This window comes from Varanus komodoensis, unplaced genomic scaffold (assembly GCF_004798865.1).
Source record: "Varanus komodoensis strain SLA01 unplaced genomic scaffold, ASM479886v1 scaffold30, whole genome shotgun sequence".
Lineage (NCBI taxonomy): Eukaryota > Metazoa > Chordata > Lepidosauria > Squamata > Varanidae > Varanus > Varanus komodoensis.
Window position 1 is genome coordinate 4,036,194 of NW_025335762.1, and position 70,969 is coordinate 4,107,162.

Below are 70,969 nucleotides of genomic sequence, written 5' to 3' on the forward strand. Positions count from 1 at the left end.
GCAGTGTCATTGCCAACCGGCAGACAGTTAGTTAGTCTTCCCTCCACAAATCAATTAGACACATCCCCGGGAAGAGTAATTAACCTAGATACAAATGAGATTTGAAGGAGGAAATGTTTCCTTGCCTGGGTCTTTCTTGAGGAAATGCAATCCTTTTACATAGATGTGCACTTCATTTTTATCTCCTTGGCAAAAGCAAGTCAATAAAATTGGGGGTGGAGGGGGCATCAAGTGCTCCAGCAAAGAGGCAGATGGGTGGTGTCACATTGCCTTCTGAATAATGGATATACCCCAGCACACCAGAGCAGGAAGGCCTGGTGCCTGCTGATCACTTCAGTATTGTGTTGCTGTGTTAACTCTCAACATCCCAGTTGTGCACGATGTGCCGGAACATTTATTTTTTATTTATTTAATTTATAGACCACACCTATAGCCCCAGTAGAGCTCTCTGGGCAGTTTATTTATTTATTTATTTTTCAATTTATATCCTGCCTTTTCCTACAAAGGGCTCAAGGCAGCTTACAACATTCTTTTCCTCCATCTTATCCCCACAACAACCTTGTGAGGTAGGTTGGGCTGAGAGTCTGTGACTGGCCCAGTTGGCTCCAAAATCACCCAGTTGGCTCCATGGCTGAGTGGGGACTAGAACACAGATCCTCTGAGTCCCAGTCCCATGCTCTTAACCACTACACCACACTGGCTCAGTTGTGCCCTTGGTCTTTATATTGTTCCTGTTCCTGTTCTGGTCCTCCGTTCTAGCTTTTATTCAGACAATTAAAGATTTCAGACATCTATCTGGTTATACTGTTAACTGCTCAAAGTCAGAATTCGTGCCTGATGGAGATAATATACCCCATACAGCATTATCAATAATTTAGACTTTGTGCAGTCTTTATTACTTCCTTGGGAATACTTGTCCCAAAAGATATATCACAGATGATTAAGTTGAATTTAATTAAGCTGATTAATGAAATCTCAAGGGACATTGACAGATGGGCATCTATAAAGTTAAGTCTATAGGTTAAGGTAAATACACTTAAAATGAATGTAATATCTCTGATTGTTCATGCATTACATGTGATTCCTTTATACCTGGCAAGTTTTTCCAGAAACTTAATGGCTTGCTTCATAGTTTTATGGGGTTCCATTCCACCATAAATGTATTTGAAAAGGGCACAACTTCTGATAAAAGAGGGGTGGGCTGCACTCCTTGTCTTTTCCTTGTATCGTTGGACTTATTTGTTGACTTGCACTAGATTTAGGTCTTTCCCACTTAGATTAGATTGCTCCCCCTGGTTATTTTGGGAATCTTCATTTCTGATTTCTCTCCCTAAGTGGATTGCATTGGACTCTCATCACACCAAACTAGACCATGTGCTTCCTTCAGTTGTGACAGGTCAAGAGCTGTAGTGTATATTTTCATGTTGAATTGTTTGACATGCAAAATTGACTCTATGGGGAAATGTAAACGCTGGTCAGAGACATCTGGGTTGGTGGTCTTCAGCAGAAAGGCTGATTTTACTTTGAGTTTGCTTGTCAGGTCTGATAGCAATACATGCAATGTGTGAATCTAGCACATCCAGCAGCTGTTCGTTTCCCCTATGTTTACAGTTTCAGAGCCACCTGTGATACTGGAAAAATTGATTGCGGCAAACAGCCACAACAGCGACATGTCCTGTATGAATATCTATTATCAGTGAAGAAATAATGGCAAATGGGGTTTCAGCCAAAATTGGAAGAATGAACTGGGGCACTCCATCTTGCCCAGACAATGGAGCATTTCATTATTATCTATTTTGCAAAGAATCGTGGATCTTGGGCTATGCTTAAGTTAGTAAAAATTGATGTTTTGAGTGAACTGGATGCCACAATACATCATTCATAAAGCTTAATTAAATCAGACAATTTGGAGCTGCAATGCTGGTAGTGCTTCTCTGCTTTGTATGTTTTGACAATGCTCAACAGGAGCTTCCTTTTGGAAGGAGGTAATAATTCGGATAAATCTTGTGATGGAAAGTTCTTTAAGGATACTTTTTTTTAAATTACCTACCCGTTTTTTGAAAATAAGCACAAGTCAATGTAAATGGACTTTTTGTGCTCTGTTGAGAGCTAAAAGATGAATATGACATTGGAAAGATAAAAAGTTACTTGAGATAATAGGCTGGGGAATTAATAGATTTTTCCATCTTTGAATAGGTGGCCTTTAGGAGTAATCTGCAAATGGATAAATATATACATATTTGGGAGTCTTTGTTGAAGTGTATGCATAATTAATAACAGTGCTATATAATACAGTTATATAATAGTACACAGTACATAGGGGTATATTATGTAAATTGTATGCAAATATTAACTATACATAACTGCATGTAATAGTTCTATGGATCTTAATTTTTTTCAACAATTGTTATTTTTAGCTTATTTTATCATCGTTTTCCTTCAATGGTGTGGTTTTGATTCCCTTTTATTGCACAATAAAAATGAATATAAAAAGGTAACCTCTTAACATCCCCTGTCAAATCTGGCAGGCAGAAATACAGGTACCAGAGAGAGCAAGGATTGAAATTAGAGTTGAAACAAATTTGGGAAGGGGGGAATTTTCTAGTAAATTCCTTAGGTTCGGATTTACATAGAAAATTCATTGTTTGTGTAGAAGCCAGAAACAAGCAAGTTCTCTGAGATACACTTCTGATTTTCTCCAGGAATTAACTTATCCCTGCTGGTGGGGGGAACCCTGCTTAATCTGGCAATTTTCATTTCCAGTCTGAGATCCTCTGGAATTTTATTCTCCTCTTCATTCCTTGGCCGAGAAAAAGTGCTGGAGATCCCCAAAGCACCTTTTTCTGATCTTTGAGTTGGCCTGCGTGGATTAAGGACTCTCTGCCCAGTCTGCGGTTAGGTGGATGCTGGTGGGACAGCACAGGCAAGGAGGAAAGGAGGCAGACTTCTGCACCTTACGTACAACAGAGCGGATCCCCAGTGCTGTCCAGAGCGCCACCCTGCAAGAGCAATGAAACCTGCACACCCGCAGGTAGGGAGTGTGTTGCGCTGAGCCCATGCGCACTCCATATACCAGGAGGCTCACATGAGGCGAACTTGCCCCTGGTGCATGAGCCCGTGGCTCACAGAGATGACGCACCAGCACCTTTTAATGAGCAGGGTTGAAGACAGCAGCTGCCACCCGCTCAGACTTCCCTCTTCCCTCTGAGCTTAACCACTAGTTTGGGGAAGATGATTCTTCCTAGCAACAATATGTTGGCTTTGGATGTGACATGTTCTAGCTTTATAAAGGACATATTCCCGGCAGAAAATCCCAGGAAGTGGGTCAACACGTCTGCCTGCTGCTGTGGACTCCTCATGGAGGAGAGCCTATGGGGAAAGTCATGATGGGTGCCTGAACTTTAAGATTTGCTTCCACATGGCTGGAAACAGTCCTTTGTCTGGGCTCAGGCTGTGTGATTTACCAGACCGGAAACGGCGATTTCCCCTTGCTGGCTTTTACCACCAGAGGGCTCCTTGGAACGCGTCTTACAAAGTCGCACCAGCTCCTGTCATACTCTTTGCAATGCTGAGATGCTTTCTGTTCTGCTAATTTTGTCCAGCCTGCAGACAGAGCTCAAGCCATTATGTCCAGAATTCCAAATGCGTCCACTTGGAAGTAAGCCCAGTGAAACCCATGAGGACTTACAGGGAAGGACTGAACTGAATGATTCCCCTTTCCTGTTCTTTTGCTCACACCCACACACCCCTCCCTGCAAATGGAAAGAGAGCATGTCAGGGGAAACCCTGCTTCTTGACATCTAGCTACTTGAGTCCAGTTATTCATATAACTTTCCAATTGGTACATAGACCATCGATTAGACAGAAATGTACTTAATCATGTGAGTCTGAAGTGGCACACCCAAGCTCAGCCTTCCTGTTTCAAGCGAGAATTTGGTCAATTTGGGGCCAGCCCATTCATTTCTGAAGTAAAAGGCAGGGGTGATGTTTTGCATTTGGAAATATGCAAACAGCAAATTTAAACTTGTTCTTGCATGGGTTTTCTGAGAACTATGTGCAGATTTCAGATTCCATTCACTTGGAAAATGCATGCACGGGCAAATGCTGAGATCACCCACCCCAGTCTGGCATTTAAGGCGCCTTTTATATTTCATGCTATTCCCATTCTTCACAGAATCCGTCTCCTTCACAGCTCGGGAGATTCACACACTGCCTGGTGCATCAGAGAGAAGGAAACAGCCCACATTCTATAAATTTTAAATCCCCTGCATATGACTGAGTGGGGCTTTTTCAGGCCTGGGAGCTGCTGGACTGGGGTTTGTAAAACGGAGCTGTGTTTTGCTTGGTGGGAAAACTGTGCAAATGGATAATAATGGCAGCTGGTCCTGCCCACTCTGCCTTCTCTGCCCTTGGGCTACCCGCTTCCTCCAACCCTGCCCATGGCTAGATTGCAGCCCTGGGGCTGCCCCCAAACTGGAATTCTGCTCCCAGGCTGAAGAGGGTTCTCAGCCCCGATCAAAAGAATGATGGGCCTTTTCAGTGGAGGCCCACAGTGGCAGAATACCCTACCTCTGGAAACACGCAGTGCCAATATTTGACTGGCTTTTAGCCTGGCACATGCTTCTACTTGCCCGTTCACATTTTATCTTCACAACAAACCTGCAGAGTAGGTTAGGCTAAGCTAAGGAACAGAGCTAGGACAAGATCATTAGGAGAATCGGATGCAGCTTTTGTGACATAGCTTGGCATGGCATACCTGGGGTGGGTGTGTTACCTGATAAGTCATCTGCATGGGAGAAGCTGGGATGTAGCACAGGGGATTTAACTCTTCACCTCCCACTGTGGCCTCGATTGGAATCTCTCTCTCTCTCTCTCTCTCTCTCTCTCTCACTCTCTCTCTCTCTCTCTCTCTCTCTCACACACACACACACACACACACACACAGACACACACACCTCTTGTACTCCCGTTGGCACCAGGAGCCAAGGTGCTTGGGGGTGAGGCTGTTCAGACCTGTACCATAGTCAGACAAGGGGTTCCTTTCCCCACCTGCAGGCCACATTTCCAGTGAGGCTCCCCACCCCATGTTTGCGGCCTGTTTATTAAACAGAAGAGAAGCACAGAGCACCCAGCAATAAGGCTGCAGTCACGCCCAGTTGGCCCTTGCATAGGAATTGAACCCAGTTCCCCCTGCCATCATTCAGTACTCCAACCACTACTGCACACTGGTTCTTGATCCTTCTTTCCACTGGAAATGAAAGAGTCCCCAAATGCCTTGGCTCGTACGATCGGAGCTGCTTCATGGATGCTTTGCTGCATCCTTCCCCCGTGAGTGCCAGTTTCCTCAACAATGCAGAAGAACAGCAGAGAACCTGAAAATAGCAACCTGTCTTTCAGTCCCCCTGAGGTCCTGAATAAACGATGGCCGAGCAAGTGTTTGCTGTTGCTTGGCAGAGTATTTCTGGCATCAGCTCTTTGTGTCGTTGAACCAATGAGTTACTTATTCATTTAGAAGCGACATCCTGACAGTGGCCCAAAGCGTCCTGCGAGAAGATGTATCCCCTGGCGAGTTAATGAGGTTGCGCACAGAAGGGGTCGTCTAGGGGGTCACTCTAGATGGATCCGATCCAGGACCTGGAGCACTGCATCCTCATTATGGGGAGAGCACACGCTGGAAAGCCAGCAATAAGCAGGAGTTGCAACCAAAGTACCTCCAGAGGTCAAGCCAGAAGGACTTGCAAGCAGAACTGCAAATACTGCTTTCAGTTAGAGCCACGTTTGCATCTGGATAAAGGTAGAGGCTTGTGTTTAAGAATTAAGTGTGCTTAGACACAAACAACAGGGCTTTCAACAGAACTGGATCTACTGGCAGATTTCTGGGTGACTCCCAGTAGGTCAGAAAGAGGCTCTGATTTGTACCTGTTTAACAAACCAATGATTTTCCCCCAACACACTGAACTCTAAAGGTGCAAACCTATGTATATCTAAGCAGACAGAAGTCCTAGTACTCAGCAAGGCCCAAACAAATATTCTGGTCATTGAGAGCTTTCTTCTAAGCATGGATAGCATTATGCCACAATTATACTGCTGAAATGAAGAGTGTTTAGGTGAGGAAGAGATTACCAGGAATAGATTTTATGTAAAGGACTATGAGATCTGTTTGGTTGTGGTTCTCCTGGCAAATCACGGTTCTCAGGGCTCCTTCATTCTAAGCGTGTGCTGCTGTCGTTTTATACCAGGCTCAGGCTAGTGGATCTCATGATCCAAGGATTAAAAAGCAAAACAAAACTCTGATGCCTGCCCCTTTCTGATTTAGATGGGGCCTTGCACCAACCCATGATTACATGGCAGGTCTATTATCCCCATGACACAGTAAGGAATATTGCTGAAGATCACCTACTAAATTCTTAGGGGTGTCGAGATATGTATGAAAGTCTTCTTTGCTCTAGTCACATTTCGAATCACTTTGCTTGAGATTTCAGTATGGAGAGCCAGCACGGGTGGGCAAGCTAACTATCTGCGCCACAGTGCCCTCGTAATAATATGCAATCATACTGATAATATTTAATAATAAGCAATATCCATATGTAATATACCTATGCAACAATATGTATCAAAATTTCCATATCATCAGTTCGTGATGTGTGTAGCTTTGTTCAAAATCTGTCCTTGCTTGCCACAAAACTTACTGGATAAACTTGGGCTAGTCGCTAACTCTCAGCCTAATCCACCTCGCAGGGTTGTTCTAAGGGGAAGAACATGCTGCCCACTGTAAAAGAACAGAACCGCTCTCCAGTGTTGCATTTAGTTTGGTTTTAGGGTATTATGGGCCACATGTACACACACGTGTGCGCACACACGGATGTTCTTGAGCATACACTTTCTACTTTAAGGCAAAAGGTTAATAATTTTGAGACCAAACATCTGGTTAGAATGCACAGGTTAAGATGTTTTCTTGAGAAGCAAGGAGAATATAAAGTTCAACAGCACATCAGAGGAAAAAGAAGTTTCAGCTCAGGGGACAGAAATTGAGTTCCCCTTTGTTTCCTGTCCACTCACAGAATGAGTTGTCACTTATCCATGGCAGATCTTTGATGGAATGGCAGAATTCAGGTGCCATGAACTGGTCTCCGGCCTTTGGTTCTCCAGAGGTTTTGGGCTACAAGCCCCAGCATTCCTAGATCCAGGGCAGATGGGAGCAGAAGTGCAAGACATCCAGAGATCACCAAGCTGGGGAAGTTTGTTATAAGCAAAGAAAATGTGTGAAATGTGTAGCTGCAAGCACAATCCCCACCTTTATTATCCACGTGCATTTTTGTTCCTGGATGGCAGAGAAGTGAACCCAGTAGTTTTCTTATGTACCTATCTACTCAGCTGTTTCAAGAAAGCATCAAACACATTTTTAGATTGCAACAACTCTCCCTAGGAAGTTGCTTTAAGCTGAATCACACTATTGAGGTTGGATCCTGGTTCAGTCCCATGCAGAGCAGACCCAATGCAATCAACAGCATGCATTAGCACTTCCCAACTTAATTGCATTGCTTTTAATGGGTCTGCTCTATACCTTAATCCTTCCCGTGACATATTTACTGCAGGTTTGCCTGCTGTAGCATTCTGCAAGCAGGAGATCTCCAGAGGTGTTGCCTACAGCTCCCAATATTCACACACTGCAGGACCAAAATTGCAGTGGTGTGGTTCATTAAAATGAAGAAGCGGCACAAGGAGAGCAAAGCAACTTTATTGGGCAAGTCCGGAGTAGCCTTCATGCTTCCAGAACACTCCTTTTGGCTGGATGTTCTGTTCAGCAAAGATCCCAGCTGGTGGCATTTTGGAGTATCCTGGAAAAGCCCCTGAGTGGACCATGGTGCAATGTCAGAGATGCATAAAAGACGATTCCAGAATTAAAACGGAAGAATACTTCATAACTCAGTGGCAGGACTGTGGCATGTGCATTGCAAGGAAAGCCATGCCAGAAGCTCCAACCCTTGAAAAAGGACGCTTGGGTCCCAAAGCTGGGTCCACCCAGCCTAGCATGACATTTGCTTTGTCATGCTGGCTTGCTTCAGTGCCTTTTTGGTCAACGCCCCCCCTCCACCCCTGACATTGTGCTGCAGCCCTTCCCATAGTCAAATTCGGGGGGGGGGGGGGCAAGCCATCTGTGAGCAATTCATCTGGTCTGCAGGCCTTTAAAGACAGAACTGTCGTAAGCCATTTTAATGTGCTTATTGCATTTGTTATGCTGATATCCAGCCTTGTCCCCTGCAAGGAAGCCAAGCCGGTTTATGTCATGCTCTTCCTCCTCCTCTCGTTTTCATCTTCAAAAGAACCCTGCAAGGTAGGTTAGTTTAAGAACTGGTGATGGGCCAAAGTTACCCTCTGAGCTTCATGATCCAATGAGAACCAGAACCCTGACCCCCTGGGTCCTATTTTGTCTCTCCAACCACTATGTTATACTGGCTCCCAGTGACTAGCTTGTTAAAAAAGGAGGGTTGAGTTAAAATGACGCACTTTCAGCTTGTTCTATTCCTGGTAACTCAAGAAGCCTCCTTAAAGCATCTTCAACTAGTTAGCCCTCTAGCCTAGGGATGGAGAATGTATAGACAAAGGGATGTTGCTGAACTACAGGTTGGTGACATGCAGGTACATAAGAGGGTGTCACACGGAGGTGGGTGGAGACCTGTTCTCCCCTGCAGAGGAAGGCAGGACGCGCTCTAACAGAGCCAAGCTCAGGGGACCAAGGTTCAGTTTGGATGCCGGGAAGGCCTTCCTGACAGTGAGGACCCCAAGGGTGTGGAATGGGCTTCCAGGGGAGGTCGTTGAGGCCCCATCGGTGCGGGTGTTCGAGGATAGGCTAGACATGCACATGATGGGCATGTCATGAGTGGAGCCGGCTGGAGCCGGGGGTCAGACTAGATGGCCTGGGAGACCCCTTCTGACTCGCTCAGTTTCTATGTTTCTAATTGCAGCTTCCATTATCCTTAGCTGATAGTGATGGGGATGATGGAATTAGAGTCCAGCAACATCCAGAGAAGGACATGTCCCTCATCCCTGTACCTGACTGGCAGCAACATCCAGAGTTTCAAATGCCCATCTTTCACATTATTTGCTACTGGATGGAACATTTTGAGCTGCAGATGCCAGGGATTTAACCTGGTGAAGTATGAGCCTTTTTCTGGAGGACCACAGGACGCACAGGAGTTTTCAGATCAGATCAGATATTTGTGTGGCTGGCCCAGTGTTGTCCACCTGACTGACAGCAGATCTCTTGAGCAGAAAACTCCAGCATCCCTTGATAACCTGATTCTTTTAACTGGAGTATACAAGATTGAATGGAGAGACTTGGCGTGCAAGGCACACACTTGACAATTGATCTGTGGTCATCTGTTGCCCATCTTAAAACAGGAAGGAGGGATGGACACGGTCAGACAAGCTCCCTGTCTTTCCATTGAGATGTGCTGTTATTCACCCTTTACCTTCATAGCTGACCTTCTTCAGACGAACCCTTCCCTTTAGCATATTAGGCACTATTTTGCCAGGATGTTGTCTTCCTCCCCCATGTAAATAAATAAACAAACAAATAAATAAATGTTGAAGTTGAAAATTCTTGACAAGACTACAAGGCATGCTGCATAGCAAGTAGATAAACAGCAGGTCCTTCTCCCAAGTCGATCAGCTGGATCCAGATGTATTGCTACTTAGAGTAGACCCACTGAAATCCATGGGATGTGTTGATCATCTAAGTAGGACTAAATCTGATTCTGAGCATTGGAATTGAACATGGAAAAGTTCCAGAACTACAAAGGTACCCTTGATGCCATCCTGAATGTGGTTGGGTTGTTTAAATCCCATTGCAGACAACCAAGCATCCAGGTTTCCCATCACGTACATTACAGTGCACAGGAACCAGTTTCCTACAAAGTTATATAAAAATAGCCCACCAATTGAGGTTAACCTTCAAATCACCTTCATTAAAATATAAGGAAAGGACTTTCATCCAGCCATTTATTTACGGACCTGATTTCATGTTATAAGAAAAACATATTGTTGAAAAGAAGACAGTTTGCATACATTTTCTTCCTTGATGAAATTGCTCTGTATTTAATTTTGCATAAATATAAACTCCTTTCAGCAATAAGTTACAATTCACTTGTTCTGAAGCAAACAATACTCTAAAAATGTAGGTTGGAAATGACAGATCCACTCACATAATACCATTTTGAAAGGAACAATTTGCTGCATTGAAAGGTTAGAAAAGTACAGCTTTTCAAATTTTACAGGTAAATAAAAGGTGAATAAGCATTTTGTTGTGAGTCTGATGCAGTTCAGGTCATTGATACATCAGGTTACTTGATGCAAAAAAGAGGACATTTAATTGTGAAATCATGCTATAGCTCAGGAACTTTTCTGCAGGATCACCTTGCACTGTCATTTTTAACTTTCCCCTTCATTTGCTAGGAAGATTTTTCTTGTGGGCAACTATCCATCCGTTGTTCAATATCATGGCATTCTTTAAATAAAAACTGGAGCCCCAGTTTGTCACTTTCCCTCTCTTTTTATTCTGAATTTATTTTGGTTTAAATTAAATGAAAAGGCACATTCATCACCCAGCTAATCCTGAGTAGTTGGACCCATGCCAGTCTGGACTGATATAATAAGCACACAATCAGAAGTTCCACTGACATCTAGGGCACTTAATTCCGAGTAAAGATGAAGTAGCAACCACATTTTGCCTTGCCTTGCCTTAAAAGAGACATCTGAATTTATCACACATGCATAATTTAGAAACAAACCCAGCTGAGTATGTCTGCATTGAATTTCAGCTGTCTGGTCCCAAAATATGCCTTTTCTTTTACTCAGAAGTAAAGTTCATTGAATACAAATAGGATTGCAGGTTTAAAGATCTTGATGCCTAACCTTACACATCTTGCAAGGCATATTACTTTCTTACTCATTAGAATACTTCTTGTAGAACCAAAATACTTGTGCATTCTTTCTTTGTTCCAGTTTAATTCTTGTGCTGTCATAAATATCTTCCTGCCTGGAGCAGAAGTCCAGCTATCCCAGGAACTGCAGAAAGACCCTAATTTCGCCCTCTCTATGTTTTTCCCACCCCACCCAACTCATGACACTATGAGCCAGGCTTGTCAAATTCATGGGGGAGGGGGAATAAGAGAAGAATGTTTAATAGACAAAAGTTTAATATTTAGTCATTAAAAAGTATCCTTCTTATCAGATAATTTGGAAGAAGGAGATCAAACAGTGGATTTTAGCAGGCTCCCCCTGCAAACACAACTCAGCAAAAGTCCTGAAGACGCCTGCCTCCGTTTCCCCTTTCCACTGACTGCAGTGCTGCATTTCTATGACAGCACCATATTAATGAGCCAGCAGCAGCAGGGGCTTCCTTTTGCTTGAAAAGTTTGCCACTTGCCCTTCCAACTTTGGGAGAAGGAGGAAGAGGAGGAAAAATGCCATGAAGCAAAGCCACAGCATTTGGTACAAGAACAAAGCAGGAAAGGGACTCACGACCAGGAAAGTGTAGCACGGTGCAGCAGATTTTTTTTCTCAGAAACCTGCAGGGTCTGTAAAGCAAGTCTGAGTGAGCCTCTGTTCTAAGGTGCTGGTTCCTGGGAATGAGCGGTACCAAATGCAAGAGGGACTGGGTTCTGGACAAAGGTGGTTTAAGGAATGTCTGGAAGTGTATCAGCATTTTGGCGACCAGGGTGGTGGTGAGGGGGCGGGGGGGTGCATGCTTACTGTTTATCCCTTTGAGCAATGATTTTTCACTTCTACATAACACCTCCCACTCAAAGTCCAGGAAATAAAATACTGGTTCCAGAAGTTTAATGCTGTGCATTTGTTATACTAGACTCCCCAGGTTCAGTAGGAGAGCTCTCAAACCGAGGGTGGGGAGGGGGGGGGCTGGGTCTGCCCCAGTAAAATGACATATTCTGCAACCCAGTCCTGCCAATCATGATGCCAAAATCTGTCCTGCTCCATGCAGTTTAAGGAACGGTGTGCAAGATTGCTGTCTTTTTAATACCATATCTATGTTAGAATGAAGTCATGGGTTGGGTACTTAATAGCGCACTGTGGGTGGCAAAGACAAAACGTGTTGGATTGGCGTGTGGGAGCTATTATTCTAAAGAATGTGATTCAGCGTTGCTGAAAATATACATCCTGGAATGCTCTCTCTCCAGACTGCAGCATCTCCGCCTGCAACCGACCGGGTCTCCAGTCGTGCCCTTCCTTCCCAGTCCCTCAACCGCGCCAGCCATTGCGTGGCAGCCCTGGCACCGGAAAGGGGTCCTTCCCCGCACCCCTCGCCTGCCGCGCTCCGTCTGACCTTTCAATGTCAAGCCCTTGAGAGGCATTTCACTGTTTTCTTGGTTTCCAGGAAATCCTCTTTAATGCAAAAGGGGTGGGCGGATGACTGCTCTATTGGTTCACTTTTTGAAAAGAGAGAGAGATTCCCTGCTGGGAAGCCGGCCGGCCGGGAGGGAGCTCCCCTTTTGGCGAGCGGGTCTTTCTGCCGCTCGCCACTGCGGAGGGAGCAGCGGGCTCGGGTCCCGCGGCGGGCCGATCGCGGGCTTGCCGGTCCCGCCGGGGGCATTCCTCGGGCGCAGCGGAGGCGCCCCCGCTTGCTCCGCCTCGCCGGCGCGCCCTCCGTTTGCCCGTGGCGCTGGCCTTGGTGCTGAACGCCGCCATGACTAGCGCAGACAAGAAGCACCGCCTTACCTGATCCTCCAGCGCGACAGCCCCCACCTCGCGCCCGATCACCCAGACCCCAGGCAGGCGGGTGGCCGGATGGCTGGGGGGGGGGCTGGCCCCACCCACGCCCTTTCGTGCCGCCGCCGCCGCCTTCTGGGGGCGACCCCCGCGGCTTGGCAGAAGCGAAGTCCTGCGGGGGAGGGGAAGGGAGGGGAGGGGGGGAGGGCAAAGAAGCGGAAGGAAGGGACGGAGCGATGCAAAGAAAGGCAAAAGGAGGGAGAAATGCGGGGGCGGGCTGGATAAAAAGCGCGGCTGGGGAGAGAAATGGGGGAGCAATGGCTGCTGTCAGCGAAGACCAGCCCTTGGTGGGACTTACTGTGCAGCCAGCGCGGGCATCCCGTGCAGAAACGGGGGTGGGGGAGAGAGAAGCGCGGCCCAGGGAGGCGGGCGGAAGGAGGGGTTTATGAATGGAAGGGGCCAGGAGCGCCGGCTGCCTCTTTCTGGGGGTGGGGGGGAGAGCGTGGCGGGGGCGTGGCTTGCCGGGGGAGGGGCCTCGCCCGCGCCCCGTCCTGGCCGCGTCAGCCGGCGGTCGCGCCCCCTCCCGAGCCCAACGTGCAGCTCCGATATATAAGGCGGCGCCGTCCGCAGATCCTCCGCTGCCGGAACCCGCGCCACGCGCCCTCGCCCAGTCCTCCAAGATGAGCTACACGCTGGAGCCGCTCGGCAACCCGTCCTACCGGCGGGTGGCCGAGAGCCGGACCACCTTCAGCCGGGCCAGCGTGTCGCCGTCCAGCGGCTTCCGCTCGCAGTCATGGTCGCGCAGCTCGCCCAGCACCGTGTCCTCGTCCTACAAGCGCAACGTGGCGGCGGCGGCGGCGCGGCCCTCCTACGGCTCCACGGTGCTGAGCTCCTCCGAGAGCCTGGAGCTGAGCCAGTCGTCGCTCTTCAACGGCGCCGGCGGCGAGCTGAAGCTGAGCCGCTCCAACGAGAAGGAGCAGCTGCAGGGCCTCAACGACCGCTTCGCCGGCTACATTGAGAAGGTGCACTCGCTGGAGCAGCAGAACACGGAGCTGGAGCGCGAGATCGCGGCGCTGCGCCAGCGCCAGGCCGGCCGCGCGCAGCTGGGCGACGCCTTCGAGCAGGAGCTGCGCGAGCTGCGCCGCGCCCTCGAGCAGGTCGGCCACGAGAAGGCGGCGCTGCAGCTCGACTCCGAGCACCTGGAGGAGGACATCCAGCGCCTCAAGGAGCGCTTCGAGGACGAGGCGCGCCTCCGCGACGACGTCGAGGCCGTCACGCGCGCCCTGCGCAAGGACATCGAGGAGGCGTCCATGGTCAAGGTCGAGCTGGACAAGAAGGTGCAGTCGCTGCAGGACGAGGTGGCCTTCCTGCGCGGCACCCACGAGGACGAGGTGGCCGACCTGCTGGCCCAGATCCAGGCCTCGCACGTCACCGTCGAGCGCAAGGACTACCTGAAGACGGACCTCTCGGCCGCCCTCAAGGAGATCCGCTCGCAGCTCGAGTGCCACTCCGACCAGAACATGCTCCAGGCCGAGGAGTGGTTCAAGTGCCGCTACGCCAAGCTCACCGAGGCCGCCGAGCAGAACAAGGAGGCCATCCGCTCGGCCAAGGAGGAGATCGCCGAGTACCGGCGGCAGCTCCAGGCCAAGAGCATCGAGCTCGAGTCCGTCCGCGGCACCAAGGAGTCCTTGGAGCGCCAGATCTCCGACATCGAGGAGCGCCACAACCACGACCTCTCCACCTACCAGGTAGGGCGCGGGGCGGGGCGGGGGGGGGCTTGGGCTGCTCCAGGGGAGCCCCCGGGGAGCTGCCGGCTCCGGGGACGGCGGGCGCTGCGTGCACCGAGTCAGGCCGTGGGTCCCGCCGTGCGCGTACCGGCAAAAGGACGGGGATTCAAGCCTGCGAACTTTCCCGGCGCATCTGCCACTGGGAGGCTGTGGGCGTAGCAGGGGAGCGGGAGACGCCCCCCTTTCCCCTCCACGCCCTCGCACACGCGCGACGGCGGGGGAAGGGTTAAGCCCGCGTTTATGCAGCTGGGGCGGGAAGGCGAGGCGCATCTGGGGATGGGGTCGTCGCCCTCCCCACCCCACCCCCGCCCTCCCGTTCCTGGATTCGTGTGGTTTCTCGAAGGAATAGCTTTCTTCCACAGGTAATTATTAGCTGACTAATAAACTGGATCCACCGTATTAAGTATGCTTCCTTGAAATGTCATTGAAATCAAGAGGACTTTGCAGGAAAAAATATCTGAAGTGGAAATGTTAATATGAAATATACGGCTTTTCTTTTTCAGAAGCAGGTTATTCAGGAAGAAGTTCACGCCCCCTTCCCCTTTACGCATCTCCCCCAGGCTGCCTCTGCCAATGAACAGTGGGCACCCCTCCCCTCTCCTAGCGGATCTCCGCAGATGCGGGAGACTGGGAAACCCCGAACCTGCAGGCTGTACATTTCATGATGGGGGGGGGGGGGGGGGATTCCCCCCCCCCCCGCTTCTGTCTTCTCTAAAATGTTCTCTCCGAAGGATATCCGATCTGCCCGTTTGCAGCTGGACAGTGGGGAGGGGGGATTCTTGGAGCAGGGTAACCAATGCTTCAAAAGCCGTGCCAGGATCTGCTTTACATCATTTTGAAAACCAAAAAAAAAAAAGTAAAGGGGGTAGTAAATGGTACTTTCTTTTAGGGCCACCCAAGATTTTCTTTTCTTTTTACTGGAACGGGTGTAAAGGTTTTCAAGCTGCACCAAACTCGTTATTCAGTTGAATGCATAACTCATGGACGAAGTGCGGTTTTCTAGTGAAATGTAACTGAGAAGGAAGGGGAAGGAAGAGAGCTGCTCCTCTGCCCCCATGCTGCTCCTTTGCTGTACACCCCTAAAGGGTAGGACAGGGCAGTCTGTCTCCCTGCCCACATACAGAATGCAGAGTTCAAATTGGAAAGGGGAGGAAGAGGATGCCACGAGTGCCAGCACCACCCGCTTCCCCAAAGCTCCCAGGAAAACAGGCTTGCTCAGATTGTGGGACTTAGGGGTCAAGCAAAGTGGTCCAGCTCAGAGGAAAGTCCAGGAGCTGCTCCTTTCTGAGTCAGGCAAGGCTGAGGCTGGCTCTGGCCAGCTGCTGCCTGACAAACTTAGCTAGCAAAAGTTCTGGTGGTGATTAAGAGACGTCCTCAGTCAATTGCGGTAAGTCTTACTGGCGCAGTGTGTTGCTGAACGGTTCCCTCTAGCAGCACCAGAAGAGAAATGATGCACTGCAGAGCCAGCACTGTGAGGGTGACAAAGAGGGCTGGTGGCCAACGGGCTTCCCAAAGTTGCTCATTATCTAATAATCGCAATATTCAGAGCAGAGATTCACAATAAAAGGTGAAAGGGGAAATTCAATACTGCAGGGTAAAGAGATCAAGATCAAGCCATTGGTGCAGTGGTTAAGAGAGTGAGACCAGGTTCTAGTCCCCACTCAGCCCTGGAGCCAACTGGGTGACTCCGGGCCAGTCAGGGACCCTCGGGCCAGCCTCCCTCACAGGGTTGTTGTTGTGGGAATAAAATTAAGAGCAGCAGGAGGGGATGATGTAAGCTGCTTTGAGTTCTTAAAAAAAGAAAAAGGGTCAGATACGAAACTAATAAATAAATGCATAATATTAAAAACATTAATAAATAAATAAAACCATGCATAGAGAGGTTTTGCAATAGAAAATTAACATTTTGAAGTGACATTATTGGTATTCATTTATCACTGTTGTTATTAGTATTATTTCATTAAGATTGTTCTCCCACATCCTGGTGCATCTCTGGGAATCAGGATGGACTTCTGCAGGGTGAGTCATCATAAAATGCAGAAGAATTCATTCAGCAGCTGGACAATCAGCTTTTTAAAATGATGACGATAAATTGATGCATTTGCTGTGACATGCAACTTCCATCCCATACCAGTCTCTAAGGCACCCTGCTGAGCAGATCTCTCTGAGAATGCTTCTCCTTTGGGAAGCAAGCACTGCAACTCTGGACTGTTCCTGTACTGGAATATGTAAACGCCTCGTCTAAACTTGAAAGGCACCTCTGCAATTACGGATGAAGTGAGATGATTTGTGTTTCTCAGTGAATTAACTTTTGTGGGAGCAGCCAAGTTGCTGAGCCAGTCGGCAAACTGCAGCCTGAGTGGAATTTCACTTGGCCAAGTGCACCCCAAAGTTCTGCAATGCAGAGCTTTGCTACCACTAGGAAGCCCTCCTGCAAGTCATGCTGGTGAATGAACGCGCACGCACGATGCAGAGGGACATGTGGGAAAACATAGGAAAGGAGATGTGAATCCCTTAACATAAATATTATGTAGGACAAATAGTCTGAAAGTGGACAATGCAAACCACAGAGCTCTTATGTCATTTAAACTGGAATCGCTGATTTTATAGAAACTCCTGCAATGCCATTTCTGATGCAGAATTGGGCATTGCAGAATTCATAATGCAGACAAACACCAGACATGAATCAGAATTTATGGCTGCCTTGCCTCAACTCACCTCTAATGCCCCAAGCATGGCACAGAAATTGTGGGTTTTTTCCCAATTTCAAAGTGTGTGGGTTGTTTTTTTTTCTTTTCTCTTTTTGCTAAGGATGGCATTCAGTTATGCAGGGAAAATGTCCAGCAATGCATGCTTAAAACTTAGATTGAGTTCAGTGGGATGCCTTAAGAGAAGTAGGCTGAATTTTATGTATATATTCATTTATTCCCCAAATGTTTATCCTTAGTAGGAAGCATACAGAAAATAAGAACACTTTGAATCAGAACGCTCTTTATACAGGGCTAATCAGTTCCGAATTCCATCTGATGTAATTGTAATGGATGGGACTGAATGCTTTTGATCAAAGCTGACGAGATTAGGCGTCTGCCACAATTTTAGCAAAGAAGCGCTGGAAGTATTTTCCATCCATTTTCTTTAGTATATTGCTGTGAAAAACAAGGGTCATTGTGACAGGTAGGCCCTTAGCCACTGACTGCCGCAGTTCTTGTAAAATCAGTGGACGTTGGTTCCGGGTTTAAAATCAAATACCCAGACTTGCTTTAAAGGAAGGTTCTGCCTCTTGCTGCTACCCACCAATATACAACCTTGCCTCAAACTTTAATCATTCAAATTGCTTTAATAATGGTTGAATTTTCATGAGTTCCAAAGCAACCCAGAACATAGCATTTGGAAATCAGCAATTGTTAAAGATGTAACCAGGAAATGAATTTAGCTCAAGTAAATTTCCTGCATTGTCAGGACTGAAACCTCTCTCTCTCTCTCTCTCTCTCATTCCTGGATTAGTGGGATTTATTTTTGTCAACTATGTCCAGCTCAACACCCTTTATACTTTTATGCTCTATCATTTAATAAGTTGGTTTGTTTGGTTGCAATGTCCTTACCACTAACTTTGAACGCATTTCCAGAATACGATCAATTCCTTTTGAAGAATGGAAGGTTATCTATTGTTCTGAAAGCACATTTTAAAACAAGACAATTAAGCACTCCATGTTAAATTTTGGCTGAGTTATCTATAGATAGGTTAAGCATAATACAGAAACTTACATGGGTAGAATCCTGAAACCAGAACTGGTTTACATGTGAATGCATTGGCTCAACGCACAATCCTTTATATGTCTGAACAGCCCGCAAGATGCTTCAACCAGCCATACTAACTGGTTTTCTGTGGAAACTTGCATGGGATTGCTCACTTAAGAAGGCTCTAATGCTTACTTATTAACTTCAGTAATGCAAAGGAGATTCTCAAACCTGAATAATGATAACAATCCAAGACATCGCTTCTTTTGATTTTAGGCACAGGTGTCAGGAACAGAAATAGTCTAACACTGCCTGCTCATGAGTTTATTCCAGCTTCTGGAGAAAGTAGGTCTAGGACAATATTTCTCCTAACACTGGATGCATCTTATTTTTACTTCTTTAGCTCAGTCTTACCTGACTCCATACCTTCCAGGTATTTCAGACAGCAGTTCCTATCAGTTCCAGTCAGCATGCTCAGTGGTGGGCTGGGAGTTGTATCTTAAAATATTTTGAGTGCACCTGGTTGGAAAAGGCTCCTTCCATGCATAAGAATGGCTGGTTTTGCAGGGGAGGACATTTTTTTTTTAAAGTTCCTCAGGAATCCTTTCAGGTCTTTCCACACAAAAGAAGCAAGCGAGCGAGGTTCCTTCCAGACCCCACTCTCTGAGGCTGAGTTTTCTGGAGCAGATATTTAGGTCATCCATGTCTAATTCCTATTGGCTGGTCAAGGTGGGGAGAGAGTCCAATTCCAAGCTTTCTTCACCACTCCCCATCCAAACTCTCTCATCACTGAACCCAGACGTATGTCTTGCTTATCACTGTCTTAAAGGACTGTCTGTGTCTTCATTGCAGGACACGATTCAACAGCTGGAAAACGAACTGAGAGGCACAAAATGGGAAATGGCACGTCATCTGAGGGAATACCAGGATCTCCTCAATGTCAAGATGGCGCTTGATATTGAAATTGCTGCATACAGGTATGGCAGAGAAAACCCAGAGGTGGCAGATCGGGGAATTGCATTGCGGACGCTTCTGGTTCCAGCAAAGGGAAACAAAAACAAAGGAAGAAATGAACAAAAATCTGCTAGCCTTCAAACCCCCACCAGACATGTCGGTTGTTAGCAAAGATCTTTGCCAGTTCCTTGGTACAATCTGAGGTCTGGACACGGAATCATAATTCTGTGTCTGGGTCACTTTGCCTTCTGCTTTAGGCTTAGCAGAAACTCCACATATGACATCAGATCCAAAGGATATGTAGGCAATTTTTGTAGCATGGATAAAGGAGAAAGAGATTCACAGAGACAATTTGGTATTTGTTTCAGTTTTAGCATTTTATTTGAATTATTTGGTTTTGCTGACCCTGCCCCATTCTCACTCATTTGAGACTGCTTCTCAAGTCTGAATCATGTGAATTTCACAGTCTGCATACAGGACTGGAGCATCAGTGCCCTCTAATGCTTGCTGGAGTCCAACTTCCATCAGCCCCAGTCATTATTACCAGTGGGAGGACCCCTGGATTGCAATCGCCCTCATCCCCATTATGACCAGTGGGGATGAGGGTGATTGCAATCCACGGGTAAGTGGAAGGCCATGGGTTCTCCACTCCTGGTCCACATGTCAGCCCTTTGCACACTTGTTAAGTGCTATGCATGAACATTTTTCTCAGTTGTAGTTGGAATTGTCATTCAGTGGAAATCAGTGGAACATGCTTCTAACTGAATGTGCACAGGGAATGAATTTATGGCCCCCAGACAGTGTCTGGAACCCTAATTCCCAGACTTGTTCAGATTCCCATCTTCCTGACTGGACATAGCATCCTAACCCTGGAACTGGGAGCTGGAGCTCTGATCCCTGTCTTCATAGTTGGCATTGGAAGAACCCCACTGCCTCCTCTCGGAGGTTGGGAAAGCAACCTTGGAGAAGGGGAGAAGGGGGTGGGGACGGGGCACGAAGGGTAGGAAGCTACTGCCAGAATTCAGCATCCTGAAGTTGCACAATTCTTAGCCTTTTTTCATTACAAAATGCATCTGCAAAGTCTTCCATCGGCAGTGCAAGGCAGGCATGCCAGGGCAAAGAGGTCCTTTAATTCATTCTTCTCCAGAATTTTCTACCTTAAACAAAGAAAAAGAAGAAAAAGTCAGGCAAGTTTCCAGTCATCAGATAAAAGAAAGAGAAACAAATTCAGCTGAAAATGCAGCACTATTTTTATTTATTTATTTTTTTCAATTATGGAACAGAGACACAAAGGCCGTATTAAAAAAAATCAAGGTCTGGAAGAAAACGCTAAAACACCTCTCTTTTCCAGGGTCAGGGCAGGTGAGGCTTGACTGCTAACATAATCAGCAATGCATTTTTGGTGGTGGCCACCCCATCTTGGTCCAGAGTTAAATATGCCTGCAGTTATGTTCATATCTCTGATCAAACTGTTGTGGTGGCATGTGAGTCCCTGGAGAATACGAATACTTTTGCACAGTTTGCATGTTCATTTGAACCCTTGGGTTTCCCTTCCTTTGCTTTACTGAAGGAAAAGCTAAGTTTGTATTTTCATCACTGCTTCTGGACACTAGCAGTAATTCCATCTTTTTTGTTTATGTTAGGATCAGGTGCCCATTATTTCTAGGACAGGTGGCAACTGCTCCAGGATTGCCATCTCTGTTTGCTGCAGATATCTACGTGCAGATATCTACATTCAGGGCTTAATTCAACCAAACTTTAAAACAACTTTCCCCAGCTTTATGTCATCCAGATGTACTGGGCTACAACCCCACAGCTGATTGGGGAATGCTGGCATAAGGTTGAAGAGGGTTACTTTATGTACCCTTTCACTCAAAAGCAAAGAGTTAGGCACATGTTTAATTCTTCTTTGTAGGCATGCCTACTCAGAAGTAAGCTCCACTGAACTCATTGAATTTGCTCCCAAATAAGTAGATATAGCACTGAAGCCTAAATGTCTCCTATTGAAATGAATGGGATTTAATTAAAAAATAAAACAGCTTAACTTTTGCAGGATCGTGGCCCATGGGTGTCATGGCCTTTAAAGCACTAGGGATAATCTGGATGCAGTAGCCCTCGAACGCAAGATGAAGATGTAGGTATTGCTAGTCATTCTGGTTGTGGGGCCCTCTTTGGGCTTGCAAGGGGGTTGTTGACCCCCTAACCCTGTGATGGCAGCTTCTGCCTTTTGCTAGGATGGCTAGTCAGCCTGGGAGAAGGAGGAGGAAATCAGTGAGGTACCTGATGATGTCATAAGGGTGTTGAGGGCTCCCAAATACACTTGGAAGAGAAAGAAAGGCATTCTCTCCCACTTGAAAGGCTGTGCCTTCCCCAAACTCAGTTGCAGCACAATCCTACATATTTAGGATTCCACATACTTAGAAGTATATAATAAACCCCACTGAGTTCAGTGAAGTTTACTGCGGGAAAGTGGTGACAGGACCGCAGGCTTCATTACCTTCCCACTCCTCTGGGTTTTCTAGTGGTGCCCCTTATCTCAGCAAAGTGTTTTTGGAAGAGAAGAAGAGCCAGGTGCACTGCTATTATAAGATACAAGAAGGAAGAGTTCTATATTCAAGTTACTCAGGGTAGCTTTTTTAAGTGATTGCAGCAAGCAGAGGCAGCTGGTTGTGTTCATATGTGGAATTGGTTACTATATATGGCTATTAATTTCCCTGCTTGTGTTTCCCTAGGAAACTTCTTGAGGGTGAAGAGACAAGATTCAGTGCTTTCTCTGGAAGCATCACTGGGCCAACATTCACACATAGGCAACCTTCTGTAACAATATCAACTAGCAAAATACAGAAAGCAAAAGCTGAACCTGCAAAGCTAAAGGTCCAGCACAAATTTGTAGAAGAAATAATTGAAGAGACAAAAGTAGAAGATGAGAAATCTGAACTAGATGAAGCTCTTGCAGCCATGGCTGAAGAACTGGCTGGTGGAGCTGTGCCTGAAGAGAAGAAGGAGGAAGAGGAGGGAGAAGCAGTAGAAGAGGAAATTGTGGCAGAAGCAGAAGCCAAGGTTGCAGCAGCAGCACCAGAAGCTGGAGAAGAAGGAGAGGAAGAAGAGGGTGAGGAAGAAGAAGAAGCAAAATCTGATGAGGCAGAAGAAGGGGGATCTGAAAAAGAAGAAGAAAAGAGTGAAAAGGAAGAAGGTGAGGAAGAAGCAGGTGAGGGAGAAGCTGAGGAAGAAGCAGGTGAGAGCAAGGCAGAAGAGGAGGCTGAAGAAGCTGAAGGAGAGGGGGAGGAGACCATCACACCAGCCAAGGTAGAAAAGGCCAAAGCGTCTCCACCTAAATCTCCTGTGGCAGATGAAGCAGAGGCAAAAGAAGTGAGTAAGGAAGGTGGAGATGAGAAGGAAGAAGAACAGAAAGAAGAGGAAGCAAAAGAAGAGGAGAAAGCAGCCTCCCCAGCAAAGGCAGGTTCTCCAGAGAAAGCAGCATCACCAGAAAAAGCAGGGACTCCAGAGAAGGCAGCCTCTCCTGTGAAAGCTGGGACCCCTGAGAAAGGGTCTCCTGAGAAACCTAGCACTCCTGAGAAACCTGGAACCCCAGAAAAGGCCGCATCTCCAGAAAAAGCTGCAACCCCAGAGAAAGCTGCATCTCCAGAAAAAGCTGGAACTCCAGAGAAAGCTGCATCTCCAGAGAAACCGTCCTCTCCAGTAAAAGCTGAAACTCCAGAGAAAGCTGCATCTCCAGAGAAAGCTGCATCTCCAGAGAAAGCTGCGTCTCCAGAGAAGGCAGGGAGTCCAGTGAAAGAGGTAGAAGAAACCATCTCAATCACCAAGGCAGCAAAAGTTGGCTCAGAGAAAGAACTGAAGGTAGAGAAGAAAGAAAAAAGTGAGAAGGTCTCCAAGGACTCCACCAAAGAAGACATAGCCGTGAATGGAGAAGTGGAGGACAAAGGGGAGGTAGAGAAAGACTCGAAGGCCAAGCAAATAGAAGAAGAAGATAAAGGTGTTGTCACTAATGGTCTGGACATAAGCCCCACTGAAGAGAAGAAAGGGAAGAGTGAAGAGAAAGTTGTGGTAACCAAAAAAGTAGAAAAAATCACTAGTGAAGGGGATGCTGGGACCACCACTTACATCACGAAGTCTGTGACTGTCACACAGAAGATGGAAGAGCATGAAGAAACTGTTGCAGAGAAACTGGTATCCACCAAGAAGGTAGAGAAAGTCACTTCTTCACATGCTGTAGTGAAAGAAGTTAAAGAGAGCGACTAGGATAATCATGTTTTCCTTCGAAAGAGCTTGGGTCGGTGCAAAAGGTTAAGCCATATGACAGCTGCAAAATGCATGTAAGTGACGGCTTCTAAGCAGAATGGGTTCTCTCGTGGAGTCTCCAGAAACACTATTTAATTTCTGATTTATTTCTGTGCAATACCCAGGGGTGGTGGGGAATGCATGCAAGCCTGATGCGCTCCCTCTGCAGAACTTGGGGAATTAAAAATAAAATTCAATGCATGAGCTGTTATTCTTACAGAGGAAGCTGCTGATGGGACACTTCTGAGGAACGTCTTAAGATGCAAAGAAACAACTGAGCCAAATACAAGCAAATACTAAGAAAAGAATGAATGAAAAAATAATTATAATACCCAGAACTCTCCTAGCCTTAAGCTACTTAATAATTATGTTTACCTCACTGGTGCAAATAAGATGGACTTTTCTTCATGGGAGAACCTACTTTGACATGCACAGTATACAACCTTTTGTTGTTCGATGTAAAGCAGTCACAGCAGTCCGTGCTCAATAAAGGTCATATTGAAAATGTACCTTGCTTTGGTCGGCTGTCTCTTATAGCTCCAAGCATGCATAAATTACTCAGCCTCCTGCAGTAAACTAGCAAAATGCTAATGGAAAAAAAGGTGGTTGCAACTCCTTCTTTGAATGCCCCTCTTCTCCCCCCTCCCCACTTTGCTTCCAGTGCAGTTTAGCATATTTTCCTCCTTTCCATATAGTTGAAGGTTGTAATTTGCTAGATGAGCAAATAGGTCTCAGAGGAGGGTGGAGATTGGTGGAGCTGCTACAGTTGTCATAAACACCTGGGTAGCCCTCACAAACAGGCTCACACTTATGCATTTCCTGGAAATGGGAAGAAGTAGGAAATCTTGCTACATGTGAAGAAGTGCAAAAATTTTCCCATCTGCCCATGGTTCAGGAAAGAAGGTGCTTAACAAGGCAAAGATGGATACACAGATTCACAGAAGATAGGCCTTGGCTTACAAAATGTATCTTCTTCACTTTTCTTTAATAACATGGTCTTCTACTATATCTGAATTTCTTTGGAAGAAGCTATATCTGACAAGTTTGCTGCGAGGCTCTCTAGTGCGAAAGAGCCACTGGTTACACCATGATGGTGACTTAGTGTCCACCAGATGGCCTATGATCTCACTGCTGACTGTGCTAGTTCAGGCTGATGGGAGTTGCAGGCCCAAACATTTGAAGGCAGCTTGAGGCTGCCCGCCACTTGGCCAACCCAAAGGTGCGTTGGGTTCACTGAAGACTAGACAATCTTTGGAGCCATCTACAAATGTCCTTGTCGTCCCTTAGCAAATTGCTCTCTTCTAGAATACCAAAGTCTCCCTTTGTGGCATGTCCCACCAGCAGCCAGCATGGCACAAACGTGCCTGTGAACTCACAGAGGTGTGTCGAGAAAACTTCTCTCTCTGCCTTCGACTACACTGCGTGTGGTGACGGACAGCGTGCCTGCTGTGTGAGATCCCTCCAGCACAGAGGATTATGCTCGAGGTAACCGGGATAACTGGCCTGCTACCATGGCCCATTCAGCTGAGCATCTCCTGCCTCCACGGACTCCAGCAGGCACGTGGGCGCATGCAATTCACATGGAAGGAGTGGCCCTTGCCGCCAAACATTGCTGGATCGCTTGCTCCTGTTTCAGCCAAGGTCCCCATTGCTCCTCCCACCTGGTTCTTTGTCCCCGTCCTCAGTGATCAGCACTGTGTAGCCCCTGAGCCCACTAGCTTTTCAGCAGGGTGTCCACTCGCCCTTCGTGCAGCTCAGTCACCAGTGCCACCCTATGAACCATTCACTGGTTACATGTACACATTAAATACATGCACATCCACCAACACATTTACTAAATGCTGCATGGGCAATCGATATTCATATTTTACAGGCGAAGGATACCAAGGCTGAATAATCAGCATGTAGCATAAGAGCAGCCGTGGCAGAAAGGATGACACTTCTTACTGTTAAACTGTTGGGCATCAGAAACCTTGCTTATGCTCACCTGTCCAGCCTAGGACAGGCGCACCACAGGTGTGGTGACTTGATGCACTTGAGCCAAGAAGCTGCTGCTCATTGAATAAAAAAAGGTAGCGATGCCTTGGATCAGGGATGGTGGCTCCAATGGGCGGGTGAAGCCACGCCATTACTCTGGAGTTTACAGGAGCTATCTATGGTGCTGAACCCTCTCTATAGTGCTGGACACAACTTCTGAGAAGGAAGGGGAATCACGGCTCTTGGACCACTCCAGCCACTGACTGCCCTCTGGCATTTCCTTATTTGGCACAACATTGGAAGATGGCCTCTGCGTGCCTGTGGCGGTCATGACTATGTGGGTGAATGACTCTCAGTCCTGATGGCTGCGTGCTGCTTCCAGTATTAGAAGGGGAAGATGGGTGGGAAGGTACTCTTGCAGTCATGTCCTGCTTGTGGGTTCTCTATAGGCAGCTGGTTGGCCACCATGAGAACAAAATGCTGGGCTAGATGGACGCTGATGTGATGCAACAGGGCTCTTATATTTTTGGGCATTGCACCAAAAATGGAGATGTCAGAAGCAGCTGGGAGATGTGCTCTTACCACACCATTTAGCTCACATGTGGGGACAAATCGGAGCAAAGCTCTTCTTCCCAGATAGTGACTGACCACAGATCACCCACTGAGCTTGGGACTGAGCAGGGTTTGTGCCCACGTGTACGTGGTTTGAAGTCCACTGTGCAGAATACTGCACTGCACTGGTTCATTGCTCTCAAGGTCTCCCACTGTGTTCTGCCAGACAAAGTCTTGCTGGTTCTCCAGCCTGCGTTGACCCAAGCCTTTTCAGCTATTGGCCCAGGCTGCCCCTTTGTCTTCTCTTTAGAGGGTCAACGTGAACAAGTATTCACCAATGATGGACACGTATTTGAAAGGTTGTCACGAAAAAGGACAGGATCTCTTCTCACTCCATCCAGAATGCACAGCACAGAATAATGGGCTCAAGGTACAGGAAGCTGGATTCCAGCTAGATATCAGGAAAAATAGTCTGATTGCTAGAGCGGTACGGCAATGGAGTCAATGACCCAGGGAGGTTGTGGGCTCTTTCCACACTGGAGGGAACCCTGTACTGAACAAGGGGGTGGCTCTGATGGCCCCTTCCAATTCTACTGTTCTATGATGTCTCTCTATCTATCATATGCTCCTTGGCTTAATTTCAGGCTGCCCTTGTCCCAGTTTCCAAAGCTTTCTGTAAGTGATCAGTTCGGAGTTCTGGTAAGATTAAAGCCTGTGTTCAGGCAGACTGCTGGATGAGGAGGAAGATGAGGAGAGGGAAGAAAAGGCAGAGATAGGAAGTGGCGGGGGCGGGGGAGAGATTATGTGTGGCTCTTCGCAGACTCCTGCAGAGATGGTGACCCTCAACAGTGAAAGGTTGTCCTTCTCCTTCTGCACATGGGGTGTATGGATGCATCAGTGCTGGTTCCAGGTTTCTGAGGGCTCCTTGCCTGAGTCTTGCCCTCTCCTCCTCGTTGCTACCAATTGCTTGTTTCGCAGGCAAAGCGTGTGCCCCTTCTCACCATCAGGTGAGAGCCCGGAGCCAGGAGAGCAGGCGTCAGGAGCAGAGGCAAGACTAGGTGGCTCCCCGGGACTCCCGAGAGTTGCACGACCGAGCCTACTCTTGACCCCAGCCTTGAAGCCAACTGTTGCGTTTGCACTTGTCTGTGTGCAGAAAAGCTGGCTTCAATCTTTTTCCTCCCAAAGTAAGGATGCGCACACAAAACACCCAGTGGAACAAGAGAACACAAATTACCAAATATGTATAAATGGGGAAGTTTAGTCCAAATGAATATTTAATTTGGCAAGAGGTTTCATCTACTGAGATGCAACATCACACACAACTCAGAAAAGCAGATACATCGGCATTTATACAGCACAAACATGGCTCCATTTGCCCAATTAGAAGAGAAGAGAAAGAGAACAGGAGAGAGGAGAGGAGAGGAGAGTTGGCAAGGGTTGTAAGGCCACCAAGTCCAACTCCATGCTCTGCTTCCACATGTGGTCACCCATCCAGCTGCAGGCCTGAGCCTTTCCAGCTTAGCAAAGGTGATTTGACATGCTGGTTTGATACATAGCTATGTAGGCAGGCCAATTAGTTCTCCCTTTTTTTTTCTTTAGAACTCTGTAAAGTAAACCCTGGAGGGAATAATTAATTTTGAACCTTCTAGAAGGTCATGAAAGCTTGAGGAAGCCCTGAGTAGATCATGTTTAATGGTGGAGGAGCAGGGAGGGAGGAATTCAAACAGGGGGTGAGCCTGTGCATGCAATTATAACACCAGATAGTCCGAAGTGGTGGGAGGGAGCAGACCACTAGGACCAGAGAAACAGAAATAAGAGAAGCCACCAGTTCCCAGTGAAAGGCATTATACCAGAGGAAAATAAGTCAGTTAGGGGCTTATTTTTTTCTCCCCTGCTATACATGAGCTGTCTAATTACCTTCACAACCTGATTACTATAGCCAGACCTGCTGAGGGTAGCTGGCTCGAGTGAGTTACAAACTACCCTGAAGTCCTGGAGGTGGTGGGGGGGGGGTCCATAATAACACTCCAGCAATCCATTCACCCTCTCTGGGTTCAGACATCACAATCACAACTTTGGCTGCTCAGGGCTGGCATGCCTAGGAAGGAAAGTTCAACCACTGTGGCTTATGTTTCCTCTGTGATTGTGCACACCCAGGTCAGCAGCAGAGAGAGAAAGCGGCTTTTTCCAGTAAAAATACACTGCTCTGAGCTTCCCCTGTTGTAATGCAAAGCATTTAGAGGTGACTTGTTTTTGTTTTTGCCATTAACTGCAATAAAGATGTGGAGATGAAAACTAGTAGAATTGGACTGTTGCTATGGAATGCAGCTGCAGTACTTTTTGGACTCTCCTTGAGGGTGCAGCTACGAGGACGGTCGTGATAAGATCCAGCATTTCAGAACTGACTGTTGGGTCACTCAGATCAAGCAAAAGTTCAAAAGGAAGATTTCAACCTGGCCACTTAGGGGACAAGGAAATAGAAAGGGAATCATGGCTAACTAAATCTGGAGAAATCTGGGCCAGAATGAACATGATAGGGTCATGAGGATCAGGATTCAGTGCTAAGGTCTGAATCAGACCAGGGCTGAACACTGAGTTTTAGAAATGGGTACCTCTTATTATTCTTACATTGTTATGACGCTGCATTTGCACTTCCCCTTTCTTCCTATTGCAAAACACACAAAGCGGCTTTCGAGATTCCTCTCCTCTTCATTTTACTCTTAGAACCACCACTCTGCGAGGCAGGTTAGGCTGAGAGTTCATGACTGGCCCAAAGTCATCCATGAGTGTCAGGGCTGAATGAGGACTAAAACCTTGGTCTCTGGAGTCCCGTTCCAGCACCGTTCACTGCTGCACTACACTTACGTTGTTGTTCCCAAAATCAAAAAGGCAAAACCAAAAGGCGAGCGGAAAAATAAAATGAGCTTTTACAGTTTTCCTACATGAAATATGAGTGAATCTGTTACAATGGATGCATACAGTATATACTATGCACTTCTGCATGTCCATGCACACGCGCTCGCGTGCTCGCACACACACACACACACACACACACACACAGACAACACAATGCACTACTATTCTTAGGGAAAGCTATGCATAGCCTTCAACGAAGACTTTCCATCTTGCTGTTGTGATGAAACTTTAAAATCAAGGATCTTAATTTTAAGGATCTTAAGGATTTAGACGGGGGGGGGGGGGAGAAGTCTTTCAACCATCATCATGCCCCACTGGGGCTTTTTCAATTTGAACATTTCAGTTATTTCAAACTTAAAGCTGAACTTGTGAGACGTATTTTCCCAGAGTAAGTCCAATTGCACTCCATGGGATTTACTTCTGAGCAGGTTTTCCTAGGATTGCACTTGGTCTGAGTTTCTAGAAAGGTGTAGGAAATCTTCCATCCTTGCACAAGATTGTCATTAAACAGAAAGTTGTTCTTCTGCATCTTCCGTTTTGGCCAAATCATTTGATTGGCATTGAAACCTGTTCGCTCTTTTGTCTGAGCAGCAAGTGAGCAACAGAGTTTGTGCAGAGGATGGGATACAAAAGTTTTAAATAAATAATAAATGATGCTAACGATGATCTTTTTGACTAAAATCATTCCAAAGAATAAGTTCCCAAGCAAAGCGAGGGAGGTGGACTCCACTCTGGTCTGGGCAGCTTTACACAGAAGCCAAGTCTTTAGGAGCCAACTGAGACTCCCTTGCAGGTAAGGAGGTGTTAAACCAGCCATCTGCAGCTTTGCTGGGCGGAGAACATGCCAGCAAAAGTTATTCAGGCTTTCTTTTCCTTCTCTGCTCCTCCTCCCCCTCCTCCCCCGCCCCTCCGATTTCCCTGCTCTCCTTTACTGCAGTGCGTCAAAACGGAGCTTCAGCGTGATGAAGCAATTCTGCTCCTAGCCAAAAAATAAACACTAGACACAAAAATCACTGATGCCTTCGCTCAGGCAGGGCGCACTCGCGGTCAGTTTATATGGTTCCCTGAACAACATAAATGAACACTTCAGTTTTCTTTCTTCCAGAGCAGCTGAGCAACTCAGCCTTAAAACGAAGCGAAACGAAACGAAAAACTTGGTTGCAGAAATGACAAAATGCCCCAATCTCCTCTCCAGGCATTCACTCAAAAGAAAAGGAGCCCTCTGGCGGGAATGCCTCTTAGCAAGAAAAAGAGGTGAAGCTTTGAAGAAAAATGAATATATTATTAAGAAACATTCTGAGATACCCCATCCTTTTTGATCTATTGCTCTTTCTTTTGAGTGATGTTGGCTTAATGCACAAAAAATCACAGAGAGCCAGCAGCTGATGTGGCTGCAACGGTGGAGTTTCGCATCTTCTATATTCCTGCAATTGGACCATGAGCAAACATGCCAGAACCGTGTGGGGTGAGCTCTAAAATTACAGTTAGTTAAGATGAAGCACATGCAACTTATGGAAACATTATCGAAAGGAGAGGTAAACACAGGTTAGGTTTATGCCAGCTTGCATGCCACACATTAAATTCCTCTAGGCATTTCTGTGGAATTCATGATTTATATCTCCCAGAGTTCAGGTAAGTTTTTACAAAGCTTTAAGTGAAGCCTTAAAATAAAAAAAAAAGATGGATAGAAGCAATAGAATATTGGAAAAGCAGCCAAAGGAATCTTGAACAGGATGTACTTCATCAGCCAAGAGCTAATCAAACACATTTGTAGCTGTTCCTGTCTGCTCTCTCCTCTCCTTATCATGCGTATATTTCATCTTGACTCAGGTTTAGGCTTAGGCTTAGCACTGCTGTGGAGCATGGAAAGGAGGGTGCTATTGTGTTCATATCATACTTGGAGGATCCCCAGGGCAGCTGGTGGGCCACTGCGTGAACAGAAGGCTGGAGTAGGTGGGTCCATGGTCCTATCCAGCATGGTTTGCATGTTCTTATGTTTTCATTTAGGTGTACAGTTTAGGGTTCATTTTGATCTACCCATTATGCAGAATGAGAAGGTAAGACTGAGGAGGTATACGCTGCATCAATGTCACTGCAGGGGGAAAGGCAGTGATCATATTTAAAATGCTTGCATGCACACAACACTTGTATGAGTGAGTGAGTGTGTGTGTGCGCGCGCGTGTGAGAGAGAGAGAGAGAGTTTGGACAAATATTATCCAGAATTTTATTCTTCTATTCTTCATTATACCTTGCAAAATACAGATACCAGCTCTCAAATGGCCTGGTCCCAATGATACAGTCTTAATTCAGCGCATGTGCTAAATGTTGAGCTTTTGAGCATATGCAGAGTTCCTTCTTCAATCCCTAGTGCAGGTGGGCTCCAACACTCATAACACCCAGTCATCGTAGAGTTAGGCCTAAGGGAAAGATTCCTGCATTATCTTTGACTCCCTGGCATGTTCTCTTTCTGACTTCCAAGGAGGTATATGGCCAGGGTGCTGAATGGGATAGGCCATCCCTGGATCTATACTGATCCATATTCACAGATGTGTAGCAAACTGCATCAGATTAACCCATGACAGCGCAAGACTCCTACGAAAGACACGTGCACCCTCAGTGAGCCCTCTCTGGCCTGACCGTCCATGCACAGGGCTGGGCATCCCGGTTGGGCCGATGCTCCCCTGGCTTGCCTTGGCAGAAGGTTAACACATGGATCCATACAAAGACGAGAGATGTCTCATTCCCTAATGCAATCTACTTGCCTATGGAAATGTGCTTGGACGCAGGTCACAGGCCACCTTTGCCTGCCTCCCGTGGAGACAGTGTGGTGCATGGGTCAGAGTGATAGACTGGGACTGGGGAGAGCTGGGTTCTAGTCTCTACTGCACCATGGCGTTCATTTTTGGCCAGCCACTGGTTCTCAGCCTGACCTACCTCGCAGTGTTGTTATGAAGATAAAATGGAAAGGGGGAGGGGTTAGACCAACTAAGATACAGCAGGATACAAAATGGTGGTGGAGGAACAATGACTTGCCCTATTTCATGAGCTCATGGGATGAGCTTCCTATACCATTCTAAAACGGAGCTGTTTCAGGCCAGGACTTCTAGCAGCCTATTTCTTCCCCACTGGGGGCCAAGGGTCAGATTTTCTGTTGTTAGGAAGCACGCTGGGCTCAGGAGACTTGTCAGTCTAGTGCCCGAAAGGGGCAACCTAGTCCAGAAGCTGGCCTTTCAATTCCTGGTGTAGAGCACCGTTCCTCGTAGCCCTGCGTATCCTTTCCCATCCAAACTGCTCTGATTTATGCATCAGGTGAGTGGGGGTCTCAAGTCCAAGAAAAAGTTATTTTCAGTGGGCCACAGGAGACATGGCTGCATGCGCTGGAGCAGGTTCACTCAACTTCCTTGCCAGGATTATATGTTCAGCTCGCATTTCTAGTGTACTTCCCATCTCTGTCACGCACACTGATGTATACATTGCATTTATATCCCACTTTTTTCCTATTGTGAAGAACTCAAGGAAGCTTACATAGCTCCATTTATCCTCACAACAACCCTGTGAGGTAGATTAGGTCATGAGTGAGCAACTGGCCCAAAGTGTACTGCATTGCACAGTGGTAAATTTAGAAGTTCAGGTGCTCTTAATTCATTCATTAGATTTTTAGCCTGTCCCATTGGCCATAAAGCTCCCTGGATGAGGGTTGCATTTCCACAGCACCCCAAAGAGGCCGAAGCTGCAGGCAGACCAGTTCTAGCAGCTTTTGCAAACATGTCCATTAGCTGTCAATTCAAGATCAAGCCCTGTTGTAACATTTCAGATTACAACAGGGATAGGTCCCCAAAACAATGTACTTCTGTTGGGAAAATTCTTTCTCAGCCACATCCTCAGCTGCTGTGAGAACTGCACCTAAACTCAGATGGAGCAGGACAGTCTGAGGATATAGCACAAGACCCCATGGTCAAAAAGTCTGGGGGCTTCTACCGTGCAAGTCTTGGTACCACTACAACACTGTCCACACCAGGCTGGGTCTATGCCAAAACAACCAAGCCACTGCTTCCTGGGCTAATGAGGACTCTCAGATTGCAGTTTCCCCTTTTCATGTGTCTCCTTGCTTTCCGTTGCTATTATGTAGTATCTTCCTAATGCATTTTCTTCACACTCTGTTTAAGGATTTCATCATCTCGGCTTCAACGGGGTTGTTATTGTGAGGATAAAATGCAGAGGAGAACCTTGCAAGCCACCTTGGCTTCCTTGCAAGAGAAAGAAAGGCAGAGCATGCATGCAAGGTAACTACTACTACTCCTACTACAATAGTAAGAAGGGCAGCATGAAGTTTACTGCATCAATGCAATGTGGCCATCCAGCTGCTGTAGGGTCCCAGTTCAAACCAGTGCCCACCAGCTGGACCAATTATGAGAGATGAGGTGCCTAATACTGAATCAGCTTTGTCAGATAGGTTCCCTGACCCTGTTCTTCTGAGTAAGCATTCATAGGATTAAGCCCTCGCTCGCTCACTCTTGCTCCCACTCTCTCTCTCAAACACGCAACCTCTGAAATAAGCCAAGAAATTCTTAAGACACACCATGAGAAATTTGTGTATGCAGCTCTGTAACTTTATTGACTAGCTTGGTTGCACAAACTTCATAATTTTTGCCACCCAAGATTTTCAGAACAACTCTGAATGTTGCTTAGACATATTTTGCCCCCCTCCCCTTCATCTGTGGCTTCCCCACTTTTTCTTTCCCCCCTTTTAAACATTTAAGGTTTGAAATCAGCCGAATTGCACATTGCTCTGGGACCTGTAAGAAGACACCATGCGTGGTTTAGGAGCAGCCAGTGGGACACTCTGCAAGCATTCAGGTTAATTTGCATCGAAAGGAAAAAAGAAAGAAAAACAGACAATTAATTTCATTAAACCTAAGACTGTTTGGGGGATTTAAATATGTGTTACAGCAAGTTTAGCTCATTCAGTTAAACTATCTGGGAAACCAACATACAGGTTTAGATTATCAATCCTTCTTCTTTTCCTTGGGTGCTTCATCTCCGCCAGCCTCTTCTTGTTCATCTTTGCCTTCCTTTTTCTCTCCCTCACCTGCTTCCTCAGCTCCTCCTTCTTCTCCTGCTTCTTCACCTTCTTCCTCTCCTTCTCCCTCTCCCTCTCCCTCTCCCTCTCCTTCGCCTTCGCCTTCGCCTTCACCCTCTCCTTCTTCTTCTTCCTCCCCTCCTTCTTCAGTTACTTCCTTGGCCCCTAGAAAGAAAAACACACCAATAAAGGTTCATTTTATGCAATCTGGTATGATTCCATCATTCAGATGAATAGGATGATCAATCAATATAATATTCCCTATCTATACAGAGAAGAGTCATTGATCTTATGATAGACAATTATTTTTACTTTAGTAATTCAGACTGAAAGTTAGATCTTTATCATTTTGTGCATACTGCCTACTTGTGACTGAGAGAATAGTTTTGTGTGTTTGGATTATTCACTTCGAATTTACAAAACAGAACAGTTGTCGTAAGGGTAGCATTATAAGTAAGGCTAAGTATGAAATGACTGGCATTCTGTGATGACTTGGAGAAGACTCTGCTTGGAACCACTGAAGTAAAATGCAAGAGGTTTCTGGTACCATCATTAAATCAAGTCCCTTCAATAGGGTCCACTTCAAGCTCAAGTCTAGCTCCAAGCATTAGATCTCAAAACTCGGCTTTTTTAAAGGACTAATTGATACTACCTTCTTCCTCTCCTCCTTCTTCACCTTCTTCTCCCGCTTCTTCTCCTCCTTCTCCCTCTTCTTCACCCTCTTCCTTCTCCTCTTCCTCGCCTTCTGATGGGGGAGATTCTTTGGCTTGTTCTACTTTGGATGCTTCAATGGTCTCCTCAACTTCTATCTGTTCTTCTTGCACGTGGCTGGAGTAGTACGCAGGGAAGGAGCGGGCTGACATCAAGTAGGAGCTGCTCTGTAAACCGCTGTAGGCTGATCTTCCAAAGGTTCCAGCAGTCTGCGTGTAGCCACTGCTTATGCTGCCAACACTGGTGAAGCTAAGTCGGGTCTCCTCACCTTCCAACAGTTTTCTGGAAGGAGAAAGGAAGGAAATGAAACAAAACAGGGAGAAAAACGCACAGGGCTGGTTCATCCATTCACAACAAGACAGAGATTTGTTGATGAATTGAAGGAGACTGCAATGCAGTCTTCTCATTGGAGCTAAAGATCTGCTGGAACTCGTGCCACAACAATGCACACAAAAACGAAGAGAGGTTAGCCATGCATGGATGAATGTCCGTGGCTAAATATGCATCTCCCACCACCTCCCCACCGAGGTCGAACATGGTTGCTTTCAAGCCACCAGGCCATTCTCATCTTCAGAGAACATATGCCCCTGCGATAGTCCTACCCAGTCTTTCTTCGGAGCTCAATTCAAATCATGAAGGGGTAAATAAGGTCCTGGCGATCAAGCCATGTATAGGCTCTACACCAATACTAGAACAGAGTGTGTTTTAAGAGCATGAGATGAAGTAAAGAAGATAGAAGGAGATGGACAATATGCAAAGATCAAAGGAGCTAAATACATACTCCTTCAGTGAAACACCCATCCTAAACGCATCTACACAGAAGCAAGCCCTGCTGAATCCAATGTGACTTACTCCCAGGTCTCTAGGATTGCAGCATTACATAGAAACAAAGCGAGCTGGAAGGGGTCTCCTGGGCTACCTAGTCTGACCTCCAGCTCCAGCGGGCTCGGCTCATGTAATCCCCGACATGTGGTTGTCCAGTACCGATTAATCAAAAACATATCTATTTGACATCAATGTTTCAGCTCAAAACACTAATCGATTTTCTAGCACCAATTGGTTAGAAACTGCAAAGACTGGCTTTTATTTATCTCTGTCAGTATTTAAGTGACTGACCTTTCAGCCATCCTACTACTGGTAGGCATGTGGAGAACTCCATTCAGAACTATATGCAGATGATGCAGGTCAATTTGGGGGTGACTTGTAGAAAAATGTTTCTCTGTGAAATGGCAGGAACTATTTGAGGATGAGGAACAAGAGTGGTGTCAAGGGTAGTCATGACTGGGCACCTGCTTGGGGTCCACGCTCCAGCTTGTCCCCCTGGCAAGTTTCTTCTGGAGTTGCTCCTGATCTTCATCATTACCACCTACCTCTTCACCTGCTTCTTGCCCTGGCCCTGACAACATTGGTGGTGATAAGGCAGAGCAAACCCACTGGCAATTCACGGACTTCCTGTCCAGTCAGGAAGTGGTAGCAATGATGAGAAAGAGGAGGAGGAGCAAAAGCAGCTGGTGACCACGGTGGTGAGAAGGTAGACTCTCTGAGTGGCCCACTGAGGATGCCTTGCGCAAGGACAAGGGCTATTAAAAACCTGAAGCCAGAGTTCACAAGAAGGTTCCTTTACTTCCTCTCTAAAACTAACACTGAAAGCTGCTGTAAAAACCGATAGTGCAGCCCTCTCTTGAGCAGCTGCACATGGGCAGGTTGATCCATCATCAACGAGGCCATCAAAGCCATGTCTCTGCCCCATGGGCATTGCCTCCATCTTCTGGCAGAAATTGCACGTGCAGTACCCACGAACCCCTTTGGGATGCCTCGTTCCAGATGCAGTGGAAGACCTGGCGCATGCAGCCCTCATGGGAGGGCTGTCCCATCATGGCCTGGAGGACAGTAGAAGATCTGGTCCACCTTCAGTCCCAATCTGACATTCATTCAGAGGGTCATGACGTTCAGCATATCAACAGCTTGTTCCCATTTTGCCCCCAGCTCTCAATAATTAAGTGGTTTCCTAGACTTTGTGCCTCCTCCCACTTTATTCCACATTCTGAAAGGTTGAAACACCTCACCTAGGGGTTCTTTTCTGGCAGTAAGAGCTTGCGCTAGTGTGTTGGACCCTCCTTTTGCTCTACCCCTTTTGCTCGAGGCCCTGCACACCTTTGGAATGTGGGTCTTGAGAGCTTATCAAGAGTTGAGTCCTTGAATTAACATCAGCCCAACATCTGTGCTTCATTTAACCACCATGAAGTCTGGCTGAAGGTGCTTTTGTGATAGGTGGAAGGAATACAACCAGGTGAGGAAGGCTTTTTCTGTTGAGGACCACATCTCTTGGAGGTAAGCTGTCAGGTCCACATGGTGGTGGTGAGCAGGGCCAACAGTGAAACTAGACAGTCATCCCACATTTTTACTGAAATAAATGGGATCACTCAGTCAGTTATTCTGCAACTAGCCAGAAGGGAGCTAATTTCAGCTGGGGACCAGATTTTCCATCTCTGTTGTCTGCTTGTGCTATATGCAAACGAAACCCCTTGATTCCATCTGTGGGTTCTGCGGATAAGGCTGTGAAGATCACAGGCTTCAACACCAAAAAGAAACTGAGCATGAAAAATACATTTTTTAATACAAGGACCCAAATAAATGTATGACTGCAGAATAATTGCTCTCCCCAAGATTACCTGTATGCTGCGATTTCGATATCTAAAGCCATTTTCACATTTAGAAGGTCCTGGTACTCCTTCAGATACCTGGCCATTTCACTCTTTGTGGTTCTCAGTTCATTTTCTAATTTACCGACCGTTTCCTGTGGGGAGGAAGAAAAAGGTTAAATAAGAGAGAATATTCTTCATCCATGGATGAAGATTCATCTGGGGCAGGGCATGTGCATTGCTCAGTGGCAGAGCACCTTCCGTTTTGCATCCAGAAGGTGATAGTTTCAGGTTCCAGCATCTCCAGCTCCCAGAGAAATCCCAGAAAAGTGCTGCCAGTCAGTGTTAACAGTACTAGACGGGCACAATGTCAGACCCAGCAGCTTCAGATGGCTCTGTAACACCCAAGGCTTCCTCCTCATTTCACATGAAGTATCGCACTTCTCCGGGCATTTTCCTGTAATCCACTAAAGCAAGGGTCAGCAAGAATGTGTGGCCTTCTCAGTGTTGTTGGACTGCAATTCCCATCAGCCCTAGCCAGCATAACCAATAGCAAGGGATGATGAAAGTTAGAGTCCAACAACATTGACAGGTTTTTTGTATTCCCATAATTAATAAAAGGTTCATGAATGTTCAAAACCGGGATTTATTTATTTTATTTTATTTATTTATTGGAGGGAGGGAGGGGGATGCAGGTGAAGTCATGCTCTACAGAGACCCATTGAAATCAATGGGGCAAGGCAGTCACCCTGACTACTTTAAATTCTACTGATTTCAATAGGCTCTACTTTAAACATGAGTCAGTCTAAAATCAACGCTTCTATTCTATTCATTCTAAGGGACAAACACTGTCCTATGCAGGTATAGCTCACAATTTCTACTCCATAAATTTGCTGCAGGTATCCATACATAAGAACTGGGATTAGAATTAGTTGAATATACTAATTCAACCCACCATGATGCCTATCCACACAAAACTTATAACCCACAGATGTGTAAATCTGATTTTCTTCATTTTTTGCATGCTTTCCTGGTATGGGATATATCCAATCTGTTTATGAATAGGATGCCCTTCTCATTCAAAGATCACAAAATGCCTTAAAGACTAAGAAATACATTATGACATAAGCTTTCCCAAGCTAGATCCATATAAGCTTATGCAATAATAAATATATTAGTCTTTATGGTGTTGGAAACCACTTTGTGGTTTTGCTGAAATGGACTAACATGGGTCCAGTAATCACCCACAGAAATCTTGGATCTTAAATTCCAACTGGTTCCATTTAACTGATTTTTGAATTAGAATGCCAATTACAGGGGATGTTTAATCCACAACAAGAGTGTTTTATTTCCCACCACACTCCTGCCTACTCATACCTTTCAGATTTTTCATCAGGATCTTGCTAATGAAAATTATAAAGAATGCATCAGTGTAATTAAATGCAAGGAACATTTCAGTTCAGCCTTTCGGCATAAGAGCAAATAAGCATGTCATAGAACAAAAAGGGAATTGTGTTTAAATAGGCTCTTTGGGAAAATATATACCTGTGCACAAGCAAACACTCATTAAAATGATATTTAAGTAATTGCTACAATATAATATGCATGTATTCTAATGAAGCAAAGAATATGGATATAGTGATTTCTGGGTGTTTAGAACTACATCACTTTTCCAACACTGAAGCTTAATCAACTTGTAATTTGAGCTGTTTGTTAAATTGCAACAATACTGATCAGAATCAATTGGAGGTATTTTTTTATGGTTTTGTGGATAACTGAGGTTACTTTGTAAAACTGTTTTGTTTTATTTTGCTTTATCTTTGCAGAGTGGGAGAAATTTTACACTCTTTTTAATTCTGTGAATTTCTCATTAAATTCCAGACAAAACCTACAACTGTGCTCTTACCACTATCCTATTATTATTATTGCAAAATGTCACAACAGAACAAAAATTAGTAATTTACTTGAAAAGTTTGATCTTACCTCTTCACCAGACTAAATCTCTAATCAATAAAGTGTGGGGAGCCCTTGAGGAATGAGCTTAGATTGTTATGTTTTAAAAGAAATTCCATAAGATGTCCCTGCCAACTTCAAAACTCCCATGAAGCCTAATCTTTAAAAAAACGAATTAAACCCCATAAACTGAAATCGAGATTTAAGAGTTTACTTCAAAAGCATGCTTTCACTCAAATACTGAATTAAATCCTCTTGGAAGCCCTTCTAGTCTTATGATTGTACAATGAAGATTTACCCCCAAGTTTATTGATGCAAGACTCTTAAGAGTAAACTGGATTGAAGCTGTATAGGTTTGCAGATCCAAAGTTGCAGTCATGGATTATAACAAGCAGCTATCCATTTCAGAGCTTGGTATCTGGACAGCTCATGGCTTAAATTGGGTGGGGCTGACGGGGGGCAGGGGGTGGGAACCGCCGGGGGCGGGGGGAGTTGGTGCATTGCACCATTGCCTGCTGGAAACTTCTGCGGCCTCTGTGTCTGGCTACACCCAGAAGGGCTTTTCTTAATTTTATTTTTTGGGATCGTTTTGCTTTAAAAAGCACAACAAGGCAGAAAAATGCCAACCCTCAACCCAGCTAAGGCAGAACAAAGAACTTAAACCAACTAAGTGTTTCAGTGACAGCCAGGCGAAAATGACAAGTACTGCAAATTTCTCCAGCAGCCTGCATGTACTGATCTTAGCAGCCAGTGGATGAGGGTTGTTGGATGCAGTGAACAGTCTGGGTCTGACTGGTGGGGCACTGAGCCCCAGATGGCAAGAAAACTAGATGATAGTGTACCCACACAGATCCAAGTGTACCGTGCACAGTGTGAACTGCTGCAGTGGGCTGGGGGTGGGGGGATTTTCTTCTCCTGCAGCCAGCAGTCTATGTTTGGCTCCAGTAGTACTGAGAGCTCTCACAAGCAATGGCGACCACTTGCCACCACTCCCTAAATTCAGAGGAAAATGCCCAGACAAGCCTAAAGACTCCAACTAGGAGCACAGAGGCAGTGCTGTAAGGTCGGGATTTCAGTCCCAACCTTAAAGGAGCTTCCTGGCGTGTTGCAGCTATTTGGCGATTGGGTTCAGGACCCTGGACAGCTCCCACCCCGCTAATGTTGGTGCCACCAAGACTTTACTGGTAACACCCACCTCAAAACCTAAACAAATCGTCCAGGTCTCTATCTGATCAAGTCTAACCAAGTTTGGCGTGGCTTATTCCCAAGTCACTGAATGGAACTGACCGGTTATGGAGCTGATAGGCTGATCAATAGTTATTATAAAAAACAATTCCCTAGGTGTGAGGACCATTAAAATCCATCAGATATCTTCTCAAGCACATGGGATTAGGCTTGGAATGAAAACACACTAAGGATGCCCGCTTTCTTGAGCTGTGATTTTCTTGTGAGCCAAATTACATAATAATGCCAGGCAAAACTGAGGCTGCAAAGAGTTTTGCCCTTTCAGTACCACATGGCAAGACTTTTTTCCCCCTGCCCAGTCAAAAGAAAGGTTACAGAAAATCAAAATCAGGCTGCCTGCCACCTCCATACTGAGTAATTTCTAAAAGGAGAGAGAAATGACAGAATGCAAACCAGATTTTTTTGATGGGAGGGGATCCCAGCAACAGAACAGATGCGGGGGGGACTTGTGTCCCTAAACTCTTTTGCAAAGTTTGGAGGCGTGGATTTGGAGCAGGGCTGCCAGGATGGGCACTCAAGCCCCTGTGCCTCTTCCCGGATAGCCACACCCTCAAAATTCTGCTCTTTCATTTGGAGCCCTGAATATCTAGGAGACCCCGATCCTGTGCTCTGTGGGGCCTCTGCTGCACTCACCCCCCCCCCCCCAGATTAGCTAGCTTTTTTCGGCAGGAGCTTCATCCCCTGTTGCCCCCTGAATCTTTCTGCATGAGCCTTTTCCCCGGAAACCTTCCTGTCCCCTGTGCATTTTACAAGCAGGCGAGTCCTTTAAAGACACACGCACACGGGCTGTCCCTGCAGGTACCTGTTCCCCTGCGTGAAACGCTGCGGCGCTGTGTGATGTCCGGGGGGGGGGGGAGGCGGGGACGGGAACGATGCCAAGGGCAGAGAAGGGGGCAGCCTTCCGCGAGCGCCCCATTGCAGGAGGGCAGAACGCTCCCCCCCCCCCACCTCACCACCACGCCGGCTTACCAGGAAAGGCAAGGCGGCCCCGCGCGCCCGGCCGCGCACACCAGCCCCCCAGCGCCACGAGCACGCGCACGCGCGCGCGCCCCGGGACGCACCTGCAGGGAGGCGATGTCGGCGTTCTGCTTGTCCTCCAGCTCCTGCAGCTGCTTCTCGAGGGCCTCGTTCATGCCGCGGGTGGCCTCAATCTCCAGCGTCTTGGCCTTGAGCAGCCGCCGGCTCTCGGAGACCTCGTCCTTGGCGGCGCGGACGGCGTCGGTGTTCTTGGCGGCGCTCTCGGTGAGGACGGTGAAGCGGCTGCGGAACCACTCCTCGGCGTTCTGCATGTTGCGCGCCGCCAGCTTCTCGTACTGGGCGCGGATGTCGCGCAGCGCCGAGGACAGGTCGGGCTTGGCCGAGACGTCCATCTCGACGGAGAGGTGCGCGTACTGGATCTGGGCCTGCAGCTCGGCCAGCTCCTCTTCATGCACCTTCTTGAGGAAGGCCAGCTCGTCGAGGAGGCTGTCGATGCGCTTCTCCAGCTCGGCGCGGGCCAGCGCCGCCTCGTCGGCGCCCTTGCGCACCTCCAGCAGGCGCGCCTCGGCGTCCTCGCGGCTGAGGATCTCCTCCTCGTAGCGCGCCTGCAGCGCGCGCAGCGTCTCCTCCAGGCTCTCGCGCTCGCCCTGCAGCGCCTGCTTCTCGTGCGTGGCCTCCTCGGTGGCCAGGCGCAGCTCGCGGATCTCCTGCTCGTACAGGGCGCGGAAGCGCGACGGCTCGGCGTGCTTCTGCCGCAGCACCAGCAGCTCGGCCTCCAGCACCTTGTTCTGCTGCTCCAGCTCGTGCACGCGCTCGATGAAGCAGGCGAAGCGGTCGTTCAGGTCCTGCAGCTGCGCCTTCTCCTGGCTGCGGATGGTCTTGAGGTCGTTGCTGATGGCCGCCACCTGCGTCAGGTCCAGGCTGTCCACGGACGGCAGCAGCGAGGACGACGACGAGGACGCGTAGCTGCGGCGCACCGACACGGACGACACGGGCGCCGACAGGGTCGAGTAAGTGGAGCGAGCCATCGCGTAGCCGCCGCCGCCGCCGCTGCGGACGCTGGACAGGTGCACCCGGGACGAGCTGTCCACGAAGCGGCGCTTGTACGATGGGAAGTAGGGCTCGTAGCCGTACGTGCTCATGGTGAGGCCGGCGGGCAGCGGCCGCTCAGGCGCTGCGAGCGGGGAAGGAGCGGGGAGAGGGAGGAGAGGCGAAGCCACCGTCTGGCGGGGAGAGGCTGCTCTGCGGCTGGCTGCTCCCGCCCGCGCCTATTTATGCGCCCAGGAGGCTCTGACGCAACGCAGGCGAGCTCGCCGCCGCGCCGCGCCGCGCCGCGCCGAGGAGAAGCCGCGCCGCCTGCGCCAAGGCAAAGGCGAAGGGGAAGGCGCGGCAGGCGGGGCCGGGGCCCGTCCGGCGGCCCTTGCCAGAGCTTGTCCTCCCGCGCCCTCGTGGCGGGAGCGAAAGGGTCTCTCCAGGCGATGGGTGGGGGGTTAGGGTGGCCCCCCTTTTGCACGCCACGCCTGCTTAGCCGCTGCCCGCAGCCTTGTTGAAAGACATCCTTTCACCCCTTCTAGGACAGCCTTGCGCGAGGGGTGAAGAAAATCCCCGGGGGGGGGGCTTCTTCTACCCCTCGTCCGCGCCCACAGCCCGGTAGGGTCATCCCGTGAACCTGACTGGGGGAGAGGCTGGACAGAGACAAGGAATACCTTCATCCCAGTAAAGGAAAGAGTTTGGTTCCACCAGGTGTAGTGATGGCCTCCAGTCTCGACAGCTGTAAAAGGAGAAGGTGCCCGTGGCTGCCAGTCCTGATGGTTCTATGCGACCAACTGCACTGGGGGTGGTAGGTGCACCAGCTGCTGGGGGGCCTGGGTGGGTGCCCACTGTGCACTCCGCTGCTGCTTGTGGCCTGGCCACTGTGTGCACAGACCGGGTGGCCCCTGGCCTGATCCAGCATGGCGGCACTGCGATTGCATGTGGGTCCTGCCACAGAACATAGTCAGGGTCCTCACCAGCCAGCCAGGCCCTTTCCCAGGTTCGCCCATTCCATTCCTCCACTTTTCTGTTTCCTCCACTGAGCAGGCAATAGTTCATGTCCACTGAGCGTGCTGTGTCCTACTGGAATCTTGGGGAGGATCACCCATCGAGGTGCTCCCAGAAATGTTCTGTGCTTTTGCAATCTCCATGGTTCTCCAGAGCACACTGACTCCTCCTCCTTGCTTATGGCTGGTGTAGCTTAGGGCCCATACACTGAAACACATCATCATCATCATCATCATCATCATCATCATCAATTTATCTATTAATTATATGTATATTGCTCCTTTGTTCCTATCAAGGAACTCAAGGTAGCTTACATAATTCTCCTCCTCTCAATCTTATCCTCACAACAACAACCCTGTGAGGTAAGTTGGGCCCAGAGATTGTGACTGGCCCAAAGTCATCCCGTGAGTTCCATGGCTGAGCATGGACTAGAAGCCGGATCTCTGGAGTCCTGGTCCCACACTCTTAAACTCTTACATTAATAGCTAGGTGAAAAAATCAACCAGCATGCAGCAGTGAGCAAACAAAGCTTGCCATGATGGAAATGATCAGAAATGGGATTACTGGCTAGAGATCCAGGGTGGTGCAGAGGTTGGGGTGTGGACAGGGACCTGGGACCCTCAGTCCTGGAGCTCACTAGATCTGTGGGACACCACACCAAGGGATGTTGGAGAAATCCATACTGATTTCAAATGGAACTGCATTTCATGAATCAATCAGTGAATTCCTCTGACTCTTAGCCTAACCTACCTCACAGGGTTATTATGAGGATAAAATAGGGAGGACAAAGAAGAGGGTTCCTTGGGGGAAAAGAAGAGGGGTGTTAGTGCTAATAAAGCAAATAGAGTGAGGGAGGGAGTCTATGCATGTGCAGACCAACCTCCCCCCCCCCCGCCGCCGCCACCCACCTGTTATCACCCCCAGCATGGGATTGGCTGAGTGCATGTGGGTGTTGTGGGAACTTTTGCTGTCTAAATGCCCACAGCCGTGTGCACCAGATACCAGAACATCACTGCCTATACTCACACAGATTTTGGCTGCCACACCTGTAACTTTTCCCCTTGGCATGTTGGTCTCCTATGCCTTTAACATGAGCCACAGAAATCCTGGAGAGTTTGCAACATCCCACAATGGTGCAACACATGCTGTGTAAATTCTTGGTGAACGTGGGAAGTGGCTGCATAACCGCTGCTCCATGTTCTACATTTTGCACACCAGCAGCATCTTGTCCTGCGGGTGGATGTTGATCACCTTGGCAGAGCTGCCAAGAGGTGGCCTTGGATCTGGGCCCAGAGCAGAAATCCCCGTGTTGTATCCTTGGCATCTGCAGGCAGGACGAGAAAAGACTGTCCCATTACCTGGAAGGCACTGTCCATCTGTATAGTCTTGACAGTACTGAGTAGGTGGACAAAGGCTTTGAACTGATGCAAAGTGGCTTCCAACATCCCAGGGAAGAAGCCACTGCTCAGCGGAGACTTCCCCTGGGATCTACAGAGGCTATTTAATTCATTTGCTCTGTGTTCCAGCACATTTTATCTGCTCATTGATAGAATTGGGGGGGGGGGAGGGGGAGGGGGGAAGGGGAGATGGCTGGAGATGAAGGGGAGATGAACAAAATAGAATTTTGTTCTATTTGTGCTAGTACAGATCAGGGCTGATTCACACTAGTATGGGCACTGGTCTGCTCGGACAAATGTGCGAGTGCACATTGGTTAGCATGAATTACTGGTATATTAGTAATATATATGGTATGGTATATATGGTATATTAGTGTAAATCTTCCTATCCCCAAATAATGCAAATGACTCAGAAAAAGGCAGATTTCAATTGGCTTCAAGAAATTGCAGATTCATTCGATGCCATTAAGGATCTCGCCAATCCCTAGGTTCGGTGCAATCGCTCTCCAGGATATTAAGTCTCTTTCTGAGCAATGACATTGACTCTGGCCCACCAGTGCTTCTGCTCTGAGTCTGGAAGATGCCCCAGGGCTTTTTCCTATCACAACACCTGGTAGGAAAGAGCCTGGTTCTTCTTAGTCGCTCATATATCCCGTCTGGAATCCATACATGGAACACCATTCTGGAGCCTGGTTCTTCTAAGTCACTCATATATCCCCTCTGGAATCCATACATGGAATGCCATTCTGGAGCCTGGTCCTTCTTAGTCGCTCATATATCCCCTCTGGAATCCATACATGGAACACCATTCTGGAGCCTGGTTCTTCATAGTCACTCATATATCCCCTCAGGAATCCATACATGGAACGCCATTCTGGAGCCTGGTCCTTCTTAGTCGCTCATATATCCCCTCTGGAATCCATACATGGAACACCATTCTGGAGAGAGTGTGGCGTAAGGGGCTGTTGTGAGCAATTCCCATTTTCCACTCTTTAATCCGAATGCAAAATCTTACATGGCACACTCAGTTTTCAAAACTGACATCCTCTGCCCTACAGGAGGGGCTCCATCTGTGTGAGTCTGCCCCATGTGGCAAATTGCTGAACTGCAAGTCTTAGGTGTCTTGGTGAGGTACTTTCAGAGCCTGGACTGATTCTGCCCATGCTGTCCCGACAAGAACCAGTATAAGAGTTCAAACCACACCTGTAAATGCATATGGTCTTGATCCAGGTAGAGACCGTGGTTCTCTGAGGGGAGGGTTTATGTTCCCCTTGTCTTCAATTCCCAAACTTGCGTGCGTGCACACACACACACACACACTCTCACACTCACACAGGTCCAGGGGGAAACGTAGAATGCAGATGTCCCCTCCCCCTTAAGGGGGCTGGAAATAAAGGGAAGGGAGATTTATTGATTTCTTCCAGTGCGCCATGGTCTGAATCCATATCAGGGCCTCCCATGCTTGCACAAAAGTTTTTTAAATAATAGCGGTCTCATTGAAACCAATGTGATCAGCACAACACGTAGTTTGTCTGTGTGGACTTCCCGTTCTAGTTGGGTCTTGCTTGAACAACAAGGTTTTCTTGAGTTCTGGAGCATTCCTTTATCACTCTTGCTCTTGACTTCTGACTTGTCCCACAGCTTCTGGATGCCATAATCCAGCCCTGGCACTGCTACACTCTCCGTTTTACATGAACCATTGTACATGATCCATGCACAACTCAAGGGGCAGCAAAGAGGTTCTGAAACATGTGCACAGACATGCTTTTCCCCTCTCTCCCTCTTGGGTGACAACATTCCAGCCCCAGAGCCACTTTTTAGGTCATTTGTGGTGATTGGCTCTCAGTTCACCCCTCCCCTCCCCTCCCCTCCCCTCCCCTAGCAAGTCCTCTGGAACTCATCAGTCTGACTGAGTCGGTGCAGCCTGTGATCTCGGAGTAGAGGGCCTGGGAGAAACAGTGTTGTCAAGGATATTACCTGGTGGGCGAGAGCTTTGCTTTGCTTGGTGTCTCAGGATTGGTGCATTATTGGTTCAAAGTGGAGCTGTTACCAAGAGACATGCAAACCAGCAGATAATAGCACTTTACTTTGGATGCTCACCCTGGAAATCCAGTGCTTTCTCCGCAAGAGTCACAGAAGAAGGCTAAAACCTTTGTGAACACATCCCAAAGCCCTGCTTATTTCAGTGATGTTCACAACACTGAACTGACAGATGGCTTGTGCCCAACCTTAATAAATTTTTTGGTCATCAGTGGGACTGTTCAGAGCAGGAGTGGGCAACCTGCCTCCCTTTGGAAAATGTTGGACTACAGCTCCTATCATTCCCCCACTCTCAGCTGTGCAGGTTAAGGCTGATGGGAGTTTCGTTGGTATTTGTCAGATTTTACTATAATAAAATCAACACGACACACAAATGTCTTCTTTGAGGCTGTGTCTTGTTCCTGCTTGAATCTGGCTCACCTCCTAAGCCAGGGGCGCCCAGTCCTGCTCAGTGGAAGAGCCGGAGATGGTAAATGCCAAATGTCTGAGGGCTACAACCAAGTACTCGTGGGCCGCAAGGGGCAAGGGGGTGCCCGCGGGCGGTAGCTGTGGGCGGAGAGCCACAGAATAAAGTCACAGAGCTGCCTGTGGCTCCCAAGCCTCGGTTTGGCCACCCCAGTTCTAAGTGGTACTGTAACGTGTTCCCATCTGCAACCAAAGGTAGCATTTTACACCAAAGTGCTTCATATTTTAAACTCTCTCTCTGTGTGTCATTTTAAATCTATGCATTTTAATTCACATTTTTACTCTTTCAAAGTGCTTAAATATACGTTTCCTAAAAAAATATTTTTAAACGGTAAAAGTTTAAATTATATAAACTGGATGCACTAGTGGCGGTCATTTTGCTTCTTTTTGGAGCAACGGAATAATTACCAAAAAAAAAAATAGAAATGGCACACATGGAGGTACAAAATAAGCATGTCAAAATAATACAATATCCAGCACTACAAGTGTAACAAGCAAACAGTGAACAGCTCAAGGAAGCGGTAGCACAGAAACACAGAAACAGAGCGAGTCCAAAGGGGTCTCCCGGGCCATCTAGTCTGACCCCCGGCTCCAGCCAGCTCCGCTCACGGTAGGCAGATTAGTGCCCTTGAAGCTGGCATTCCTGCTGGAAGAGGAAGGACTTAACCTGGTGTCTAAATGCATCCAGTGTGGATGCCGCACAGAGCTCCCTGGGAAGGCCGTTCCATAGATGGGCATGGGGGGAGGCACTGCAGGAATGGGTCTTTCCCGGGAGCCACCCCTGCCAGCATTGTGGATGGTTCCACCCCAGAAAAGGGGCTGAAGGATGAACTTAACAGGCAGAAGCATAAGAGTAGAGACAGTCCTTTGAGTAGACATTTCATGGTGGTGCTACCATAGCTGACTAGGGCATGCTGGGAGTTGTAGGGTGCATAGGATTCTGCCCTTAAGACTTTAACACTTTTATTCTGGCCTGGGAACCAACTGGCCACAGGTGTGGCGGACGTTTCAATGCAGATCTCCCCACTCCAGCCTACAAAGAACTCTGGGCAGCCCCATGTTACCCTCCCCCATTTTATCCTCGCAGCAGCCCTAGGAGGTAGGTCACACTGAGAGGTAAATTGCCCCAGCAAGCTCCAGGGCGCCATGAAAATCTGATCCTGAGTCTTTACACACACCTCACTCTGCCACGGGGTGATTACTGGCACCCACAGATCTGTCAGTAGAGAAAATGGATTCTTCAGCTGAGTGTCAGGCATTGATGATTAAAATGTACTTCCTTCTTCCCACTCCATATCGAAGCGATGAACATGAGACAGAATGACATAAAGCCGCAATATACAGAAGGATGTTTAAAGCATGCAGGAAGCTGTGGGGTCCTGCCTAACAGCTACTGGGGAAGTGCTCCAGAGGGTGGGTGTGCAGTGATACATCCTGCTGTGCCAGAGCACCCATGAAGCAGGTGTATCTCTTTGCTTCCCCACCTGCGCCCGGTACTGTTACACGTGCAGCGAGTGTTCTGGAAAGGCCAGCCAGTCGCTTTCCCACTGCAACATTTGCAGCATTGAGAAAGGGGCTGGTTGCCGGGGAGGCTGGTGTTCACCTAGAAATACGAAAGTAACGGTCTTTTTTCACTCGTGCATTTGGGCTATTCTGCTTTTCCGTTGTGCCAGCTGCGGGGTAAGAAGTGGGAAGGCAAGAGATGTGGGTAATGTTCTTTGTGTAATGCTTGGATCTCAGTTCTGTGGCTAAATCGAAAGGAGACACAGCAGATTAACAACTCTGTGCAAAAAAGCACTTAATCTCTGACAAGTTGGAGAGCATGTCTTTACTAATTTACTCATTGCAATTTATATGCCACCCGACACAACCATCCTCTGGATAAATTGCAGTCCAGTTCTGTGCAGAGAACACCAGTGATGCCTGTGTCAAGCTTTCATTCCAAGCTTTAGCCACAGTGCTGCATGGCAGCAGATGGGAATTCAGCACCATGGATAGCTCCTACGAAGCTCACAATGAAAGCTGCAATGGAGAAGGAGTCCCACTGAGCTGGGCTCCAGCAATCCCCGGAGGCTGCTGTGGGCCTTCCAGGAGTGCTTTTATGAAAAGACAGCACAGGGGTGACACCTCCTGAAACCCCCACGAGCCTCTGAGATGTCAGTCTTCCCTGCCTCATTCATGTAGCCCTCCTTTGCTTCTGCCACCACCGCTGGAACCATGCGATGGTTTGTTCCCACTGCGCCCCCCCCCCGGTAGCCCCCCCCCGGCTTTTCTTTGTGCCCATGCAGAGGCTGCCTGAGGGTTGCCTGGCCCTTCTTCCCTAAGCAGCCTGCCCTAAAGCTCTCCTGCAAGGCCCCCTCCGGTGGAGACCAGAAGAAGGTGATGCCCTCTAATGAGCGCAGAGATTGGGCTGGGACTTGAGGGCTGGGATGCCCCGTAGGGTAAAGGGGTCCAAGTCGTTTGGAACTTAATAGGACAGCAACACTGTCTTCAATGCAGCTCATTAGCTCCAGGCAGCCAGCACAGTTCCTCTAGCAAGGGTGTAGCTCGTTATTATGCTGCTATGATACCAATATATTAATCTTCTATTAGGCTAGCCTCTTGTCTGTCCTGACTGTCAGCTGCTCCTTAGGATTTCTGGAAGAGGCCTTTTCCCATCACTGGCCACCAAATTGTTCTGGATGGGGAAGTCAGGGGCCCATCCTAGGGCCTCCCGAATATGAAGAGGGGCTCTAAAGCTGAGGACTGAGTTCCTCCCCTCCAAGCTGGTTTATGCCAGGTCAGCGTATTCTCCATCAAGTCCAGCACTGGCTACTCTGGCTGGCAGCAGTTCTCCAAGGCTTCAGGCAAATGTGTTCCCCTTCACCGTGAAACAGTGTGACGGAGCCTTTGTTCCTTTGCGTTCCCACAGTGTAAATTCCAAATCTGCCTTGACTTTCTGTCTGATCTTCGTGATACCAAGTTCACAGGGAATACATTCTTCCAGGTATGCAGAGGCTGAAGACTGGCTGCAGCTGCTTCTGCAGAAAGTTAACCTCTGAATCAGCTCCACTGCCTGCTGTATTTGCATTTGCGGCATCAGCATTTGGCTGCCTCTTGTGAGACTGCAGAAATGCAAAGGTGTCTTTTGAGACATGTAGGGCAACCCACCAGAGACGCCCCTTCGTGGCAAGGCTGGCAGGACTGCAGCTCTTCAAGGAGGTGCTTTCCAAAGACTGGTTTTGGGGGGCATTTGGGGCCCTTTTCAAATGCCCCCTGGTCCTTTGTCAGCAGCCTGCCTTTGTTTTCTCCTCTGCAGTGTTGGCACTGGCCTTTGTGAGCAGGGTCAAGTATCCAGACTCTTTTCAGTCTTGCGTTGAGAAGAGCCAACGTGAAAGAGCCCACAGAGCAGGCTGGGCCTCTGGTTAGAACAAAGCAGGTCCCGCCTGGCTTCAAAATGGGCTTGGCCGTTCCGGCTCCTACTGGGAAAAAGCTGAAGCTCTCCTTGCTGCCCAAGCACGTGAATCCCAAGCTCAGTGCAAAATGGGGGAAAGAAGCCTTGATGTTTATTACTGCAGCTTGGTTGGCCATGAAATACGGATGCTGATTGTTAATCCAAGTTCCAAATTAGGGTTTGGTCACATCCCTGGCTGTTGGTCACCAACCTGGCATTACAGCAGCATTTGTGGCTGAAGCAAGTACTTTATACCAAAACTTTCCACATTTTAAAACTGGTTTGTATAGTTAAACATTACATTTTTAATTTCTAAATCTAGAAACATTCATACATTTATCTTTAAATTAAATCTATAAAATGGATGAAATGGATGTGCTCGTGGGGGGTTGTTTTTGTATTTTGTTTTCAGTACTGACCCAGGTCCATTGCCTTGCCTACAGATCGATGAAATAAAATTCAGGAGAAAACGAGAAACCAAATAAAGGGTACATAAAATTACCATGCAGGTGTTTGGCCTCTTCCTGTGGGAGAGACTTACACAAAGGCAGAGCCACTCTGAAACAATCAAAGAAATGCCTAGTCTCCATCTGTACTTTCCTTGCATCAATTAACAGTATGTCTTTTCATACCAAGTCCAGTGTGAAATTCTCCAAAGAAGCTATTGGCCAAGGCATTCATTCTTGGGTTCCCCAGATGAAAGAATAGTGTTTGTTTGATTAGTTTTAGGGATAAAACACAGATGTAAAACCAGTAGGTATAATTTCCATAGTAAGAGTACAATATGAATCAATTGAAAGTATCCAGCCATGCAAATTTATTTCATTTAGGAAAGTCCATCTTAACTTTCTGTACAAAGATCTAGGAAAGGATCCTCTCCTCTTTGAATGCTTTTGAGTCCCTGAGTCAAATTCGAACTGGCAAGCTCTGTGTCTGACTTAGGACAAGGAAGATTTACAAGTTTGTAAACTGGACTTGGTCCAAAGGAATGGACACCATGTTGTATCCTTCCAATCTTTGCCCTCCCGCCCCTTGAGGTCAGCAGCAGGGGATCTCCTCCAGGAGCCTTCCATAAGAGATATCAGGAAGCAAAGTACCCGGAGGAGGACTTTCTCTGCGGTGGCACCCCATCTGTGGAATGCGCTCCCCAGAGAGGTCCGCCTGGTGCCGTCGTTATTTGTTTTTCGGCGCCAGGCCAAGACCTTTTTATTCAAACAGTATTTTAATAATCTTTAATATTTATAGTTTTAATTGTGCAGCCAGTGTGTTTCCAAGTTTTAATTGCAATTGTAATTGTATTTGTTTTATTTATTTGTTGATGTGAGCCGTCCCAAGGCTATGTAGCAATGGGGACGGCCTATAAAAACTTCAAATAAATAAATAAATCTGATGTCTTCCGAATGTACTCTGGGCCACAACTTGCATCATCCCTGACCTGCACAGCAATGTTTGGAGTTGTATTCCCAAAAACATTTGGTTGGAAAGCGCTGTTTATCAACTGGTGCACGGAGGCACAGCCATCATCAGTTTTCTTGCCCTTGCAGTGTAGGATCGGAAGAATCCTATGGAACAAAAAGCACCACGTTCCTTCTCTGGGGCCACCAGAGGCAGCTGGCGAAACCCAGCTCAGGGGTTTTGCCCTGCGCAGGCTGCTCTGGGTTGGGGAAGGTCGACACCACGTTCCCTAACACAGGGATGAGCAAAGAGTGGGTCACTGGGACGTTTCCAGTCCCTTCTCTGGGTCTTGCCGGTTGCTGCCATTCTTGTAAGAAATGCTGCACTAGGATCCACTAGACTAGTGGAGTTGGAAGGGGCCAAGAAGGCCATCAGATCCAGCCCCCTACTAGTGCGAGATGTCAATCACACCCTCCCACTCAGGTGACTGTCCAGTCTCTTCTTGGATGCCTCTAGTGGACTGAATGAACCCTGGTCTGGTCCAGCAAGACATTTCTTATGTCCTTAAGCAGGAATGCAAACAAAGGGTCCCACAGCCTGTGTTTAATTATACCTCAGCTGTTGGAGGGTTCGCAGTATATATTCTTCTTTTATGAACTAAAAGCCTATCAGTGAATCTTTAGGAATGATGATAGCTTTCAGCTTCCTTACAAACGGTCAATGCAGTAGATGCCACTAAAACTGCCCCACTCTTGTTTGGGGGGGAGGGTGTTTGAGGACTGAATCAGAGCTACCCACTCCTCTGCCCCTCACTTTTACCCCCAAACAGGTGAAGAGCAGTAAGCACTTACTCTCTGACTGTACTTACAGAGGGGTATCCTTACATACAGCAACCAGTGTTTAGCTGCATGCAAGGATCTGTGGATTGGGACCCTGGCTCTGGAAAGCCTTCAAATGAAATAATCTACCATTTGAAACATGTTGATTATGCTCCTTGAATAAGGACCAAAACTGTGATGAGCTGGCTGACTTTCACTTCCCTGGCTAGTTGCCTAGGACAAATTCACAGAGCCCTCCAAAGATTTGCTCATTCTTGGATTTTCATCCCATGCTGACTTGCCTACTGCTGCACTCCAAGCAGAGGCCGAGCATTTGGGCTTGGGATGGGAATGGTTTTCGCTCTTGGTTTCTGCTCAGATTTCATGCGTGCTTTATCATAATTGTTTTGTAAGCTACCTTGTGCTTTCTGGGAGCCGAAATAAATGTGATGTTTATTCTATAGCTATATCACATGGCTATAGAACAGGAAGACAATCAGGAAGCACTGACTTCTGCAGAAATGCTAGGAAAGGACTCCCTCCCCAAGGCTTGCTCCCCAGTGTAATTTTACTTCCTCGATTTGCTTTGGGAAGAGAGAGAGAGAGAAAGCATAAGGTAGGCACCAGTCTTGTTGGTGCTAAAGATGTGATAGCAGATTGAGAAGGCCAATTTAGATGGGGAAACGAAGGAACTAGAAAGGATGATCAATTGTAAGGACTTTTCACTGGAGTCCACAGCCAAGGTTGCCCACACTATTTTATTCCAGGTTATTACACATAGGTGTGCAAGCTGGACAGTGGGGAAAACAAACTGGAAGAAAACTGATGCATTCAAAACGTGGTGCTGGAGGAGAACTTTGCTGGATTCTGGACTGACAGAAAGATGAACAAGGGGGTCCTAGATCAAATCAAGCCAGAACTTGCCCTGGAAGTAGTAATGATAAGCCTGAGGCTGTTTTGCTTTGGGTGCAGCAGGAGAAGGCAGGACTTGCCGGAAAGACAGTCAGGCTAAGAAAAATCACAGACAAGAAGAAGCAGCCTAGTTATGAGATGGATCAATCCCATAAAGGAAGCCACAGGCCTGGGTTTACCAGTGCTGGGGAAGACTGTGAAGGACCGGGCATTCTGGGGGAGAAAACACGCACAGGGTCACTGTAAGTTCGCAATGACTTGATGGCACACAGGAATAATAGCAGGGAGGGGAGGGGAAGGAATAGATGTCCCTTCCCCCACGGCCACTTCATGAACCACAACTGGGTCTCATCCAGCAGCTCTTCGGGTTGTTTTTTTCAAGTCAGGGAATTCTGTGCTAGACCTTCATGGTGTTTGTTTGGCTCGGGTAGATGCAGCAGAGAGTCAAGCATTCTAGCTGAAAGTTTCAGATATAAGATACATTCTTGTTTCTCCACAGGATAGAAGATATATCAATTTTAAAATATATATTGGAGGGGAGAAACAGATTCCAGAACCAGCCCATCAGCTTGAATCAACCTCTTTTGAGATAAACAGGTTGCCGAGTTCATCCTTAGGAAAGCTTTAGTTTAATGCAAAATTTTGAATCCAAAATTGCTTTGCTCACCCCAATATGGCCAATCTTTCTACTTTTATCTAAGTCGCTCCTTTGATGCACAAGAGCAGGCGTTAGTTTTGCAAGTGCTCATCATTCAAAAGTGTGGGCATAGTTACTGGAAGAGAAGGATAGAGGTGACCCCATCCCACTTGTTAAAGCTTATGGGGCCTGAGCCCATGCATGCTTACTCAGAAGCAAGCCTCTCTATCTTCAGTGGGGATTGTGCCAACTGTCCGGTAAGTGAGCAAAGTGCTGCAGTCTTAGGGTTCTAGAAAGAGGCGCTCATCCATCACCAGCGGTCAATCCTCTTTTCGTTGGTTGCAGAGGCACTGACAGCGGCCGCCACTTAGTTAACCATTTGTCCTGGTTCAGCTCTGCTTGGGCGGATGTGTTTGCTTGGCTGGCCAGTAACACAGCTTGCAGAAAAAAGGCAGTGGCATCAGCATTCGGATTGCATTAATATTCACAGGCTTCTGCATTCCCTGTTATAGATGTCTGACTGGCACAAAAGGGAACTGCTGCAATGGATCAGCTCCAGCCAAAAAAAGGGCAGCGTTTGTTCCAGTTTCTTTCCTTTTGTTGGATTCTGCTTTTTAAACCAGGCAGAGGGCAGCTAAGGCTATAGAACAGGCCCAGTTCATTCACTGACTGGAGCTGGAACTCTGTTTCTGAGGTGGGCATCAGCAAAGGATTAGCTCACATGCAAAGAATTCCCCATGCGAAGTGGAAGCATCCTGTCATGCAACCCTTCCCCAGAGTAGACCTGTGCAGGCAGAGGAGGACTGGCTGGTGGCATCCCAAGCTGGAAGCTGACATCTTGCAGCAACCATTCAGTGGTCCTGCTTTGTGGTGGCCCCTGGTTTATGGACTGATCTGCCCTCTAATATTTGGGAAGTGCCACTCCATCATGTTGTGGGTACCATTAAAAAGCCACTCCTTTATGCAGAACATTCCTGAGGAAATATCCTATTGAGATCATTTGTGATTACAAATGTTGGGTTAATCAAGTTAATGCTTGTATTCATGTTCTGTATTCACGTTTTAGGCATTTTTATGCATTTAATTGTATTTTAATATATTCTATAATGTCTTGTGTAAACTGCCTAGAGATATTTTCAATGTGTTAGTGTTCTATAAGTCTATGAAATAAATAATACTGAATAGTATTTCAGATTCTAAAGAGATGCTCAAGGTCATCCCTCCCCTCCTCTCCCCAGCACAGAAATCTTGTAACTGAACCATCCCTGAGAGTGGCTGGCCAGCCTCTACTTAAATATGCCCCCCACCCCGCCCATGAAAGAGAGCCTCCTTCCTCTGGGACAATTTGCATCACTGCAGGCTCAGTATCAACAATCTCCCAGAGGTCCACCACAATGAAATAAAATAATCCCAGAAAGTTAACCATTCCAAAGCAGATGGAAAGTTTTCCAGGTTTTCCATAGGTTGTTTCTTGCAATTGTTGCTCCAAGCTGCACTGGTTTAAATACAGGGCTGTGACTGCTCTGGATCACTATTAGATTCAGACGCTGCCGGCCTTCATGTGGCTGCTGCATCTCCCAGGTGGTTCGGTGCTGCCCCCTTCTGCTCACGGCGTGCCAAAACAGGCACCCTGAAGCACCCTTTCCAGCAGAGACCTCCTGCTGCTTGCTGCCCTGCTGGCGGAGATGCCATCTCTGGCTGAGAGGCACGGGCTTCCATCAAGGTCAAGTCCTCTAGCTGTGAAAAACAGGCAAGACAGTCACCCACTCTCTGTTCACGGGGTGCTAAGAGGCTTGGGGAACTAATTTCTCAGGCATCAGGCTGGGTCAGACTCTACCGTTTCTCCTTCCGAATCAGAACTGGGGCCTAAAGCTACGTTTCCCCCCAAACTGGAGAGTTCTCCAACTTACAGTTCAGTCTAAATCTACCTAGCTAATGTCAGAGCTAAATGAACCAAAACCATGCTTGCCACAAAAGGCCCGAAACTGGCCAGACTGGCTTTCCAATCTTCTTAAGGAAACAGCAGTGCTGCCAGGCTGGTCTCCTGCCTGACTCCTTGTTCAAGAGGTGTCTAATTTCTTCCTCCTCGCTATGTTTTCATAGGAAGAGGCTTGTCTGTTCCGAATCTTTTCTTCTAGCAGTAGTCATGCATAGGCATATCCTCCATGAATCTGTCTGATTTGCTCTTAGAGCCATCCAGGATGGCCGCCATAATTAGGACCAGCCCTGTCATTCAGTGAAGTGAGGCGATTGTCTCGGGCAGCAGGTGCTGGAAGGTCCAGCAAAGTGCTAGATGAGGGAACTGCACACCAGGTGAGCTGTTCTGGTCCCGTGAGCGTCTCTGCTGCTTTCAAATGTGACGGAGAACCTGGCCATCATGAATGCTGCAGGAACGTTCAGCTCCCGGTCCAGCCAGCTTTTGCACGTCCTTCCCCTCAGCCCGCTAAACCCCTTGGGCTGGGGCTCAGCACAACTGCCTCTTGCACTAGCAAGTCTGATCCCTCGCTGGAGGGCTCTCTTTTGTCTGTTCAGATTCTCCTCCTGTTGGCTGCACTGATGAACTGGGTTCCATTATTATGGACGTCTGGCTGCGGGGACTGGGGAGGACTAGTGGCAAACCGTTATGAAGGAAGCAGGTTGTAGGCTCATCCCTGCTTTTTCCATCACAAAAGTCATGCTGGGGTGTGGTTCTAAACATGGGTATTTCTCTGCGTGAATCTGTGTGATCTCTGTTGCCAGAGACTTCTTCTTTCTCTTGGATTCCCCGTGTCTGGTTTTTGCCAAGCCAGTACAACTGAACTGATGCTGTTTCTTTACAGCCCAAGCCAATTACCATTTGCTCAGCAGCATGTTAAATCTCCATCCAATTTTCTGATTATAAGGATAAGTGGAAACAGCCCTTTCAACAATAAACAAAATAATGAAGCTGACTATTAAGTATCCCCGTCAATGGACACTTAATAGTCAGCTTCATTATTTTGTTTATTGTTCAGATCCGAATTAAAAAGGGATCATAACATGATGGCAGATCTCTCTTTTGCTGTCGTGTCTCATTCTTGTGTGTGGGACTCTCCCTACTAAATTTCCTTTACCACGCCGAGTCTTTCTCAATACGCGCCACACACACGTTTGTGGAGTCCTTTTAGGTCAGGCATCCTCAGCTTGCTCAGCATTTTGGACTATGGTCGCCATCATCCTACTCTTGCCCACAACGGCTGTGCCTGATGAGGGAGGACACCAAGAACCTACCTCTGACCCACTGGGGCCCAAAGCACTGCCTCGCCCATCCATCTAGCCAGCCAGTTGTTTATTCTGCAAGGTTTCAGTGGGCTTCCAGGGGAGGTCGTTGAGGCCCCATCGGCGTGGGTGTTCAAAGATAGGCTAGGCATGCACATGATGGGCATGTCATGCGCGGAGACAGGTGGAGCCAGGGGTCAGACTAGATGGCCTGGGAGACCCCTTTTGACGTGCTCTCTTTCTAAGTTTCGAGGGTATGTCTTAGCCCTGCTGTTAGAAATCCATCACACAGAGAAACTGGGTAACTGAACCATGGACCAGAGATAGGACCAGGAATTTCCTGAACTGGAACCTATCAGGGTCTACATTCCAGCAGTGAGTGTGGCCAGATCCCAAAGTGGGCAGGGGCCAGGTTGGGTGTGACCACATCCAAAGTGGGCAAGGTGTGCAAAGCAGGTTGTTGTCCGTATAAAATACAGTCCAGCTCTGCACACGGATCTCTGCCCACAATTTCTAGAATGAGTTCAGTGACTGAGCCCATGCTCAGTCCAGAAAAGTAGGAAGATAAACAAGCTCCTTCCCCAGAAAAGGAGCTTCCTTCCCCAGAAAAGTTAGAAGTAGGAAGATAAACAAGCTCAATCCTAAAAACATTAAGAAGGGCCATCCTGATGGAACCAAATCTGATGGAATACCAGTTCTTACGGTGGTCTCCCAAAGGCTTCAGAGAAGCCCACAAACATGGCTTAAGGTTTGCATTCCTCCACTGAGGGTCCTTGGTGATAGCATTCAGTGGCACACTGCTTCTGGACATGGAGGTTCTGTGTAGCCACCATGACTAATTGCTGGTGACAAGGTCTAACCCCTTTTCAAGCCACCAATGCCGGTGGGCATTATGACATCTTGTGATATTGAATTCCACACATTAATACCTTGTTCTGTAAAGATGCATTTTGTTTCTTAATTTTTTGGCCTTGCCTGCATTGTAGCCTCACTGCTTGATTTCATGAGATGATGCTGAGATCTGGGATTGTTAGCATCCGTTGAGGATCAGGGTGGAGTACGAGCATTATTAGAGCGTTCTGCCATCACGGGATGTGTAGCTGGCTGCATTTTGAGGTCACCAAGTAGAGGAAAGCTGGACTAGCAGGCCAGCCTGGGGCTGGCGAGGCAGTTTAGGTCGCAAAACTAATTCAACCATAGAGCTCAATGGATGACCTTCAGAACATCCTTTTCTCACAGTCTAACCTGCATCAGAGAGTTGATGATAAAATGGAGAATGAGAAGCCTTCTTGAGCTTCTCAGAAGGATGTGGACCATAAATTTAATAAACAAACAAGCAAATGAAGAGTGAACGATAACAGAAGGACAGATGGAACAAATTGGTTTCTTGTGGCTCCATGTGGCAGGGCTCAAGCCAATGTTTGATGGCCCCTGATCAGAAATCTTCTATCGGTGCATGTCCTGCACCGCCAGGGGGTCAGACTAAATGACCTTTGAGTTACTTCCCTGGTTAAAATTCTGACTGCTACAGTGATATTTTTGTGCATCTTTTGTGCATCTTTTGTGCATCTTATATGCAGCTAAATAGCAGCAAGAATTTCTTGACTCTACGAGCTGCTTGTCATTGGCACAGGCTGCCTTGGAAGGAAGTGAGTCTCTGTCATTCACGGTTCAGCCTTTGATTCTGTAAATCAACCCCGCACCCGTCCCTGAAATCCTCATTCCAGTCCCCCGATCAAGAGTACAATTTCACAGAGTCATGGCCCTGATGGAGCATGAGAAGAAACCGTGCTCAACATTCCCGGTTGAAGGGCACACTTGGGGAAATGTTCTCCATCCCCATCCCAGTGACCCCGCTGAATCAGGCTGGGCAGGATATTGTGCGTCCGTGCATTTAGCAGCAGTGGGAAGGTGACCCACAGCAAGGACGCCGCAGCTCCTAAATCAAGCCTGCCATCAATTATTCATTCCCCTTGACATTCCCGCTGGCAAATTCCTCCTAGATCCCCTCGCAATGATGGGATCAGCAAATGCTCTCGAGAGCAGGAGCCTGTCCCTCTGGCAGGAGTCACAACAGGCAGCCAAGACACTAGCTTTGCTCACCAGCTTTGCTGAGGCATTCGACCCACGAACGCCCACCTGGACCACCAGCCGTTGGTTGGCAACCTTACTAGAAAAGCTGACACAGCAGTGGGGGGACATTCCTGGGAGACCAGAGAGGGTGGCACACAAGGAATGCATTTTGTGGGGGAGATTTCAGTGGCAGTGGGGCTGTGGGATCCATCCTCCTCCAGATGTCGTTGGACTTGGGACCCAACACCCTGAGCACCGGTTTGATTGGCTGGATCTAATGTTCAGAGCCTCTAGGGAGAGGCAGGTCCCCTAGACTTGCTATGAGCACTTACCTAGGACTAAGCCCCACTGGACTCCATTGAGCTTACTTATGAGTAAGCATAAACCAGAATTGCACTGTCAGGGTTCTCACCCAGGAAAACAGAATGCAAACCATAGCCAGGTGCAACCGGGGATATTCTGAGAGATTCTGAATCCTGCATTACCTGATTCTGAGTCTTGTTTTCCAAGTGGAACAGTTACATTCTAATCCCACATTATTCCAGGTTTGTTTAAATTTCTGATCTGTGGGCAGTACACAATGCAGCTGAAGTTTACTGTAGTGTTTAGTGGATTCAATTCCTTTGTGTCTCCCTTCTCACTCCGTTGCTATATGTCCCTGTGAATTGATAAAACACTGCACAAAATCAGACCTAACTACAACGATAGTCATGTTATAAGATTTTGTGGGGTTGGAATCTGCATGCACATGAATAAAACACCACACAAGAAGAATCTTAATGCAGCTACAGTTTTTCATTTGTTCACTTTTGGCATTTTGGTGATGTTTTGTCAATATGAACACTAAAGATTCTATCAGCCCTCATCAGCATAATGAAAAATGAGCGAGGAGGGATACTGCATGTAACAACTTCTGGAAGATAAAATGTTCCCCCATCCATGTAATAAAGGAACATGGCAGTACCTGCTGTGTGTGGAGAACCCCTTTTCTACATACTGCATCCTAGTCTCACTCGCGGCCAATTTTCAAATGTTCTTCCCAACAGCAATCAGTGGCCCAAGGATGCTCTGTCTTAACTGGTCGGTTTTGGAGTCTTCTTCCTCTTCTTCTGCAGATCTGGAATTCCCCTAAGCCCTTTGCCTGCGGATGCCTTCATTCTGGCTGCAGCAGAATCAATACTTGGAGGGCAGGTCTACACCGACCTTTCCCAGCTGGCCGTCCGCAGAATATTATGAAGTATAATGCCCACCCTTCTTGCCATCCGCCATGTTGACTGGGTGTGATGACAGCTGTGGTCCAATCTATATGGTTGATGATGCTGAGAAAAGTTGGGCTGAGTGACCTGCTTGGGAAAATCCTGTGCTTACTTCAGACAGCAGGACTGTACACCTTAAAAAGAAAATCTCAGATTTTTCCCATGTGTGAAGCAACAGCATTTGGTAGTTAGTTTGGTTGGAGGCTATTATGCCAAAAGCTTAAAAGATCAGAGATCAAGTGGTTCATTAGAATGAAGAGGTCAGAAAGCTGTTTCTCAGTGAGAGAGAGAGACTGTGCAAGAAGGTCAGAGGAAGAGTTTCAGATTTAGGAAATAGAAACTTGTAGAAATGCCCAAAAAACAACCTTGCTGATTGGTTGGAGATTGGGGGAGGGGGCAGGGGGAACAAATCTGTGTAGGAAGAAAAGTGGTGGAGCAGAGAGAAGCACAAAGAAAGAAGGAAGAGTGAGGAATGGGAAGGAAGGGAAGGATCAGAATGGCAAGGAAGAAGTTTCAGAAGAAAGACAGCTTCCGGAAATGCATCGTCATCATTACATTGCATTTTTATTCTGCCTGTCTTCCTTTCAGCCCTTGGATGCTCGCTCAACTGGCATCTCTAGCATCATGCAGCCCATACCAGGCACTATTCGGTTTTGGACTGCCTCTATGCACTTGCCCATGGCAACCATTCATTCATTTTAATTACTCCTAAATCTCAACAGGCTGTTGCCACCGGTGAGCAGATGGTGATAAATGCTGTCTTCTAAGTGACAGCCGTCTTCCTGCTTAGCAGCATGGACCCGGGGGTGCGGGCGGCTCTCTCCATGGACAATACTTCGTTCAAAAGCATCTCTGGAATGATCCATCTCTCTTCTGACAACAGGACTTCCAGAGTCCAGATGGGAGGTGCCAGGTGCTGAAATGTATAAATACGTACACTTAAAGTCCATTTATGGGGCCTGCATGGGAGTTCTGCAGTTCGGAATAGCACTAATTATAGCACCTGCAAACACTGTTTACATAATAGACCAACCCCATGAGACTGGAAAATCATAGACTGATTTGAATTTGGCAGTTTTCATTCTACAGATTGCCTCGGAGATGCTCAAGCCCCGCAAGGGAAAGAGAGAAAGCAAAAGAACACTTTTGTTAGAAATGCAAATGGAGACATTTTTCCATTTAAGGCTTGCTCGGTTTCGCATTTCTTCACCCTGCAGCTCATTTCATCCTGTTTCAATATCGTTTTGCACATTTGATCGTATGCATAAAAGTGCATTTCTATGTGCACCACATGCCATCCGATGGAGGTGGGGAACTGGGCACAAGGAAACCTCCTCATAGTGGGAGCAGGGCAAAGGGCATCCTCTCATAGTGGAAGGGTGAGCAGCAAGAGGGGCACCCCCTGGTTATCTCAAATTTCCCTTGGGGAATTCCCCCCCTCTGCTTCAGGACCATCCAGTTCCCATGGCATCGGGGTCTGAGCACACCTCCTAGGGTCCCTCCAACCACACAGTATTGGAGGTGGGGTCCTCCGCCCCCCTAAACAGAAGCTCCCCACCCCAACTTGCGGGGAGCTAGAAGGTAGCATCAGAATGCATGACCCAGTTTTCCAACACAATCTGAGCTCTTAATCATTCTGGTGAACACCTGCCAGGGATGTCAGTGGGGTTTCTTATCCACTGCAGCTTTCAGCCTGGGCTTTGTAGGAGCTGTCCACCATGCTGAACTCCATCTCTGGACTATGTTCACCACCATGGACTGTCCTATAACACTCAGAAGAAAAGTTGCAATGGATAAAAAGCCTTGTGGACTTGCCCTCTCGTTTGTCATCATAGTGTCACAATTGTATTGGAGTCTCAGGTTGCACTCCTGTACACACACACACACACACACACACACACACACAGGAGCAAGTCCCACTGGAGTTAATAAGCCTTAGTTCTGGATAGACGTGCACTGAATTGCACTATTTAGCCACAATCCAAGCACACGTCCAATTCCTACCAAATTCAGCAGGCCTTACTTCTGGACAGTGTGTCTAGTTTTGCACCCTTAAACTGCAATCCCAAATACACGTGCTCAGGAGCAAGACCCACAGAAAACAGAGGAGCTGACAGATGCAGAGATGTGCTTGGGTTGGCTGTATCAATCCAAGGAGTCAGGGCCTGGGCTGCGCTGGGGTGCCATCCGGTGGCCAAAACCAGAATGACCATTGCAGTAATTGCAGAATCGGGCCCAGGTTCTACTGAAGCGCTCGGCCTTGGGATGAGCACCAGCTGGCAGACCTGGGGGCAGAGCTATATAAGGACCAGCTCTGGTGGTCTCTGCAACATGGAGTTTCCTGCCTCTGCCTATTTATTGTGCCTTAGGTACCTGCTCCCTGCTTGGTTTATCTTCCTGGTTCTTGATCTTCGGCTTGCTCATGCCATGCACTCCTGGCCCCTGACTTTGGCCTGTCTTTTCAAAACAACTCTGCTTCCAACTCATCTCCGAGGGCTCTGGCTCCTATTTAAACTCCGCCTTGCCTTGGGCTCTGCTACCTTGGTCTTGATTCCTGCTGCTTGAGTCCTAGACCCTGACAGAAGGCCCTAACCTGGACCTCTAGGGCTCCGCAGAAAGCAGCACCCACTTCCCTTCAACCTCTGTGTTGTTTCCCCCATTCTCAAGGGCTGCGATGCTTCCCCCAAGGCTTCGTCACCAGCACTAAGAGTAAGTGCTTCCAGCGAAGGTATCTTTCGCCATTTTTGGCAAGCTTCCTTTCATTTTGGCCCCACTCCCTTGGCCTTTAGCCCCACCCGCTGAAGGGATACAGTCTCTGAGTGCTTCTCTGAAATGGAATTCGTTGATAAGAGGTTTCTTGTGCCTGTCCTAGATGACCCTGGGAGGGAGCTAAATCCTGAAGGATGACTATTTAAGGAAATGTACATCCTGAATGGATGGTTTTATGCTACCTTTACTGGTTGCTTTCTGTCCGTGTGCATAGACATGCACACACGCCTTTGTTCCGTTGTGGTCTGTTGTTGTTGCTGTTAGTCGTGAAGTCGTGTCCGGCCCATCGCGACCCCATGGACAACATTCCTCCAGGCCTTCCTGTCCTCCGCCATCCCCCGGAGTCCACCTAAGCTCACGCCGACTGCTTCAGTGACTCCATCCAGCCAACCTCATCCTCTGCCGTTCCCTCCGTCTTTTGCCATCTACTGTTCCCAGCATTAGGCTGTAAATAACCCTGATATGTGAAGGGAAGGAGCATTTCTTCGGTTCCTCATGCCCTGGGCTCAGGTGTCTTTGCTTATGTGCCAAAACGCTGCCACACATTGAGTCATCAGGCCTGGCAGACGTCCCCCAGCTCTTCAGAAGTGAAAGAGACCTAAAGAGGAGGGGAAATCCAAACATGTTGCAACCATGGCTTCCTGGCACAGCCACGTTCAAGGATCCCTGGGCAGATACAAAGCCCCTGGGTTCAGAGATCCTGCACACCTGATTGAATTCAGTGATGAAATACAGATGCAGAGTGGTGTGAACATGCAATGAAAGCTCTCACTCCCCTTTGGTACAGCCTCTTGGTTTCCCGCACTGGGGTGCTTCATGAGCCTGTGGAGGTGCCTGAGCAAGAATGCCAATTCCATCCCCTTCTTTTGCCACAGATGGTTCCTCTCACCCACAGTGCCATGTACACAGGCTCCCTTCCCCTCTTCTGAGAACTGAGCTGGTTCAGAAAGAACAGCTTCATTCTCGCCATAGAAGCAGCCCTTATCTACAGAACAACTGGGGAAGGAGACTTCAAGGACATGAAAACTTGGCATGCTTTCAAGAAAGTAGTGGGGCTTTTTGACACTGGGAAAGTTCACGACACACTTGTGGAACCACACTAACCTCACCCTTCTTCCAGTAGAATCTGAAGAATGAAGGACATCTACTGAACGTCGGGGGGGGGGGTCAGAAAGGGGCTAGAGAGAAAAACCAGAGCTTTCCAGAAAGAGAGAGTGGGGCCATTCCTCACTGTCCTACAGTAACATTGTGGTCTCAGCCAAGCTCTTGGTGGCTATCGATCCAGGTCAACATCAGCGAAGCGAGCCAAGTACAGTCTGACTTTCTGTCCTGGGCTCGCTGCTTCGGCAGCGCCTCCTGCCAGCAAGCGGCCCTGCTCTGCAGTTCAGGAGTGCCAGAAAAAGCCGCCACTTCAGTCTCCCAAGATGAGAGTGAGAGGAGGAGGTGGCGAGCGGGCACCTCCTTTGTGATGGACAGCAGAATCCTATAGATGGAGAAGATGCACGGGACCGGGACGGCAAGGGAGCCCCACCGCCCCGGTGAGGGAAGGAGAGCACGCGAGTAAGCTGTGGCTCTGGAATCGTGCTTCTGATCCCCGACTGGGCCTCCAAGGGCACACTGTCTGACTGGGTATCCTCTGTGCAGCACTGCCAGAGATGCACAATGCCCCAGCGGTGCAGACCACAAACCCCGGGCCGAGAATCGGCTGCCTTTGCCATGCTGAAGGTCCGCAGCAGCTGCAGCCTTGGTGGCTCTGTTGGAGATGTGCCAGCACTTTGCAGAGGAACAAGCACCCTGCTTGCAAAGGGGTCCCCATTCCGTGCCCGGCACCTCCAGGCAGGCAGGGCTAGGAGAGCATGTGGGAAAGGCCCAGACAGCTGAGATCAGTCAAGATATGCCAGACTTGCCCAACCTTGCCCAAATTTCACTGAAAAATCCTGAGTGTATCATTTTGTCTTGAGCATCCCTACCTCACAGGGCTGTTGTGAGGGTAGCCCATGGAGGGGACCTAAGTCTCACTGAGGAAAGGAGTGTGGAATCGAGGCTCGGGGGAGCCCTGGGCTCACGAGCATCAGCAGAGCACGCCCCTCCCGCGCTGTGCTCCGAGAGCACCTGGCTACGCTGGGGCCCCGCTCCGATCTTAAGCTGGGGCTCTGCATGGGGGACGCACTAGAGGGGCTGCAGTGGGGCCGCGCCGGCCACGTCGCTTGTGCAGCCGGCAGGAGAGCCGCCGGCGGAGGTTCACCGCGGCATCAAAGCGCAGCATCCAGCATCCCGCATCCCGGTCTGGGGGATGGGGGACCGAATCCCGCATAAGGGAGGAGACTCTGCCTCGCCCGCCGGTCCCAGGCGGCCCTGGCCCTGGCCCTGCGCTGACTCACTGCAGGAGGGAGGGGAAGCCAGACGAGGGGGAGAAGAGGCAGGGGCCGAGAGCTCCTTTCCCTGCTGCAGGGATCGTCCTCCTATGTTCGAGCACAGCTGAAGCGCTTGGGAGCGTGAGGGATCCCCGTAGCCACACACCGGCACGCAGGGTAGCGTGGGGTTGCCGTTGGGCCGGGAGATGCCCGGCCTGGCTGGCTCCGGTGCCTCAAGCTCAGGTGCGATCTCAGGTAAGCGGGCGGGGATTCCCGCCTGTCTAGAAGGAGTAAGGAAGACAAGAGAGCAGCCCTGCCTGTAGGGCACCCTGCCTAGAGACGTGCCTGCAGTACCTCCAGCCACTCATCCGTGACTGTGCTGGCTGGGGCTGATAGGGGTTGTAGGCCAACATGTCTAGATGGCAACGGATTGTGCAGTCCTGCTTTGAGAGCAGGCCTCCCCCCACTGGGTACCTTCCAGATGTGCTGGCCAACGACTTGTAATCCTGGCTGGGGTGATGGGAATCGTAGTCTTGCACATCTGGAATGGCAGCACAGGCATCAGTGATGTTGCAGTGTGGGCCACACTGGTTAACGGGACTCCCGGCAACTGGCTGTCCCTTCTGCCGAACTTTCTGCCCTACCATTCTGCCCCGAGTTGCACTAGCCATGGGGGGGGGGCGGGGTCTGCACCAAGGAAGTAGGAAATATGTTTGCTTTGCAGGCTTTTAAAATACTATTTTATGCTTTTTAAAATCATGTTAAAAATAATAGGGGAGGCAGGGACAGTTGGTGGGGGGGACCCCACCCCCAGTTTCTCCATCCTCTTCTTGCAGGCCTGTTTCATTCCTGAAGCTGGAACAGGCAAGCCTGCAGAGGCCTTCCACCTCACGGCACAAGGACTGCGCTGAGGGTGCCATAAAAATTTATTTATTTATTTATTTATTTATTTATTTATTAAAACATTTCTATGCCGCCCCTTGCCGAAGCCTCGGGGCGGCTCACAACATCGAATAAAATACACAATAAATTAAAACAATAACAATTAAAATATATACAGTAGAATAAAATAAGCCGCCCTGGCCAAATAAAATTCAATAATATTAACATTTAAAATGCTGCTTAAATAAAAAGGTCTTTGCCTGGCGCCGAAAAACAAATAACGACGGCGCCAGGCGGACCTCTCTGGGGAGCGCATTCCATAACTTAGGCGCCACCGCTGAGAAAGCCCTCCTCCGAGTAACCACCCTCCTAATTTCCTTCACTGGAAATGTTTTTCCTTTAATTGGGGAGCCCTGGAAACAATGGTGGGGGAATAGCAAATTCCACAGTGGGAAAGGGAAGAGTTTGGGAGCTCCAGGAGGCCAGTCCCCTCGGCAGGCTGGGATTTCCCCGCAGTGGAGGGGTAATTCTATCGAGTGCTTGATGTTTGGGCCTCAGAGATGGAGGTGCCTCTGCTTCGGGCAGTTTCTGGCCTAGGGCAAGCCTCCCGTACTCATCCATCTGGGTGCTCTGTTCACACGGTGGCCATAAAAATGTCTTCTAGGAAAATCACAAAGCAAGCTTCTGGGATTTGGAGATACACTGCCTTTTAATAAGGAGGTTCTTTCTTTCTATCGTTCTTCTACTATAATAGCAGATATGAAGGGTTGGGGCAAAAATGGGGTGCAACCAAGGGAAGGGGTGTCAGGAAAAGCTTGCTGTGGTGGGTGGGACTCCTGGATTCCTGCAGCCCTTAGAAGCATCAAGCAATCTTCATGCCGGAAAGAAGGTAAAAGGATGTTACACCTTTGACCCCCTGGCCAGTGCAGGGGTCCATTTGGACTGAAGATTCTCATCTGCTAAGGAGCGTGAATATCAAAACGGCGTGGCGTGTACTCCGTGGGGACCGATAAAGTGCATCCTGGAAATCTTACCCTTTTAAGTCAGTGCAGAGCATCTCTGGCACTTCCAGATGACACACATCAAATCTGTCTCTGCTCTTAATGTGCACTTATAGAAAAAGAGAGAGGTGCTCTTTCAGTGCAAAGGGGAGCTTCAGAGAAGGAAGTTTCCCCCGGGGCCTCGGGAATCTGCATTTCTGAAAACTGCCTGTGCCTTAAATGCAAAGATGGCTTTAAGATCACATCTAGTGTGCCCCCTGGTTACCAAACGGAGGGGTGGGGATGCCTGTTGGTGGACTGGCTGCCCACCTCTCCTGAGCTGGAGAAACCAGCATGGTTTCTGCATGCTCACTCAGTTCTTAAAGAAAATTGCGGCTTAGACTCAAAGGTGTCATAAGAGCCACAGTCGTGTTCTCTCTTGCTCTTTCTCTCTCTCTTTGGGCACCAGTGCCCATCAGCATAGCTAACAGGGTGGGGATGATGAGCACTGTGGGCCAAAACCCACCCTCCCTGCCCAATTAGCTCTCATTGTTCCCAGAATCAGTGGCATTGGCTGCAAGAGCTCCTTCTCCCTCACTCACTTCCGATATTCTGCATCTGTTGTAGAATCATAACATGGGAACTGAATTCTGAATCTGGAGCCTAGCAGGAATTGAGCCCCATCTGGCTCAAACCAAGCCGAACTTGCCTGGGATCAGTAGGGAAGAGGATTCTGTGTGGTCCCCGCCACTTTTTTCTTCATCCCCTGCATGCTCCGAGGTTTGCCGCAGAAAGATGCTGACGCATCCCTGCAGCATCAGTGGCACCGCTTCCTTTTAAGCCCACACAAGCTTCTCTCTCTTTCGCTCTCAAGAGCTTTTCTGATCCCGGCTCAGCAGAAGACACGCAAGGTCTTACTTTCCCTCCTGCATCCCCAGCACGGTCCCCACCACACCAACCCTGCCACCCCCCCACCCCCCCAACACCCTTCTGTCTACATGACTTGAAACCATCTGCCCCGGGAGAGCAAAATCACTGCAGGAAAGTGCCAGCATCCACCGGTCCCTCCCTTGTCTCCTTCTGGATAATGTTGTCTCCATCGCGGCCCCTCCAGGGGAGCATCAGTCTCATTCGCTGGATGCCGGTGCCGGCGTGTGTCTGCAGTCGCTTCCCCCTCCCTCCCTTCCCCTCTTCTGCAAGGAACCTCCAGGGCATTGAATCAGCCATGGCCATACAGCACCAAGTGGAAAGTTCCTGGAAATGGGATTAGACTCTTGGGGGAAGGGTGTGTCTGTGCTAGGGAAGATTTCCTGCCTGCGCAGGAACTGAGAGCAAGAAGATGTTGCCTTAGGCGGCACTGCCGGATCCTACCTCTTCCTCCTCAGCATGGTGCATCAAGCCCAGAGGCCGAACGAACTGGGAGAGGGAAGAGACGAGGCAGAAGTTTGTCCTGGACAGGCACCGGGGGGGGGGGGGTTGAGGGCCCCACACCCTCCGCAGGCCCTGTCCTCCCCTGGTGAGTCTCCCAGTGCTAGGGCAGGCAGAGAGCCAGGGTCCAGGTGTGAACCCCATCTCGTGCTCCGCCTCTTCTGTTGTCCAGGCTGAAGCAAGAGGCAGGTGAACAAGGAAACATGCAGACTCTGGCACACATGTAAATTAGCACATGCAAATCTGCACACGTATTTATTTATTCATTCATTCAGGGATTCATCCTTCCTGTGTGGCAGCCCAGCCCAGCTCCTCCAAACTCAAGGCTTGGGCTTCTTCTTTGATGGAGTTCATGCATCCCTTCCTTGACTTTCCTTTTCTTCTTCTGCTTTCAACTTGCTTTAGCATGAGTGTCTTCTCCAGGCCTTCTCATGACGGGTCCAAAGTACAGCAGACTCGGTTCTGCCATTTTTACTTCTAGGCAAAGCTCTAACTTGTTTGTTTTTCCATCAGTCCAAGATATCCCCAAAGCTCTCCTGCACCATGTTTTGAACACATCGATTTTCTTCTTGCCAGATTTGTTCACCGCAATATATAATGACTGAGAACACAGCAGTGTGGATGATCCTGGCCTTGGACTCCAGAAAAACGTCCTTACTGCTACTCCCAAGGAAAGTGGATGCATCTTAGCCTGGTGTCTCTGCTTTGGCCATTCCGCCTTGGGTGACCCTGCTGGGAGACCAGCCTGGTGCGGTGAATCTGGCTTCCGAATGCATGGCTCTCAGCTGCCCTGGCGCACTGAAACACCCTCACCGTGTTAAGGTGTGCATCCAAGAGGGGGAAAGCCCTACAATTCTCAGCAGGTCTGGCTGGGAAATGTGGGGTATTGTAGGACTATTTTTCTGCCTAAACAGGCATAGGATTGTACTCTAAATTCCCTTTGTTTAAATTTTGTCCATTCCAGAACTGCAGTTGACTGGACTGGATTTCAGCATTGCTCACATGCGCCCTTCCCTTTGCCTCTGAGCAGGAGGAAACTGTGCCAGCCTCGTCATGGTCTCTCTGATTTTTTGGCTCTCAGCTAATGGTCAGACTTTCCTCTAGTACTTTACCTTGTGACACAAATGGAACATTAAAAACTTGGCTTGCCTTACGTGTAGCCATTTCTCAATAAATCCACTTTTTTATTCACTGTGTTTGAAAAAATGAAACCCAAAAGGCTCTGCCCTGACCTTGATGCCTCCTCCCTTCCATTCCCTGAAATAAAAGCATATTTTTAGACACAGCATCCTGTC

At 48.1% G+C, this 70,969-nt stretch overlaps 2 protein-coding genes across 4 annotated transcripts; one reads left to right on the forward strand and one right to left on the reverse strand.

Annotated features, from left to right (window-relative positions):
* Nucleotides 1–13,406: 13,406 nt before the first annotated feature.
* On the forward strand, nt 13,407–23,465 carry NEFM (neurofilament medium chain). The gene is made up of 3 exons (XM_044437582.1): nt 13,407–14,474; nt 19,104–19,228; nt 21,938–23,465. The coding sequence occupies exons 1-3, from the start codon at nt 13,407–13,409 to the stop codon at nt 23,463–23,465; spliced, it is 2,721 nt and encodes a 906-aa protein (XP_044293517.1).
* Nucleotides 23,466–33,552: 10,087 nt separating this feature from the next.
* NEFL (neurofilament light chain) lies at nt 33,553–42,700 on the reverse strand. Of its 3 annotated transcripts, none has more exons than XM_044437561.1 (4): nt 41,642–42,700; nt 37,413–37,537; nt 34,682–35,022; nt 33,553–34,110 (listed from the first exon to the last, which is right to left on the reverse strand). In XM_044437561.1, exons 1-4 carry the CDS (start codon nt 42,698–42,700, stop codon nt 33,956–33,958), a joined length of 1,680 nt encoding a protein of 559 aa, XP_044293496.1. In that variant the 3' UTR covers nt 33,553–33,955. The 3 variants fall into 3 exon arrangements, with proteins under 3 accessions (XP_044293496.1, XP_044293495.1, XP_044293494.1); XM_044437560.1 differs by having other exon boundaries at nt 33,553–34,182; XM_044437559.1 differs by having other exon boundaries at nt 33,553–34,194; nt 34,679–35,022.
* Between the last annotated feature and the right edge of the window lie 28,269 nt (nt 42,701–70,969).

Coding starts and splice junctions, on each gene's coding strand:
- NEFM (XM_044437582.1), top strand. CDS start 13,407: ATGAGCTACACGCTGGAGCCGCTCGGCAACCCGTCCTACCGGCGGGTG. Junction 14,475..19,103: donor ACGACCTCTCCACCTACCAG/GTAGGGCGCGGG, acceptor TCTTCATTGCAG/GACACGATTCAACAGCTGGA. Junction 19,229..21,937: donor ATTGAAATTGCTGCATACAG/GTATGGCAGAGA, acceptor GTGTTTCCCTAG/GAAACTTCTTGAGGGTGAAG.
- NEFL (XM_044437559.1), bottom strand. CDS start 42,700: ATGAGCACGTACGGCTACGAGCCCTACTTCCCATCGTACAAGCGCCGC. Junction 37,538..41,641: donor CCGACATCGCCTCCCTGCAG/GTGCGTCCCGGG, acceptor TCCTCCCCACAG/GAAACGGTCGGTAAATTAGA. Junction 35,023..37,412: donor ATCGAAATCGCAGCATACAG/GTAATCTTGGGG, acceptor TTCTCCTTCCAG/AAAACTGTTGGAAGGTGAGG.